Source organism: Triticum aestivum, chromosome 2B (assembly GCF_018294505.1).
Source record: "Triticum aestivum cultivar Chinese Spring chromosome 2B, IWGSC CS RefSeq v2.1, whole genome shotgun sequence".
NCBI lineage: Eukaryota > Viridiplantae > Streptophyta > Magnoliopsida > Poales > Poaceae > Triticum > Triticum aestivum.
The window spans coordinates 673,009,559-673,081,647 of NC_057798.1; positions in this window are offsets into that span (position 1 = coordinate 673,009,559).

Here is a 72,089-nt window from a genome sequence, read left to right on the forward strand (position 1 = left end):
ATCTACGGATCTAAAGGACACACCCCGGCGAGGGACTATGGTCACCAAAACGATCCTACCAACCAAATACCAGTTCGGAATAAACACCAGACAAAACAACTGCCGACGACATGCCACAGCACGTCTAGATACAGAGGGGCTGGTCACCGCCTGTTCTTCATCGAAGAATTACTGGACCATGAATTACCACAGGGTTTTAAACCTATGAACATAGAGGCATACGGCGGAACGACAGACCCAGGGGTCTGGATCGAGGATTTTATCCTGCATATTCACATGGCTCGTGGGGATGACCTCCACGCCATCAAATACCTTCCCCTCAAGTTGAAGGGACCAGCTCGACACTGGTTGAAGAGCCTCCACGAAAATTCAATTGGGAGTTGGGAGGAACTCGAGGATGCTTTCAGGGCCAATTTTCAAGGGACTTATGTCCGGCCTCCGGATGCGGACGATTTAAATCACATAATCCAACAGCCCGGAGAGTCCGCCTACAAGCTTTGGAACAGATTCCTCACTAAGAAGAATCAAATTGTCGATTGTCCGGACGCCGAAGCGTTAGCGGCATTCAAACACAGCATCCACGACGAGTGGCTGGCCAGACACCTCGGCCAAGAAAAGCCAAGGACAATGGCAGACATAACAAGCCTTATGACCCGCTTTTGCGCGGGCGAAGATAGCTGGTTGGCCCGTAAAGGCACCAGCGACCCAAGCACATCCGAAATAAGGGACGGCAACGCGAAGCCACGGCGTAATAAAAACAAACGCCAAAACAAGGAAGAGAGCCCGAACAACACAACGATCAACGCTGGATTCAGGTGCTCTCGACCCGATTAGCAAAAGAAGCCATTTAAAGGCAGTAAAGAGGGACCGTCCGGTCTGAACAGAGTTCTGGACAGACTGTGCCAAATTCATGGCACCCCCGACAAACCTGCGAACCACACACACAGAGAGTGCTAGGTCTTCAAGCAGGCCGGCAAATTAAATGCCGAACACAAGGGAAGGGAAACACCAAGTGAAGACGAGGATGAACCTAGCCAGCCGAACACTGGGGGACAGAAAAAATTCCCACCAAAGGTTAAAACAGTAAACATGATCCACGTGAATCGCACATCCACGAGAAGGCACGAACGCGCGCTCAGAGACGCGTACGGTATAGAGCCCATCGTACCCACACATAACTACTGGATGGCTTGTCCGATCACTTTCGATCACACGGACTGCCTAACTAGTATTCGGCGCGGAGGATAAGAGACCTTGGTGCTTGACCCAATAATTGACGGATACCATCTCACCCACGTCCTCATGGACGGCGGCACCAGTATCAATTTAATATACGAGGACACTATGCACAGGATGGGGATAGACCCATCCAGAATTAGCCAAAGTAACACCACCTTTGAAGGGGTGGTACCAGGCGTTGAAGCCCACGACAGGGGCTCCATCGTACTGGAGGTAACATTCGGCTCCCCAGGCAACTCTAGAAGCGAAGAACTACTCTTCACCATCGCACCCTTCCAAAGCGGCTATGATGCATTGCTTGGAAGAACGGCCTTCGCCCGCTTCAATGCATTACCGAACTATGCCTACCTTACACTCAAGATGCCCGGTCCACGTGGCATCATCACCATTAACAGAAACACAGAGCGCCCTTCACGCGCAGAGGAACACATGATGGCCCTAGCAGTCGGACTATAAGCGGCCTCCAGTATCAGAAAGCATGACTGGTCATTAAGACCACACACACGGTTAGACGAGTCCGGCAGCCCGGATAAAACTGGACCAGGGCACCATATATGCAATCCCATAGAGGACACTGGGGGCTATAAATATTTAATATAGCCCCACGCTTGGCTCAACCTTATAGGCAGGCCAACGTCTTACACTTTTACTATCCATCGCATACTTACGTTGTACTCTCCTACACGAGTTTTTCTTTTTACAGACAATATTCGCGCGATACCCTTCCAGGATACGGCACAACGGAGACAAAGGCGCAGACGTGCAGCAGGGCCCCGCCCAAAAGGTTTCTCTTTAGATTAACCCCTGTGTAAACCTTTTCTATTGCCTCTTGTTGTTTAAACATCCCATGGGTTCCATACCCACGGAGGATACTGCCGTTGTTGGCATTTCGCCATGACAGACCAATGCACGTACCTGGAAATACAGGGTTTATGATGAGTGGGCATTCTTCAGCCCATTTTCTGTTATAAAGTCCAAATACCTTCGGGCGTGTTCGGCGTCACGAGTTTGGCCTTATGTGCATCAGCTCCGAATCATGTCTTTGGTAAAATGTTGGGTTTGCCCGGCTCCTGGGTTTGCCGCCTTATGTTCCGTTCTTATCGGCTATGGCGGCCAAAGGAGAACTACTGCGATTGTGCCCTGGTAATTCCGGATGAGCACCTCAGTAGAGAAAGCCGAAAACTGACTGTCATGATACAGCGCGAGGCTGTTCAACCACTCGAAGACTTATCGGAATCTTTCGATCACTCCACATTAACGAAAGACCGCTTCCCGGTCATGTACACACGCGCCCGTATTTGGATGCACGTGAAGGTACCAGGGGCTACATAGTAGCCCCACCGTTAGACTCCCATGGCTAAGCGAAAGTGTTACAGCTATATAGTCTGGTTGCCTAGTTCGACGTGTGATCACCTCCTTAATGGACCAAAATGTTGGATCAAGTGTGATTACGCATATTTTTCACGAACACCCCCGCACTGTATGTGTGGGGGCTGAAGCCAACGACTACTTACTTTCGGACTACATATATATATATATATATATATATATATATATATATATATATATATATATATATATATATATATAAATGGCCGCACAGGAGACACAATAATACTTTCAGGCAAAAAGTATAAATATGGGAAAACTTTGTTTTTGCCACTCTAGTTTTTGCCAACTTTGCTTATGCCACTCTAGAATTTGACATCTCACGTTTGCCACTCTTAGCTTTTGACAATACATCACAAATGCCATTTTGTGGCAAAAACGATAATTTTTTATTTCACTTTTGCCACTCTTAGCTTTTGACATGTATCACAATTGCCACTCTAAAACTTTTGCTTTTTCCACGGAATGGCAAAAGTGATATATTGTCAAAAGCTAAGAGTGGCAAAAGTGAAATGTCAAATTATAGAGTGGCATAAGCAAAGTTGGCAAAAACTAGAGTGGCAAAAACAAAGTTTTCCCTATAAATATAGCCTTATAACCAAAATAACATTGTTTTTACAATGATTCGATTCGTCACTCGAACAAGACATTCTTCGAGCACTGTGTCTCTATTAAGTGGGCACCTTCTGTTACCTGCACCAAGTAGTGCTCGTCCGGATATTGGCCTCCCGCTAGATTCTGGGTCGCTACAATGGTGGCCTCCATATCCGTCCAATAGGCTTTAACGCGGGCAAGAGCCATTCGTGCACCCTCTATGCACGCTGACCTCCTCATGGCATCGATCTGAGGCACGGCCCCAAGAAATTGTTGCACCAAAACAAAATAATTGTCCGGCTTAGGCCCCTTCGGCGAAAGATGGTCTATTACAGACTGCATTGCAAGCCCGGACAGCCTATGAAGCTCCGCTACAGCAGCCATCTTCTCACTTAACGGCAGCGGGCGCGCAAGAGCATTGAATTGCGACCAGAAAAGCTTCTCCACTTCTTTATCACCTTGATCCTTGAAAAACTTGGCTGCATCGGCTGTACTCTTCGCCAAGTCCGCATACGCATCTGCAGGACTCCAGCGTCCATCCAGGGGAGCATACTTCGGATCCAAAAACTTCGTCCGCAGTAAGTAGGAGCCCCCAGCCGCGATTTTACCGGCATGTTGAAGCTCCTCCCGCACACCCCTGACCTCGGTCCGCATCTCCTTGGTGGCATTAAATGCCTTGTTCAGGTCGGCCGAACTAGCATTATGCTCCTTTTCAAGGAGTTCATACCGGTCGGCGGCATTTTTCAACTCCACAGCCATTTCAGCTATATTTCCCTCGCTTCGGCGATGAGCAGCCTATTCGGCTCTCAATTTTCGGCCGCCTTTAGGGCAGCCGCACTGCTAAACCGGGCTTGTTCCTTGGCTTGGGCAAGTTCCGCCCTTAGGGCTTCCACGGCAGCAGCACCATCTGCAGTCCAAACATATTGCATTAATATTGTGCCACTCTCATATTTTCCTATACAACGTACTAAGGAAAGCAGAGCACATACCTTGTGACTCGTTCAGCCGCTCGTTCACCAGCGTGATATTGGCATCAATAGATCCAATTAGCCTCCTTAGTTCGGCAACTTCAACAGACTGTTCGGCAACAGGATCCTTAGATACCTGCGCATATGTATAGCACAATCAGTACTTACACCATATGATCCTCCTTTTGCCGCCTAGGGCGGGCAACCAGAGTCTCATGGGCTACTATCCATATGGAGCACACCTAGCATGTGCCTCATTGCCAAAAATTTGTGTATTTTTCACTACATACCTCAAAGCCTATGAGTAGACTCGTAAATGCTTCATTCAAATCGCTTGTGGCGGATGAAATCTTTTTGAGCATCGCGCTCATTAATGAGCGGTGCTCCTCCGAGAGTGCAGCTCACTCCAGAAGGCCCGTTAGTATGTACGGCCGGGCACCAAACTGTGCCAAACCCTTCTCATCGCCCCCCGTGGGAGCCGAACGCCCCGGGCTCAGGGCGGCTAACGGATTAGCTTCTGACTTCAGCAAACCCGGACTCCTCTGTGATGACACCTCGGTGTCGCCCGCCTCATGAGGCGGAGAGGCTGTTGGGGTCTCACTCTCCATCATCTCCGGAGGAAGATCCCCCGAAGACGAACTATGTTGAGAAGAGCCGCTAGCCGGACTGTAAAGAATGGATCCTGGTTAGTGTACTCGGAGAAAAATAGTACCTTCGAATTTACGGTTAACTTACAGCTCGGTGGAGGGCTGGCGCGTTGGCGGGCATGGCGCGGTGAGGGAGCCCGCCGGGGCAGAGCCTCCTGGTGATACCTTTTTCCCTTGCTTGGGCATCTCTGTCTCCAAGTCTTCAGAGGCGGCCCTCTTCTTCCCGCGTGGGGAGGAGGCTTTAGCCTCCCTTTCCCGACTATCCTCCTCAAGGGAGATAACAATTTCCCCGGTTTGGATGCGCAGCTTGTGAAGTTCGGCTTCTCTGTTCTTCCCCTTGTCTTTCCCCGAGGGCACTCTGCTGAGCACCCGGTGAAGCATCTTGGCAATGGTTTGACTAGGCGAACCTTCGGGAAGTGGCACCGGACACCTGATTCTCTCCGCCTTGCTAAGCCATTCCTGGCCACGGAAGATTTTCAGAATAACAACTACGACGAATATAAATGAAGTGTCCGGTATCAAGGTTACTTACTTGGGTATCTAGGCGATTGCAGCTTAGGCCTGCATCCTCGGTGGTTTCCGGACACTCTAATTGTGGTCCGAAGAATAATTTACACATCCCTTCGAGCTTTAGGCCGAAGAAGTGTTTAATAGTCCGCGGACCCTCTGGATTGAACTCCCACATCTGGAGAGGCCGGCGTTGGCACGGCAACATCCGTCGGATTAGCATTACTTGAATTATGCTGACAAGGTTAATGCCCCTCTCAAGAAGCTCCCGGATGCGGCTCTGCAGTATTGGTACATCGCCAGCGGGCCCCCAATTCCGTCCTACGTTGGTCCATGATGCCAATTGTGACGGTGGGCCTGAGCGGAACTCGGGGGCGGCCACCCACTTTGTGCCTCTGGGAGCCGTGACATAAAACCACCTTCGTTGCCATACATCGGATACTTCTGGGAAAGAGCCCTCTGGCCATGGGGCATCGGCGTTCCTGCTTATTATGGCACCTCCGCACTCCGCATGTCGCCCCTCGATCATCTACGGCTTCACGTTGAAGGTCTTGAGCCATAAGCCGAAGTATGGAGTGACGTGGAGAAAAGCCTCGCACACAATGATGAACGGCGAGATATGGAGGATAGCGTCCGGAGCTAGATCATGAAAATCCAAAGCGTAATAGAACATGAGCCCCCTCACAAAGGGGTCAAGGGTGAGGCCCAAGCCGCGGAGGAAGTGAGGAACAAACACGATGCTCTCATTGGGCTCCGGTGTAGGGATGACCTGCCCTGGAGCAGGAAGCCTGTACTAGATGTCGGCGGTCAGATATCCAACCTCCCTAAGCCTCGCAATGTCCTCCTCTTGGATCGAGGAGGCCACCCACCGGCCTTGAGGGTTGGATCCGGACATATTGGAGGATCTGGGGTGTTTGAGCTTAGGTCTCGGGTGTTAGAACTCAAGGTGCGAAAAGGGGCAAGGGAGGTGGAAAAGAGGCGTAGGCCTCGGCCCCTTTATAAGGGGGTGAATATCAAGAGTCCTCAGCGTGACCGCTTGAGGCTTATCTGAAAGCACGCGGAGTCATGCCAACAGTCGTCGTGGCGTTACGCAAGCCCATATTGATGGAAGATCCCGTAATAAGAGTAACACGATCTCTGCTTTGGCAGGGCGTGCCAATAAAACCGCCTCGCAAAGCGAGTCGAGGTGGGGCGAGAAACGCCAGTTCATGTTGGACCGGGCCATGATCTAAGGGCACGACGTACGAAGATTGCCAGCAGATCAAATTTATGCTATGTTCCCTACTATGGTATGTGATAATCATCTGGCAGATCCGGAGACGGTCTAAGTGTTCGATAATTACTATGGAGTATTCGGAGATGGAACCCTCCTTGCAATGCCGAAGACAAGACTGCACGTTGGACTCATCGTCATTGAAGCCTGGTTCAGGGGCTACTGAGGGAGTCCTGGATTAGGGGGTATCCGGACAGCCGGACTATATACATCATCCGGACTATTGGAGCGTGAAGATACAAGACTCAAGACTCCGTCCCGTGTCCGGATGGGACTCTCCTTTGTGTGGAAGACAAGCTTGGCGATCCGGATATTATATTTCCTTCCTTGTAACCGACTCCATGTAAACCCTAGCTCTCTCCAGTGTCTATATAAACCGGAGAGGTTGGTCCTTAGAAGGCCGATCACAATTACAATCATATCATCATAGGCTAGCTTCTAGGGTTTAGCCTCTATGATCTCGTGGTAGATCTACTCTTGTACTACTCATATCGTCAATATTAATCAAGCAGGAAGTAGGGTTTTACCTCCATCGAGAGGGCCCGAACCTGGGTAAACATTGTGTCCCTTGCTTCCTGTTACCATCAGCCTAAGACACACAGATCGGGACCCCATACCCGAGATCCGCCGGTTTTGACACCGACAACGGCCGCATTCACGTTAAATAGGGCACAATCAAAATCCGTTGAGACGATGCCTTATGAACTGTGGTTTGGCAAGAAACCAAATTTTTCGTTTCTTAAAGTTTGGGGTTGAGATGCTTATGTGAAGAAACTTCAACCAGATAAGATCGAACCCAAATCGGAGAAATGTGTCTTCATAGGATACCCAAAAGAGACTATTGGGTACACCTTCTATCCCAGATCTGAGGGCAAGATTTTTGTTGCTAAATTCGTATCCTTTCTAGAGAAGGAGTTTCTCTCGAAAGAAGTGGGTGGGAGGAAAGTAGAACTTGATGAGGTAACTGTACTTGCTCCCTTATTGGAAAGTGGTTCATCACAAGAACCGGTTCCTGTGACAGCTACACCAATCAGTGAGGAAGCTAATGATAATGATCATGAAACTTCAGATCAAGTTACTACCGAACCTCATAGGTCTACCAGAGTAAGATCCGCACCAGAGTGGTATGGTAATCCTATTTTGGAAGTCATGTAACTTGACCATGGCAAACCTACAAACTATGAGGAAGCGATGATGAGCCCAGATTCCGCAAAATGGCTTGAGGCCATGAAATCTGAGATGGGATCCATGTATGAAAACAAAGTATGGACTTTGGTTGACTTGCCCGATGATCGGCAAGCCATCGAGAATAAATGGATCTTCAAGAAGAAGACTGACGCTGATGGTAATGTAACTGTCTACAAAACTCGACTTGTTGTGAAAGGTTTTCGACAAGTTCAAGGGGTTGACTATGATGAGACTTTCTCACCCGTAGCGATGCTTAAGTCTGTCCAAATCATGTTAGCAATTGCCGCATTTTATGATTATGAAATTTGGCAAATGGATGTCAAAACTGCATTCCTGAATGGATTTCTGGAAGAAGAGTTGTATATGATGCAACCGGAAGGTTTTGTCGATCCAAAAGGTGCTAACAAAGTGTGCAAGCTCCAGCGATCCATTTATGGACTAGTGCAAGCATCTCGGAGTTGGAATAAATGCTTTGATAGTGATCAAAGCATATGGTTTTATACAGACTTTTGGAGAAGCCTGTATTTACAAGAAAGTGGGTGGGAGCTCTGTAGCATTTCTGATATTATATGTAGATGACATATTGTTAAGTGGAAATGATATAGAATTTCTGGATAGCATAAAGGGATACTTGAATAAAAGTTTTTCAATGAAAGAGCTCGGTGAAGCTGCTTACATATTGGTCATCAAGATCTATAGAGATAGATCAAGACGCTTAATTGGACTTTCACAAATCACATACCTAGATAAAGTTTTGAAAAAGTTCAAAATGGATCAGGCAAAGAAAGGGTTCTTGCCTTTATTACAAGGTGTGAAGTTGAGTCAAACTCAATGCCCGACCACAGCAGAAGATAGAGAGAAAATGAAAGATGTTCCCTATGCTTCAGCCATACGATCTATCATGTATGCAATGTTGTGTACCAGACCTGATGTATGCTTAGCAATAAGTTTGGCAGGGAGGTACCAAAGTAATCCAGGAGTGGATCACTGGACAGCGGTCAAGAATATCATGAAATACTTGAAAAGGACTAAGGATATGTTTCTCGTTTATGGAGGTGACAAAGAGCTAGTCGTAAATGGTTACGTCGATGCAAGCTTTGACTGATCCAGACGACTCTAAATTGCAAACCAGATACGTGTTTATATTGAATGGTGGAGCTGTCAGTTGGTGCAGTTCTAAACAAAGTGTCATGGTGGGATCTACATGCGAAGGGAGTACATAGCTGCTTCGGAAGCAGCAAATGAAGGAGTCTGTATGAAAGAGTTCATTTCCGATCTAGGTGTCATACCTAGTGCATTGGGACCAATTAAGATCTTCTGTGACAATACTGGTGCAATTGCCTTGGCATAGGAATCCAGATTTCACAAGAGGACCAAGCACATCAAGAGACGCTTCAATTCCATCCAGGACCAAGTCCAGGTGGGAGACATAGAGATTTGCAAGATACATACGCATCTGAATGTTGCAGACCCATTGACTCAACCTCTTCCACGAGCAAAACATGATCAACACCAAGACTTTATGGGTGTTAGAATCATTACTGTGTAATCTAGATTTTTAACTCTAGTGCAAGTGGGAGACTGAAGGAAATATGCCCTAGAGGCAATAATAAAGTTATTATTTATTTCCTCATATCATGATAAATGTTTATTATTCATGCTAGAATTGTATTAACCGAAAACATGATACATGTGTGAATACATAGACAAACTAAATGTCACTAGTATGCCTCTACTGGACTATCTCATTAATCAAAGATGGTTATGTTTCCTAACCATAGATATGTGTTGTCATTTGATTAACGGGATCACATCATTAGGAGAATGATGTGATTGACTTGACCCATTCCGTTCGCTTAGCACTTGATCGTTTAGTATGTTGCTATTGCTTTCATCATGGCTTATACAAGTTCCTATAACTATGAGATTATGCAACTCCCGTTTACCGGAGGAACACTTTGTGTGCTACCAAACGTCAGAACGTAACTGGGTGATTATAAAGGAGCTCTGCAGGTGTCTCCAAAGGTACATGTTGAGTTGGCGTATTTCGAGATTAGGTTTTGACACTCCCATTGTCGGAGAGGTATCTCTGGGCCCTCTCGGTAATGCACATCAATATAAGCCTTGCAAGCAATGTAGCTAATTAGTTAGTTACGGAGTGATGCATTACATAACGAGTAAAGAGACTTCCCAGTAACGAGATTGAACTAGGTATTGGATACCGACGATCGAATCTCGGGCAAGTAACATACCGATGACAAAGGGAACAACGTATGTTGTTATGCGGTTTGACCGATAAAGATTTCGTAGAATATGTAGGAGCCAATATGAGCATCCAGGTTCCGCTATTGGCTATTGACCGGAAACGAGTCTCGATCATGTCTACATAGTTCTCGAACCCGTAGGGTCCGCACGCTTAAGGTTTCGATGACAGTTATATTATGAGTTTATGAGTTTTGATGTACCGAAGTTTGTTCGGAGTCCCGGATGAGATTACGGACATGACGAGGAGTCTCGAAATGGTCGAGACATGAAGATTGATATATTGTAAGCCTATATTTGGATGTCGGAAGTGTTCCGGGTGAAATCGGGATTTTACCGGAGTATCGGGAGCTTACCGGAACCCCCCGGGGGCTTAATGGGCCTACATGGGCCTTAGTGGAGAAGAGGAGAGGAGGCCAGGGCAGGGTCGCGCGCCCGTCCCCCCCCCCTAGTCCGAATAGGACAAGGAGAGGGGGGCGGCGCCTCCCCCCCTTTCCTTCCTCTCTCCCTCCTCCTTCCCCCCTTCTCCTAGTGCAACAAGGAAAGGAGGAGTCCTACTCCCGGTGGGAGTAGGACTCCCCTTGGTGCGCCCCTCCTTGGCCGACCGCCCCCTCCCCCTTGGCTCCTTTATATACGGGGGCAAGGGGGCACCTCTAGACACAACAGTTGATCTCTTGATCTCTTAGCCGTGTGCGGTGCCTCCTCCACCATAGTCCTCGATAATATTGTAGCGGTGCTTAGGCGAAGCCCTGCGACGGTAGAACATCAAGATCGTCACCATGCCATCATGCTGATGGAACTCTTTCCTGACACTCTACTGGATCGGAGTACGGGGATCGTCATCGAGCTGAACGTGTGCTAGAACTCGGAGGTGCCATTGTTTCGGTGCTTGATCGGTCGGGCCGTGAAGACGTACAACTACATCAACCGCGTTGTTCTAACGCTTCCGCTTTCGGTCTACAAGGGTACATGGACAACACTCTCCCCTCTCGTTGCTATGCATCACCATGATCTTGCGCGTGCATAGTTTTTTTTTTGAAATTACTGCGTTCCCCAACACCTCCTGTTACCATTAGCCTTAGACGCACAGTTCGGGACCCCCTACCCGAGATCTGCCGGTTTTGACACCGACACTAGCGTCCTCTGGAATATCAAGAATAACAAAGTCCGTTAAGATAGTGGCATTTGCAACCACAACAGGCATATCCTCACAAATACCGACAGGTATAGCAGTCGATTTATCAGCCATTTGCAAAGATATTTCAGTCGGTGTCAACTTATTCAATTCAAGTCTACGATATAAAGAGAGAGGCATAACACTAACATCGGCTCCAAGATCACATAAAGCAGTTTTAACATAGTGTCTTTTAATGGAGCATGGTATAGTTGGTACTCCTAGATCTCCAAGTTTCTTTGGTATTCCACCTTTAAAAGTGTAATTAGCAAGCATGGTGGAAATTTCAGCTTCCGGTATCTTTCTTTTATTTGTAATGATATCCTTCATGTATTTAGCATAAGGATTTACTTTAAGCATATCAGTTAAGCGCATACGTAAGAAGATAGGTCTAATCATTTCAGCAAAGCGCTCAAAATCCTCATCATCCTTTGTCTTGGATGGTTTAGGAGGAAAAGGCATGGGTTTCTGAACCCATGGTTCCCTTTCTTTACCGTGCTTGCTAGCAACAAAATATCTTCTATTATAACGTTGATTCTTTGATTGTGGGTTATCAAGATCAACAGCGGGTTCAATCTCTACATCATTATTATTGCTAGGTTGAGCATCAACATGAACATTATCATTAACATTATCACTAGGTTCATGTTCATCACCTGATTGTGTTTCAGCATCAGAAATAGAAATATCATTGGGATTCTCAGGTGTGTCTACAACAGGTTCACTAGAAGCATGCAAAGTCCTATCATTTTTCTTTTTCTTCTTTTTAGAAGGACTAGGTGCCTCTAAATTATTTCTCTGAGAATCTTGCTCAATTCTCTTAGGGTGGCCTTCAGGATACAAAGGTTCCTGAGTCATTCTACCAGTTCTAGTACCCACTCTAACAGCAAAATCATGTTTATTATTTAATTCATCAAGCAAATCACTTTGAGCCTTAAGTACTTGCTCTGCTTGAGTGGTAACCATAGAAGCATATTTGCTAATGAGTTTAAGTTCACCTTTAACTCTAGCCATATAATCACTCAAGCATCCTATCATGAAAGCATTACTTTTTAATTCTCTACCAACATAAGCATTAAAACTTTCTTGTCTAGCCATAAAGTCATCGAATTCATCTAAGCATTGGCTATGAAATTTAGTAGATGGGATTTCAACTTTATCATATCTATAGAGAGAATTTACCTTTACTACCTGTGTCGGGTTATCAAGACAATGTGTTTCTTCGACAGGCGGAATATTAAGGCCATGTATTTCTTCAATAGGAGGTAAATTCTTAACATCTTCAGCTTTAATACCTTTTTATTTCATTGATTTCTTTGCCTATTGCATATCTTTGGGACTAAGAAATAGAACACCCCTCTTCTTCGGAGTTGGTTTAGGAATAGGCTTAGGAGTTGGCTTAATTGGCTCAGGAATTGCCTCAGGAATTGGCTCAGGAAGAGTCCAATTATTTTCATTAGTTAAGATATTATTCAATAATAATTCGGCATGGTCGACTGTTCTTTCCCTGAAAACACAACCAGAACAACTATCCAAGTGGTCCTTGGAAGCATCGGTTAGTCCATTATAAAAGATATCAAGTATTTCATTTTTCTTAAGAGGATGATCAAGCAAAGAATTAAGTAATCGGAGAAGCCTCCCCCAAGCTTGTGGGAGACTCTCTTCTTCGATTTGCACAAAATTATATATTTCCCGCAAGGCAGCTTGTTTCTTATGAGCAGGGAAATATTTAGCAGAGAAGTAATAAATCATATCCTAGGGACTACGCACACAACCAGGATCAAGAGAATTAAACCAAGTTTTAGCATCACCCTTTAATGAGAACGGAAATATCTTAAGGATATAATAATAGCGAGACTTCTCATCATTAGTAAACAGAGTGGCTATATCATTTAACTTGGTAAGATGTGCCACAACAGTTTCAGATTCATTGCAATAAAAAGGATCAGATTCAACCAAAGTAATTATTTCAGGATCAACAGAGAATTCATAATCCTTATCATAGTAACAAAGGTAGGTGAAGTAGCAAAAGCGGGGTCATATTTCATTCTAGCATTCAGAGTTTTCTATTTAAGTTTAGCTAGTAATTTCTTAAGATCAGATCTATCATTGCAAGCAAAAAGATTTCTAGCAGTTTCTTCATCCATAACATAACCCTTAGGAACAACAGGCAATTCATATTTAGGGGGAGAACCTTCATCATCACTATCATCAATGATTTCATCTTCAATAATTTCATTCTCTCTAACCCCTAGCAAGTTGTTCATCAAGATATTCACCTAATGGCACAGTAGTATCAAGCATAGAAGTAGTTTCATCATAAGTATCATGCATAGCAGAAGTGGCATCATCAATAACATGCGACATATCAGAATTCATAGCAGTAGCAGGTTTAGGTGTCGCAAGCTTACTCAATACGGAAGGAGAATCTAGTGCAGAGCTAGATGGCAGTTCCTTACCTCCCCTCGTAGTTGAGGAAAAAATCTTAGTTCTTTCGTCTTTCAAGTTCTTCATAGTGATCAGCAGATATAAATCCCAAGTGACTCAAAGAATAGAGCTATGCTCCCCGGCAATGGCGCCAGAAAATAGTCTTGATAACCCACAAGTATAGGGGATCGCAACAGTTTTCGAGGGTGGAGTATTCAATCCAAATTTATTGATTCGACACAAGGGGAGCCAAAGAATATTCTCAAGTATTAGTAGTTGAGTTGTCAATTCAACCACACCTGGATAACTTAGTATCTGCAGCAAAGTAGTATGATAGTAATGGTAACAGTGGCAAAAGTAAAGTAAATAAGCGAAGCACAATATGTGAAAAGCTCGTAGGCATTGGATCAATGATGGATAGTTACGTCGGATGCGATTCCTCATGTAATAGTCATAACATAGGGTGTCGGTGTCAAAACCGGCGGATCTCGGGTAGGGGGTCCCGAACTGTGCGTCTAGGCGGATGGTAACAGGAGACAAGGGACACGATGTTTTTACCCAGGTTCGGGCCCTCTCGATGAAGGTAAAACCCTACTCCTGCTTGATTAATATTGATGATATGGGTAGTACAAGAATAGATCTACCACGAGAGCAGAGAGGCTAAACCCTAGAACCTAGCCTATGGTATGATTGTTGTTCGTCCTACGGACTAAAACCCTCCGGTTTATATAGGCACCGAAGAGGGTTAGGGTTACACAGAGTCGGTTACAATGGTAGGAGATCTACATATCCGTATCGCCAAGCTTGCCTTCCATGCCAAGGAAAGTCCCATCCGGACATGGGACGAAGTCTTCAATCTTGTATCTTCATAGTCGAGGAGTCTGGCCAAAGGTGATAGTTCGGCTATCCGGACACCGCCTAATCTAGGACTCCCTCAGTAGCCCCTGGACCAGGCTTCAATGACGACGAGTCCGGCGCGCATATTGTCTTCGGCATTGCAAGGCGGGTTCCTCCTCTGAATACTTCATAGAAGATTTTGAACACAAGGATAGTGTCCGGCTCTGCAAAATAAGTTCCGCATACCACAGTAGAGAGAATAATATTTACACAAATTCAATCTGCTGACGTATTTCGTGGCGTGACATCACACCACGGCCAAGCCTTTATTCGAATCGTTTTACTATCCCACCTCAGCGCATTTAGCGAGGCGGTTTCCTTGGCACGTCTTGTCAAAGCAGAGATCGTGTCCCCTTATTCCGGGATTCTCATCAATACGGGCATGGGTAACCCAACCGCGCCATTGATTATGGCGCTTGGGAGATAAGCGAGTTTTACCAGGCTGGTGGGGACGCATAGCTTCGTCCGCCCATATAAGGGGATAAGGATCCACCTTTTTACCTACGCCTTCTTCCTCCTTTGCTCATCCATTTCTGTGCACTCGAGCTCCAGCGCCCAAGTCCGCACATCCCACCTCAACCTTCTCCATCCATGTCCGGAGTGGGAGGCAAGTGGATGGTCTCCTCCGTCACGGAGGGGCACATCAAAAAGCTGCGGAAGGCCGGATACTTGTCCAACGACATCGCGCATCGGCTCCCCGACAAGGGGCAGCTCATCCCCACCCCCAGGCCCCGTGAGAGGGTGGTGTTCCTCACCCACTTCCTCCGCGGACTAGGTTTTCCACTTCACCCATTTGTCCGGGGGCTCATGTTCTACTACAGCCTAGATTTCCATGATCTGGCCCCGAATTTCATCCTCAACATCTCGGCGTTCATCGTCGTGTGCGAGGCCTTCCTCTGCATCCAGCCCCACTTCGGCCTATGGCTGAAGACCTTCAGTGTTAAGCCGAAGGTAGTGGGCGGCCGCCAAGCGGAGTGCAGAGGTGCCATGGTGGGCAAGATGGCCAACGTCCTATGGCTCGAGGGCTCCTTCGTGGAGATCGTAAAGTGGTGGCAATCGGGGTGGTTCTACATCACCAAGCCGCGCGACCCTAAATGGGCAGCGGCCCCCCGAATTCCAATCTGGCTTCCCTACACGGCTCACCTCCTGGAAAGAGATGGGCTTGACGTGGGGTAATTCGGAAGAGCTGACCGGACTTCAAACCTACGTCCAAACCATGGTGAACAAGAAGCTCAAGCTTGTCAACATAGTCCAGGTCATGCTCATCCGCCGGATCCTCCCGTGCCAACAACGGGCCTTCAGCTTGTGGGAGTTTGATCCGGCACAGCACCAAACCTTGAGCAGGCTCTTCGACACTACTCACGAAGATGCCTGGAAGGTGCTGTTCAAGGGCGCCGAGGCTCCCGCATCCGCTACCGAAGATCGTGGATTCAGCTCGCAGTGTCAAGCTAGCGAGGTAATCTACTTTATCCTTTACGGGACTCTTGTTTTCCATAGTTTGACTCTATGCGGGATCTAAACTCCCTTGCCTTTGACAGGACTGGCAGAAGACGTCCGGGCAGATTGAATGTCCGGCTCCCTTGCTAGAAGACCCAGCGGACGCCCGATTGACGGGGCTGCAGGTTCCGGCACCTCACGTGGTGTCGGAGAAGAAGGCCAAGAAGAAGGCCACGGGAACTCGAAGGAGTTCCCAGCGCCAGGTGTTGTCAGACCCATCGTCCGATGACTCCGAGGCGGACTCCTCCCGCGAAGACGAGGAGGAGGAAAAAGAGGTCTCTCCCCCAACGAGGGGAGAGAGGAAAAGGAAGGACGCCCCAACTAGGGAGGCCGGAGGGTCCAAGAAGGGAAGGACCCTCCCTCTGGACTACTCCACCAACGCCGATGACCGCGAGGAGGAGTGGCCACCGAGGACTAAGCCCCTGGCAAAATCGTAAGTGTCTGGATACCAGAATAACTCATGGCGTTTCATTTGTCGCATAGAATCTCCTAATGCCGAATATAACCCTGCAGCCCGCCCAAGGACGGGCTCGACGCTTCAACGAGCGGCTCCCTGGATTCGTCGGACGTGAATAGTACCTCACTTCCGGCTGCCTCCTCTCCTCGCGCTGCGGATGACGCCGAGGTGGGGTCCCAAAAGGGGCCCAGCCAGGAGGAGGTGGTCTGGGAGGCGCCACAGGGCAACCTCTCGGACTCCAGGCGCAAGGGGAATAAAACCCCAAAGGCGGACTCCGCACCGGAACCTTCAGTGGTTCCGGATTTCGACAGGCGGCCCCTTTGTAAGAAGGGCAAGACTGCGACACCGGTGACCTCCGTCCAACCGGAGGCACCGGATAATTTGCTAGAGGCGCTTAACGACGCATCCATCGACGAGGAGCACCGCACTGTTATGAGTGTGGTGATCCAGAAAGTTCAGTCCGCCAAAAGCGGGCTTACTGAAGCCTGTGCTAGCCTTCTAACAGGCTTTGAGGTATGTATGTAAAACATGTGAAAATGTTACCGCATAGACAGTAGCCCCTGATGCTCAGTTTGGTGTTCGGAAAGAAAAGCCGAACTAAGGATCTAAAAAGATATACACAGGAGTCTAACATAAAAATGTCAATATGGGAATGCAGGTCGCGCTGCTGACCTCTGCTGCACTGACTTTGGAGGTCGATGCATTGAAGCAGAGCCTCGAGCGGTCCGAGAACGAGCTCGGCCTTGCCAAGAAGCAGCTCGAGGACAAGGAAGGTAGGTAGTACCTTATGTAAGTGTATATAAAAATACCTGGTTGCAAATAGTCACATGACCAACGTGAATGTGACAGGGGCCACAACCGAGGTGGCGACCCTGAAGGAAGCGCTGTCTAGGGCTGAAGATAATGCAGCCATGGAGCGCACCGAGCGAGAGAACCAAGAGGTGCGGGTGGCGGAGGTGCGGCAAGAGCTCAATGCTCTCATGAAAATACACGAGAGTTTAGAGCTGGACTCAAAGATGCGAGAGTCCGAGCTTGCCTCGGCACTTGAAAGTGCCAAATCTGCCAAGGTTGAATCCCAAAAAGCCCTCCAGGAGATTGAGGCGATGAAAAAGATAGCGGCGGGTAAGGCATTCTTTATGCAAAGCAAGCATGTGAAAGTGAATTACGTGTTACTTACCCGAATCCGGAGTTCTCCAGAGCATTCGCATATCTGCCCCGTAGTGTGTCCGACGCCACCGCATTCTACCGAGCCGAAGAAGGGAGCTCGACGGAGAAGGTGTTCTGGTCCCAGTATGCTGAGGCCGGACACCCGGTGCCCTTGAGCGACCAGCTGAAGCAGCTGGTCGAGCTCCGTAAGGTAGCCGAACAGGCCATGAAGGGCCTTATAGGCCGGATGTGGCCTGGGGAGGTCCTGCCTGAGAGCTACTTTGGGCTGGTGAAGTGGTTGGTGGATGCCTGTCCCTGGCTTGAAGTCATCAAGCGCTCCGTCTGCATCGAAGGTGCTCATAGGGCCCTTGCCCGTGCTAAAGTGCACTGGGGCAAGATGGACGCTGAGAAGCTTGTGATGGACAGACCACCGCCGGGCAAGGAGTATGGCAAGCCCGAGATGTATTATGAGGGCGTCCTGAAGGGTGCCCGCCTTATAGCGGGTGAATGCTCCAAAGATGTAATTTTTGAGTAAACTCGCATTTGTTATCCTGTACGCTGAAAACTTGTTCATATGCGCTAAGAAACGCTTGTGAATTTAAAATATTACCTTCTGTGCGGCCGTTTATTAAATTTGAGAGATGGCGAGTCGTCGACTTCTACCCCCATGCCACGAGTGCTGGGGTGTTCGGGATAAACTTGAGCGCTCTTTTTCCCATTCTTGGGTCCTTCGAGGGAGGCGCTCAACGCAACGAACGAGGCAACCGGACTATGATGCTTGAACACTCTCACATAGCCATAGAATTCTATAATTTTAAATTTCGGCAAAGCCCCTGGTATTCGGAAAACCGAGTTCGGCGTGCTATCCACTCCTGGGCCGGACAAAGCCGACTCCTCGCTCTAAGCGGCATAAGTCTTTAGGGACTCGAAAACCTCTCAAACAGCGACCGACTCTCGCCCTATCATGACGGTCAGTTTTAGCTTTCTCCACTGAGGTGCTTAACCCAGCTCAACCGGGGCACAATCGCAGTGGTTCTCCCAGCGATACCTTAGCCGCTATAACGGAACGTAAAGTACCAAAACATGGGAGCCGGGCAAACCCAACTATTGACCCAAGACATGATTCGGAGCCGATGCATATAATGCTATAAGTTCGGGTTGCCGAACTTGTGAAAGTGTTCTGACTTATCACACCATATTTTGGGGTTCTTAAGCCCCTGGTGTATTTGGCCGTACCAAAGTGTACGGGTGCAACATGTCATAAGTGAACATATATAGATAAAAAAAGGAATGCAATAATAAGCAGAAGCTATGTATTGTTTATTTAAAAAGGCTGCGGTAAAAGCAGAACGATACAAATAGTGCGATAGGCAATGGACGGGACTATTTGACATGTCCTCCTCCAGGGGCGAGCTGCGGGATGATATGTGAAACAAGTATACTGCTCATTATAGAGACCACCTGGACACTTGACGTAGCTTTCTGCTTCCCTGGCTGTTGCATCGTGTGTTTGGCGATTCTACTGCCGGACAGGGCTTCTTGAGAAAGGAGTCCTGAAAGTAAGAGAAAACAAGAATGACACAATCGGCAGCCCCTGGTGCGGTTGAGCCGCATTCTGGGCCTGTCGTGGTCGTGCCCCTCCCCCTATGCCCATGGTATTTCCAAAGCGTAATTATGTACGTGTAGTACTGGTTTCGCAATTTCGCGAGGGCTGGGGTTGGGGCCGCATTGCTACGTGTGCTCCGGACGTGCCAGGCGGTCTTGTTTTAGGTTACTCCAGGCGCGCTTGACGGTGTCCGGACGTTTAATAGCCAGACTCGAGGATTGCCTTGAGAGGATGCTTTGTACTTCCGCCGCGAGGGCCGCTGTATGCTCCTCCGTTCGGAGAGAGTGTTCGGTGTTTCCGTTGACCGTAATGACTCCTCGAGGGCCTGGCATCTTGAGCTTGAGGTATGTGTACTGCGGCACCGCATTGAACTTTGCAAATGCGGTTCGTCCGAGCAGTGCGTGATAGCCGCTGTGGAACGGGACTATGTCGAAGATTAACTCCTCACTTCGGAAGTTATCCGAGGATCCGAAGACCACTTCAAGTGTAACTGAGCCTGTACAGTTGGCCTCTACACCTGGTATGACGCCTTTAAAGGTCATCTTTGTGGGTTTAATCCTTGAGGGGTCTATGCCCATTTTGTGCACTGTATCCTAATAAAGCAGGTTCAGGCTGCTGCCGCCGTCCATCAGGACTCTAGTGAGGTGAAATCCGTCAACGATTGGGTCTAGAACCAATGCGGCGAATCCGCCATGACGGATGCTAGTCAGGTGGTCCCTTCGATGGAAAGTGATCGGGCAGGAGGACCACGGATTGAACTTTGGGGCGACTGGCTCCATCGCATATACGCCCCTTAGTGCACGCTTCCGCTCCCTTTTGGGTATGTGGGTTGCATATATCATGTTCACCGTCCGCACTTGTAGGGGGAAGCCCTTCTGTCCTCTATTGTTCAGCGGCCGGGGCTCCTCCTCGTCGTCGCTATGTAGCCCCTTGTCATTGTTTTTGTCATTTAACTTGCCCGCCTGCTTGAACACCCAACAATCCATGTTGGTGTGGTTGGCTGGTTTTTCGGGGGTGTCGTGTATCTGGCATGAGCGATCGAGTATTCAGTCCAAATTGGACGGGCCCGGAGTATTTTTTGAATGGCTTTTTCCGCTGACCGGGTTTAGAGCCTATGAATCCGGCATTGACTGCTGTATCCTCGGCATTATCGCCGTTAATGCGGCGCTTGTGCTTGTTGCGACGCGACCTGCCATTGCTGTCCTTAGTATCCGAATTACCAGGGCTCTTGGTCATGTTGTTACTACGAGCTAGCCAGCTCTCCTCTCCCGCGCAAAAGCGGGTCATGAGTGTTGTGAGGGCTGCCATGGATTTTGGCTTTTCCTGTCCAAGGTGCCGGGTAAGCCACTCGTTGCGGATGTTATGTTTGAAGGCTGCAAGGGCCTCTGCATCCGGACAGTCGACGATTTGATTTTTTTTTCTTGGTTAGGAACCGTGTCCAGAATTGTCTGGCCGATTCCTCTGGCTGCTGAATTATGTGGCTTAGGTCATCGGCGTCTGGTGGTCGCACATAGGTGCCCTGGAAATTGTCAAGGAATGCGGATTCCAAGTCCTCCCAGCAAGCAATTGACTCTGTTGGCAAGCTGTTAAGCCAATGCCGAGCTGGTCCTTTAAGCTTGAGAGGCAGGTATTTGATAGCGTGTAGATCATCACCACGGGCCATGTGGATATGAAGGAGATAGTCCTGATCCATACCGCAGGATCTATTGTGCCATCGTATGATTCGATGTTTACGGGTTTAAAACCCTCGGGGATTTGATGATCCATTACTTCATCTGTGAAGCATAGTGGGTGTGCGGTGCCCCTGTACTGGGCTATATCACAACGTAGCTCAAATGAGCTTTGTCTGTTGTGTTCGGCTCGGCCGGATTTGCTGTATCCGGCATGACGATTATCGTCAAGTGTAGTGAGGCGCCCACGCGATTCATAGATCGATCTTGTTTGCCTTGCCTTGTCCTCCAATATATCTCGCAGGTCTGGCGCATTTCCCCGTGCCTTGGTACTTTTTGAGCGGCGCTGGGGTGCAGCTCGAGTGGAGGGCCGAGAGGCCTCTCTGTCGCGGCCACGAGGTGGCCGGTCGGACGCATCATGCGCTGGTGATGTAGGTTTGGGTGCTTCTTCCTCTAATCGGGGTAGCAGCCTGCGTTTTGGGTAGCTCTTGGAGGGGCGTTTGAGTTCATACTCTTTGGCCGCAAGGACTTCAGTCGATCTGTCAGCTAGCAAGTCTTGGTCAGCTCTAAGCTGTTGCTGCTTTTTCTTGAGGCTGCTTGTCGTGGCCATAAGCCTACGTTTGAAACGCTCCTGTTCGACGGGATCCTCAGGCACGACAAATTCGTCGTCGTCGAGGCTTGCCTCGTCTTCGGAGGGAGGCATGTAATTATTGTCCTCTACCTCTCTATCTACCACTCTCTCATGAGGGCTGGCTTCTCCATCCTCCTGCGCTGAATCCTGCTGGAGGGGGTTGTCTTTGGCACTTTCCGGGGTGTTATTGTCTCCCGTGTCGGAATCACCATTTTTGCTGTGGCGGGATTTAGAGCGAAGCCGCTGACGCCGGTGCTTAGGCTGTTTCTTGGAGGGGTCATCCTCCATTATTCCATCGCCATTCCCATCTTTTGGGATGTCCACCATGTATATGTCGTATGATGAGGTGGCCTTCTAGTGCCCTGTAGGCGCTTGTTCTTGGTCGTCTCCTGCATCGTCGTCCATACCGTCGATGTCTTGGGAGTCGAAGTTATGCATGTCGGTTAAATCATCGACAGTGGCTACGAAGTGGGTGGTGGGTGGGCTTTGAATTTCTTTGTCGTCCACATCCCAACCTTCCTGACCATAATCCGGCCAGAGCTCTCCTAATAAAGAGAGAGACTTTAGCGAATTCAGGATGTCGCCAAAGGGCAAGTGCTGAAAGATGTCCGTGGCAGTGAAGTCCATGATCGGCGCCCAATCGGATTTGATAGGCAGGGGCACGGAAGGTTTGGAGTCCGGAGAGGAGTCCGACACCTTGGAGTCACGAGCTTCGCAAAGGACAGGGTTGGTGTTCGGCTCAATCGCCATAGAGATAGCAGCCCCCGAGGCGGTGTCCAGCCACCCGTCCTCGATCGACGCAGTCAGCTCTGAGCTAAGGGTCGGAGCGGACACTTGTGCGGCCTCCAGGGAACTGTCCGGCGACAAAGCTAGATCATGCCCATTGTGACAGTGTGGCGCGCTTGGCCGTGGCTCGAACCCGTCGAAGATCAAGTCTACGCGGACGTCAGCCATATAGTTCAAACTTCCAAATCTGACCTGATGGCCAGGGGCGTAGCTTTCAATCTGCTCCAGATGGCCAAGCGAATTGGCCCGCAGTGCAAAGCCGCCGAATACGAAGATCTGTCCGGGGAGAAAAGTCTCACCCTGGACCGCATCGTTGTTGATGATCGGAGGAGCCATCGGGCCTAAAGATGACGACACAGAGGAACTCTCAATGAAAGCACCAATGTCGGTGTCAAAACCGGCGGATCTTGGGTAGGGGGTCACGAACTATGCGTCTAGGCGGATGGTAACAGGAGACAAGGGACACGATGTTTTTACCCAGGTTCGGGCCCTCTCGATGGAGGTAAAACCCTACTCCTGCTTGATTAATATTGATGATATGGGTAGTACAAGAATAGATCTACCACGAGATCAGAGAGGCTAAACCCTAGAAGCTAGCCTATGGTATGATTGTTGTTCGTCATATAGACTAAAACCCTCCGGTTTATATAGGCACCAAAGAGGGTTAGGGTTACACAGAGTCGGTTACAATGGTAGGAGATCTACATATCCGTATCGCCAAGCTTGCCTTCCACGCCAAGGAAAGTCCCATCCAGACACGGGACGAAGTCTTCAATCTTGTATCTTCATAATCCAGGAGTCCGGCCAAAGGTGATAGTTCGCCTATCCGAACACCCCCTAATCCAGGACTCCCTCATAGGGTGACACAGAACTAGCTCCAATTCATCAATGTAATGTAGGCATGTATTCCAAATATAGTCATACGTGCTTATGGAAAAGAACTTGCATGACATATTTTGTCCTACCCTCCCGTGGCAGCGGGGTCCTAATGGTAAGGGATATTAAGGCCTCGTTTTAATAGAGAACCGGACCAAAGCATTAGCACTTAGTGAATACATGAACTCCTCAAATTACGGTCATCACCGAGAAGTATCCCGATTATTGTCACTTCAGGGTTGTCGGATGATAACACATAATAGGTTACTATAGACTTGCAAGATAGGATCAAGAACTCACATATATTCATGAAAACATAATAGGTTCAGATCTGAAATCATGGCACTCGGGCACTAGCAACTAGCATTAGGCATAGCAAAGTCATAGCAACATCAATCTCAGAACATAGTGGATACTAGGATCAAACCCTAACAAAACTAACTTGATTACATGGTAAATCTCATCCAACCCATAACCGTCCAGTAAGCCTACGATGGAATTACTCACGCACGACGGTGAGCATCATGAAATTGGTGATGGAGGATGGTTGATGATGATGACGACAACGAATCCCCCTCTCTGGAGCCCCGAACGGACTCCAGATCAACCCTCCCGAGAGAGAATAGGGCTTGGCGGCGACACCGTATCGTAAAACGCGATGAAACTTTCTCTCTGATTTTTTTCTCCGTGAAACGGAATATATAGAGTTGGAGTTGAGATCGGTGGAGCATCAGGGGGCCCACGAGACAGGGGGGCGTGCCCAGGCGGAGGGGGCGCGCCCCCACCCTCATGGACAAGGTGTGGGCCCCCTAGCCTTGATTCTTTTGCCAGTATTTTTTATATTTTCCAAAAGTTATCTTCGTGGATTTTCAGGTCATTCCGAGAACTTTTTTTGCACAATAAACAACACCATGGCAGTTCTGCTGAAAACAGCGTCAGTCCGGGTTAGTTTCATTCAAATCATGCAAGTTATAGTCCAAAACAAGGGAAAAAGTGTTTGGAAAAGTAGATACGTTGGAGACGTATCAATGACCCACTACCTATTGATGATAGCTTTCTTGATGAACAATTAGCGGTCATTAATGCTTCTCGTACTTCTCCATGGTATGTTGATTATGCTAATTACATTGTTGCTGAATTTATACCACCTAGTTTCACATACCAGCAAAAGAAAAAGTTATTTTATGATTTAAGACATTACTTCTGGGATGACCCACACCTTTATAAATAAGGAGTAGATTGTGTTATTAGACGTTGTGTACCTGAGCATGAACAGGAATAGATCCTACGCAAGTGTCACTCTGAACCATATGGAGGACACCACGCTGGAGATAGAACTGCACATAAGGTATTGCAATCCGGTTTTTATTGGCCTACTCTCTTCAAAGATGCTCGTAAGTTTGTCTTGTCTTGTGATGAATGTCAAAGAATTGGTAATATTAGTAGACGTCATGAAATGCCTATGAACTATTCACTTGTTATTGAACCATTTGATGTTTGGGGCTTTGATTATATGAGACCTTTTCCTGCCTCTAATGGATACACACATATTTTAGTTGTTGTTGATTACGTTACTAAGTGGGTAGAAGCTATTCTAACTAGTAGTGTTGATCATAACACTTCTATCAAGATGCTTAAAGAAGTTATTTTTCTGAGGTTTGAAGTCCCTAGATATCTCATGACTGATGCTGGTTCACATTTTGTTCATGGTGATTTTCGTAAAATGCTTGCTAAGTATGATGTTAATCATAGAATTGCATCTCCTTATCACCCACAGTCTAGCGGTCAAGTAGAGTTGAGTAATAGAGAGCTCAAATTAATTTTGCAAAAGACTGTTAATAGATCTAGAAAGAATTGGTCCAAGAAACTTGATGATGCATTATGGGCCTATAGAACTGCATATAAAAATCCTATGGGTATGTCTCCGTATAAGATGGTTTATGGAAAAGCATATCACTTACCTCTCGAAATTGAACATAAAGCATATTGGGCCGTTAAATAGCTCAACTATGGTTTCAAACTTGCCGGTGAGAAGAGGTTATTTGATATTAGCTCGCTCGATGAATGGAGAACCCAAGCCTACGAGAACGCCAAGCTGTTTAAAGAAAAAGTTAAAAGATGGCATGACAAAAGAATACAAAAGTGTGAGTTTAATGTAGGTGATTATGTGTTGCTATTCAACTCTCGTTTATGATTTTTTGCAGGAAAACTTCTCTCTAAGTGGGAAGGTCCTTACGTTATCGAGGGGGTCTATCGTTCTGGTGCCATAAAAAACAACAACTTTGAAGGCACAAACCCGAAGGTGGTGAACGGTCAAAGAATCAAACATTATATCTCAGGTAATCCTATAAATGTTGAAACTAATATTATTGAAACCGTAACCCCAGAGGAATAAATAAGGGACACTTTCCAGAATGTTTCAGACTCCGAAAAGGAATAGGTATGTGGTACGGTAAGTAAACCGACTCCAAAATAGTTCTAATGGCATTTTTTTCTCCGTCTTGGAATATTTAAGAATTTAGGGAAGCAAGAAGTAACCCGGGAAGGACACGAGGCCTCCACGAGGGTGGAGGGCGCGCCCACCCTTACTAGGCGCGCCCCCTGCCTCGTGGGCACCTCATGTGCCTCCCAGACTCCGTTTTCTTGCACGTTACTTCTTTTGGTCGGTAAAAAATTCATTATATAATCTCCTGAAGGTTTTGACCACCGTACCACGCAAAAATCTTCTGTCTTTGTTTTGAGCTGTTTCTGCCGCAGATTAGAGCAATATGTCGTCCCAGGATTCGGAAGGAGAAAGCTATGTGGCTGATTACCTTGCAGACCCTAAGGTCTATGGGGACTTGGATCATTGTGGCTGGACCACTGAGGAAGAAGAAGACTACGAGCCTAAAGGGAAGGAGGAGACGAGCTCAGACGAGGACGAAGTCCCGTTACCTCAACCCGGGGACATGCATGTGGAGTTTAAAAAGTCAAGCCTCCCTGATAGGGCAAATAAGCCTAAGATCGAGTTTAGCCCTTTTCGTCTCTCATAGGAAAAGAAACAGGAATTATGCAAAAGGATATTAAGCCTTGAGAGGGAGATCGATGATCTAAGGGAGCAAAATTCCATTATCAAGCGCAAGTTGAGGAGGAAGCCTACATCACCAACAACTCCATCATCACCACCTCCGAGGACATAATCATTTGGGTATGGGCACTCCCCTTCGCAACCGTCAAGCTTGGGGGAGGTGCCCCGGTATCGTATCACCTTCACACTCCTATCTTTACCGTTTTACTTAGTTCGATCCTTTTGGTAATATCTAGATCTAGTAGAATAAAGTTTTGGTATGACGTAGTTTTGAGTTTTGCTTTGTGATCCCTCTATGTAATCGAGTCCGTGAGCTTTATATAATAAAGGTTAGTGTTGAGTCAAGGGCTTTGCTATCTTGCTATGATCTTGAGAAAATAGAAAGAATAAAAAGAATAAAAGAGTTCATATTGATCTTATGGATAGTAATGACTTCACATATAAAGAGTATGAGGCATAAAAGTTGTTGAGAGTTGACAAACATAGTTTTGGTCATCGTTGCAATTAATAGCAAGTAATAAAGAAAGAGCAGTTTTCACATATAAATATACTATCTTGGACATCTTTTATAATTGTGAGCACTCATTAAAGTATGACATGCTAAAGAGTTGATGTTGGACAAGGAAGACAATGTAATGGTTTATGTTTTCTCACATCTGAGTGAAAGTATATTGTCATGGATCATTCAAACATGCTGAGCTTGCCTTTCCCCCATGCTAGCCAAATTCCTTGCACCAAGTAGAGATACTAATTGTGCTTCCAAATATCCTTAAACCCAGTTTTGCCATGAGAGTCCACCATACCTACCTATGGATTGAGTAAGATCCTTCAAGTAAGTTATCATGTTGCAAGCAATAAAAATTGCTCTTTAAATATGTATGACTTGTTAGTTCGGAGAAAATAAGATTTATACGATCGTGTGATATGTAAGTAATAAAAGCGACGGACTGCATAATAAAGGTTCATATCACAAGTGGCAATATAAAGTGGCGTTCTTTTGCATTAAGATTTTGTGCATCCAACCCTAAAAGCACATGGCAACCTATGCTTCCCTCTGCGAAGGGCCTATCTTTTACATTATGCAAGAGTCAAGGTGATCATCACCTTTCCCTTTTTCATTTTATCCTTTGGCAAGCACCTCATGTTGGAAAGATCTTGATATATATATATATATATATATATATATATATATATATATCCAATTGGATGTAAGTTAGCATGAACTATTGTTGTTGACATCACCCAAAGGTGAATACGTTGGGAGGCGAAATTATAAGCCCCTATCTTTCTCAGTGTCCGATTAAAACTCCATAACCATAAGTATTGCGTGAGTGTTAGCAATTGTAGAAGACTATATGATAGTTGAGTATGTGGACTTGCTGAAAAGCTCTATTCTTGACTCTTTCTGATGTTATGATAAATTGCAATTTCTTCAATGATTGAGATTATAGTTTGTTAGTTTTCAATGAAGTTTATGATCCATACTTGACATTGTGAATGGACTGTTACTTGAGCATAAGAAATCATATGACAAAATCTATATATGTTGCTGTTATAAGAATGATCATGATGCCCTCATGTCCGTATTTTATTTTATCGACACCTCTATCTCTAAACATGTGGACATATTTTTCGATTTCGGCTTCCGCTTGAGGACAAGCGAGGTCTAAGCTTGGGGGAGTTGATACATCCATTTTGCATCATGCTTTTATATCGATATTTATTGCATTATGGGCTGTTATTACACGTTATGTCACAATACTTATGGCTATTTTCTCTTATTTTAAACGATTTATCATGAAGAGGGAGAATGCCGGCAGTTGGGATTGTGACTGGAAAAGGAGCAAATATTGGAAACCTATTCTGCACAGCTCCAAAAGTCCTGAAACTCCACGAAAGTCCTTTTGGAATTAATAAGAATTATTGAGCAGAACCAATCTAGGGCTCACACCCTAGCCACGAGGGTCCTACTGGGCGTGCCTCCCTGTCTCGTGGGCCCCCTAGTGGCCCTCCGGTGCCCATCTTCTGCTATATGAAGGCTTTTACCCTGGAAAAAATCATAAGCAAGCTTACGGGATGAAACTCTGCCGCCACGAGGTGGAACCTTGGCGGAGCCAATCTAGGGCTCTGGCGGAGCTATTCTGCCGGGGAAACTTCCCTCCGGGAGGGGGAAATTATCACCATCATCATCACCAAGGATCCTCTCATCGGGAGAGGGTCAATCTCCATCAACATCTTCACCAGCACCATCTCCTCTCAAACCCTAGTTCATCTCTTGTATCCAATCTTGTATCAAAACCACAAATTGGTACCTGTGGGTTGCTAGTAGTGTTGATTACTCCTTGTAGTTGATGCTAATTGGTTTATTTGGTGGAAGATCATATGTTCAGATCCTTAATGCATATTAATACTCCTCTGATCATGAACATGAATATGCTTTGTGAGTAGTTATGTTTGTTCCTAAGGACATGGGTGAAGTCTTGCTATTAGTAGTCATGTGAATTTGGTATTCGTTTGATATTTTTGATGAGATGTATGTTGTCTCTCCTCTAGTGGTGTTATGTGAACGTCGACTACATGACACTTCACCATTATTTGGTCCTAGAGGAAGGCATTGGGAAGTAATAAGTAGATGATGGGTTGCTAGAGAGACAGAAGCTTAAACCCTAGTTTATGTGTTGCTTCGTAAGGGGCTAATTTGGATCCACTAGTTTCATGCTATGGTTAGGTTTCCCTTAATTAATACTTCTTTTGTAGTTGCGGATGCTTGCAATAGGGGTTAATCATAAGTGGGATGCTTGTCCAAGAAGGGGCAGTACCCAAGCACCAGTCCACCCACATATCAAATTATCAAAGTACCGAACGCGAATCATATGAGTGTGATGAAAACTAGCTTGACGATAATTCCCATGTGTCCTCGGGAGCACTTTTCTCATTATAAGAAATTGTCCAGGCTTGTCCTTTGCTACAAAAAGGATTGGGCCACCTTGCTGCACTTTATTTACTTTCATTGCTTGTTACCCGTTACAAATTATCTTATCAAAAAACTATCTGTTACCTACAATTTCAGTGCTTGCAGAGAATACCTTACTGAAAACCGCTTGTCATTTCCTTCTGCTCCTCGTTGGGTTTGACACTCTTACTTATATAAAGGACTACTATAGATCCCTTATACTTGTGGGTCATCAGTACCAAGGGCGAGGGACGAAGAGAACCATTTTCCTGCTCGTTAAGACGAGGCGGACCAATAGGCAAAGTTCTCGTCCATCGACGGCTACCGGAATGTCATCAATAATAGTAACAAGGTCTTACTAACAGAGTTTGTACACCGATGCATTTACATAAGTAGGAAATTACCACTGCTCAGATATGTTAGGTTACAAGAAAGGTTAAACAAAACAATGGAAAGGAAAGTGTAGACTCGAATAAGTTATCGGCATTCTTGAGTGTCTAACAACTCATAACCCGTGGAAACTTGGAACGGCGAGAAATAATAGTTGATGAAGAACTCATAAGAAGTTATGTAGTTCCATGATATTCTCGAGATACCAGAGGGTAGTACTCGAGGGTAGAGCAGAATAGATGTTGGATAAGTGAAATGATCTGGAGAAGACAAGTACTTCAGCTTGTCCGAGAAATGGGATCAAAGAAGAACAATATGGTCGGAACCACGGTTGCAAAGGACCAAATATAGATACAAGATGAACTTATCACAAGGGGATTATTATTATAACAAGAAGCTTCCATGATAGGATCTACATCATGTTCATGGGCATGAACACAAAGTTCAAGGTCGACTCCCACTTCTTCAATGCATAACCTTTCATTCACTTCTCATTTATGATGGATCCATACTATTGAGATTTTATCTGGCTTAACACCAGTAGAGTATGAGTCATAGGGTTCACACAGATTTAGGGAAGACATAGATTCAACCCATAGGGACATATTAGGAACATATACCACAAACTTCATGAGAAAAAAAAACTCAAGCCTGGAAGTAGAGTATGGTTAACAAGAGCGGGGGATACAATTTACCAAAGGCATTATGTATCTGAGGAAAGGCTCACAAGGTTACTGAATATGAAGGACACTGTCGGATAAAACCCAACACAAGATTTGCTGGTCCACAAGGGATCTAATGTGAGTATCGGTACTCAACCAGAAGAAGAAAGAATGCACGGAAATTAGATTATAGAAACAATTGACTAACTCAGAGCTCAAAAGCCAAGGAATTATGATTTCCAATTGAAGGGATCAGAAGCAGAGGCTTTGATCAAAGACAAGTAAGTTGGATAGACATAGATCGACAATCAATCAAGGTTTGATTTGTCGAACACCGTCTCATGTCCGGAGTGACGTCTAAGCGAAGGGAAGAATTCTAATTAGGACCGATGATTGCGAGCATTCACAAACTTATCAAACCAAATGCTCGAAATTACGATGACAAAGGATGCTAATGAGTATTGCTAGACATATGGAAGTAACCATAATGCAAGCAGATAAGGAGGAACAAGATAATAGGCTACTGAGCATTTTCGGAAGATCAAATAGTTTTTCAGGGCATCTTGTAATAACAAGAGCAACTGGGGATGAAGGTATGAACGAAAATGTAGGTAGTTACCCATAAGGATTTATCGGTGGTAGGGATCGCAACGGCGAAGGGCACAAGGGTCTCGATAAAACTTCAAAGAGTATCTTCCGAATCTTCTGGTGCACCAAGTAATCATCTGGAGTGAGGGGCTCTCCGGGAGAAAGTATTTACGAGAACCTAGAGTTGTTAGCAAAATCATTTAACCCGAATAGAAGAGAGATCATATTCCGATAGTAAGGACGAGGAATAAAAGATCCTAATACCACCCAATGACGACGTGGGCCCGTAAGCCACACAGCCATGTTAGTAAAATAGTTTTTCAAAGACTAGACTCAACTTCGGCCAAGGAGTTGGGAAGGGGGATCCTACAGGCAGTCGGCTCTGATACCAACTTGTGACACCCCCAATTCGACCGTGCACTAATCATACACTCAAATGTATATGATCAAGATCAGGGACTCACGGGAAGATATCAAAACACAACTCTAGACACAAATAAAATAATACAAGCTTTATATTACAAGCCAGGGGCCTTGAGGGCTCGAATACAAAATCTCGATACATAAGAGTTAGCGGAAGCAACAATATCTGAGTACGGACATAAGTTGAACAAGGATGCCTTAAGAAGGCTAGCACAAAAGCAACACGGTCGATGAGGCAAGGCCTCCTGCCTAGGACCTCCTAACTACTCCTGGTCATCGCGGTCTCCATGTAGTAGCATCCGTCGGAGGAGAGGCGACGGATCTGGCCGGAGTAGAGGCGACGGAGGCGCGGAGGCGCGACGGTGGGGCAGCGACCGGAGGGAGCCGGCGGACGTCGCGGGCGCGGCGGCGGGGCCGGGGCCGGTCGGAGGCGGAGGCGCGGGGCGGCGCCCGGCCGGAGGCGGCGGCGCGGAAGACGGGCGGCGACGGGGAGGCCAGGAGGCGGGGCAGCGAAGTGCGGCGGCGGAGGCGCGGGCGCGCCGGCGGGCGGCGGGCGACGCCGACGAGCGGCGGCGCGGGGCTGAGGCGCGGGCCTGAGGCGGCGGCGGATGGGCCTGGGCGGGCTCCGGATGGGCCCGGCGTGCTGGCGCGGCTGTGGGAGGAGAGAGAGAGGGCGCGGGGTGATGTGGCAGGCTCCTATTGGCTGGGGCGGCGGCGGCGTACGCGTACGGCGCGGTCCGGACGTGTCCGGCGGCGCGAGGGGAGCGGTGGCTAGGGTTAGGGGTGAATTGATCCGGAATTTCGGAGGGGGAGGAGTTTTTATAGGTAGAGGGAGCTAGGAGTGTCCAAATGAGGTGTAGTTTTCGCCCACACGATCGTGATCCGACGACGGAGAGCATGGAAGTGACTTAGATGGGTTATTGGGCTGTTTTGGAGGGGTGTTGGGCTGCAACTCAAAAGAGGCCTTTGCGATTATGCGGATAACCGTTGGAGTACCAAACGAGCTCCAAATGACCTGAAACTTGACAGGCGGTCTACCGGTGCTATGCCAGGGCCACTTAGCAAGGCTCGGTCCATTCCGAGAACGTTCAACACCCGCACACTAAAAGAGACAAGAGGGGTGCGCCGGTGCATGTGGGAGTGTCGGATTGCGAAACGGACAACGGGGAAAATGCTCGGATGCATGAGGCGAACACGTATGCAAATGAGATGCACATGATGACATGATATGATATGCATGACATTAATAAAATGCAAAACAAAAGACAAAACCCAACCACGGAGGGAATATCATATCACATAGCCGAAAATGGCAAGAGTTGGAGATACAAAGATGGAAAGTTACATCCGGGGTGTTACAATGTAGTAGCATCCGTCGGCGGTGGCATCTGGCTCCAGGGATCCACCATATGATTGCAACAACCGGAAAGAAGAAAGAAGGGGGGAAAGGGGTGGCAAAGCAACCGTGAGTACTCATCCAAAGTACTCGCAAGCATCAGATCTATACTAAGTATGCATTGGTATCAAATGGAAGGTTTGTATCTGTGGACTGAACTGCAGAATGCCAGAATAGAGGGGGAAGGCCTAGCCTATCAAAGACTAGCATCTTCAAGCAGCTCCAAGCATCTTGCAGCATGTGGAAGAGTAAAGAATAGCAGTTTATAATTATCAAACATGTTTTAACACTAATGCCCAGAGATCCCTCCTCGACTCCCTACGAGAAAGCAATCTCGGAGCCACATATCCATCACATATCTCAAGTATCCATTTCTAGTTATATAAGATCCGGATACAAGTCTGAACGTCCATTATTGTGGACACGATATTCGAATATATGTCTTCCTTGCAGGGGTGCACCACATTACCCAACACGCTCGATCACTCTGGTCGGACACACCTTTCTGGGGTCAATGCCCGGCCTTAGAAGATCAACACGTCGCAGCCCTACCTAGGCTCAGCAGAGAGGTCCCCGCCGGTCTACATCCTAAGCACTCCGGGGTCTGGGACCATCGCCCGTTGCACTCCGGGTCGTTGTGTGCAGGGTGGATACCAGCACCATCCGTGTAGTAGATGGCACGATCCGACCGTGCCACAATGCTGAACTAGACATCTGACAAAGCTTCAGCTGATACCATGACGTCGAGGCCCATATCTATTCTCGCGTGGTGGTTAGTGCGTAAAGGCCAGAGCCCAACTCAGAACAAATACCCAAACTTGTTAGTGCATTGGGTGATGTGGACCAGATCGTGACCAAGGCATCCAAGAGTGAGGTTAATGCTAGCACAAATGCTGAACCATTAGAGCATCCAAAGGAAGACAAGGGCAAAACCATTATCTTAGTTGGGAAGCTTCCGGTGCCTATTTTGGGAGAAATGACACATCAGATTTCCAGCTGCAACTTCCCACCTAAACCTAATTAATTCTGGAAGTCTCTAGCACCTTATAGAGGCTGGAAAAGATGGTCTTAGAAGTCAGCTTTCATTCAATAAAAATGGTGCATCATTTGAGGTCTTGAGTCAAAAGTTGTGCAAGTTTCCATGCAAGCTGTCCAGGAATTTATTACAGCGCGAGGCTCAACAAGTTTGCTCCTGCTACAGCTTGGGGCTCACGAATTTATCCTTCTTTTTGAGTTGTTTTCACACCTAACTAGTGGGTGCTTCTAGTATAAATACTCCCGAGCTGTTCCATGTGAAGGGGGATGAGATTTCTGAGTTTATGTTTGTAGACAGCCGGTGAGGTTGTGTTGTGCTGTGAGCACTAGTATCGTTGAGTGTTAGCTCGTGTGTGTGGATTGGAGGGCCTGTCCTCAATTCATATAGGATCCTTGTGGTTCCCTCTTGTGATTCTTCATAGGTTCACAAGCTTCATGGTTTGGGTTGCATCCTTGTAAACCAAGCTAATTATCCGCTGCAATTTATCTGAGAGTGTTTCCTCTTGTTCTTGCCACTTGAGAGAAACAAAGTTTGTTGAAACAAGTTTCGAGTGAGTTTGTTGCTGCTCCTTGTGAGTTCTTTGGCACCGTGAAAGATCGTTTCCGAGGCGTCCCGTATCATCTTGGCATCAGAGCTTTAGGTTGTTCGCGGTGCTATTTTCTCTCTTGCTGATTTTGTTCTTGAGAAGCTTCCATGGGTTCGAGGAGATCCAGCAGTGTTGATGGTGTGCATGGAGGTAGGCACCTCGTGGAGGAGGAGCTGCCACTTCCCGTGTACGATCCAAGCTTGCAGCCCGCCTATGTGTTGGCATTGGAGGATACACGAGAGTATGTGTTGAACAAGGTGGAGAGGCGCATATCGGCCGTGGAGACCAACCTTGGCCGGAGAATCGACTCCCTCACCGAGGAACTCCGTCGAGATAGGCTTGCTGCACGGGGTCGACATCGACAAATCCCCGAACAGCAGGGCCAACGCCACCTTGAGGAGGGGCATGGAGAGCACAACCACGTCTACTCGGGTGATGCTCATAGCTACTACGCTGCACCACCTCGGCGTGCTCGCTACGACCAGCGAGGTGCTACTTGGGCGCCACCGTCGCCACCACGAGATGGGCTTGCTGCACGGGGTCGACATCGACAACTCCCCATACAGCAGGACCACCATGGAGAGCATTGGAGCGACCACTCCGATGATGCTCGAAACTACTACGAGCCTCGACCACGACGTGTTCATCATGATCGTCGCGGAGAAGGCCAAGAAGGCTTTGCCATGGGAGGAAGAGGTCATGGGCGTGCTCATCGTGACCATGAAGATGATGGGATTGGTAAATTCAAACTTACCATACCATCGTTCAATGGGAAAACCGAGCCCGATGATTATTTGGAGTGGGAGATGCGTGTGGATCAGATTTTTGACAGCCACCGCTATACGGAGGAGAAGAAGGTACGATATGCATCCATTGAGTTTACTGGATATGCTTTGATTTGGTGGAACCAATTGTGTCGTGCTGGAGGTCGTCCGGAGACATGGGTGCAAATGAAAAATCTGTTGCGGAGACGGTTTGTTCCTGAACATTTCACAAGAACCTTGTACAATCGACTCCAACGGTTGTGCCAAGGTAATTCTAGTGTTGATGAGTACTATAAAGAGATGGAGATTTTGATGATTAGGACAGCGGTGAATGAGCCAGAGGAGGCCACAATGTCAAGATTCTTTCATGGACTGAATGAAGATGTGCAAGAAAGGATAGAGATGGTTACATATCAAGATTTGCAAGAACTTGTGCATCAAGCTATTCGTGTAGAGCAGCAGCTGAAGCGTCGCCAAAATCGCAGCCAAACCTATACATCAAGCACTTGGAGAGGTTCAGCTCAGCGAGAAGTAGACGGAAGTGTCGCTGCAGATTTTCGCTCACACAACAAGATGACTACAAAGGAAGCTAATGCATCAAAGGTTGAATCTTCCAATACTCCTGCCACTCGCATTAGTAATATTCAGTGCCATACATGCAAGGGTAGAGGTCACTTCAAGAAGGATTGTCCTAATCTGAAGAAGGTTTTACTCACAAATGATGGATATGTCACCGATGACTCAAGTGACAAATCTGAATCTGAGAAGAAAGATGCAAATTATTGTACTTTTGAGACCGGAGCACCTCTGAGTTCAGATGGAGGAGATGGTGTTAATCTCATGGTTCGCAAAGTGGCTCATGATGATGCTCCTATTATTGAGAAGGGCCAGCGACAAAATGTGTTCCAATCCATTTGCAAGATCAAGGACAAAAACTGCAAGGTGGTCATCGATGGAGGCAGCTACAACAACATCATTAGTAGTGATCTTGTGCATGCTCTTGGGATATCAACATGGAGGCAGCCCCAGCCATATTATGTGAAGTGGCTGAATGGTGTTGGTAAGCTGAAGATTACGCATCGTGCTAGGGTGCAATTTTCAGTGGGAAGTTATGTGGACAAACTGGTATGTGATGTGGTGCCAATGCAAGCTTGTCATCTTCTTTTGGAAAGACCGTGGCAGTTTGATCATGATGCTACTCACCATGGGAGGTCTAATAAGTATTCTTTCATGCATCAAGGAATGAACCATGTCTTGTAACCTATGGTGGATCAAGTACTCAAGGTTGAGCAATTCCCACAAGTGAAGAAGCCCAAAAAGAATACCTCAAAACCGAGGACGGTTTTGTTTGAAGGAAGGGAGGATGATGTGGACCAGATCAGGACCAAGGCATCCAAGAGTGAAGTTAATGCTAGCACAAATGCTGAACCATTAGAGCATCCAAAGGAAGACAAGGGCAAAACCATTATCTTAGTTGGGAAGCTTCCGGTGCCTATTTTGGGAGAAATGACACATCAGATTTCCAGCTGCAACTTCCCACCTAAACCTAATTAATTCTGGAAGTCTCTAGCACCTTATAGAGGCTGGAAAAGATGGTCTTAGAAGTCAGCTTTCATTCAATAAAAATGGTGCATCATTTGAGGTCTTGAGTCAAAAGTTGTGCAAGTTTCCATGCAAGCTGTCCTGGAATTTATTACAGCGCGAGGCTCAACAAATTTGCTCCTACTACAGCTTGGGGCTCACAAATTTACCCTTCTTTTTGAGTTGTTTTCACACCTAACTAGTGGCTGCTTCTAGTATAAATAGTCCCCAGCTGTTCCATGTGAATGGGGGATGAGATTTCTGAGTTTATGTTTGTAGACAGCCGGTGAGGTTGTGTTGTGCTGTGAGAACTAGTATCGTTGAGTGTTAGCTCGTGTGTGTGGATTGGAGGGCCTGTCCTCAATTCATATAGGATCCTTGTGGTTCCCTCTTTTGATTCTTCATAGGTTCACAAGCTTCATGGTTTGGGTTGCATCCTTGTAAACCAAGCTAGTTATCCGCTGCAATTTATCTGAGAGTGTTTCATCTTGTTCTTGCCACTTGAGAGTAACAAAGTTTATTGAAAGAAGTTTCGAGTGAGTTTGTTGCTGCTCCTTGTGAGTTCTTTGGCACTGTGAAAGATCGTTTACGAGGCGTCCCGTATCATTGGGGGCTCACGAAGACGAGTAGAGACTCACGATAATGTGACCCCGTCGCCCCGTCTCATGGATACGGCAAGGGCCCAGACTGCCCGGCCGTGCGACGTAGAAAACTCGCGGGTGCTCAACGGGCCCGCCCGACTTTCACATCACCTTGCGGGTACCCCTCAGGGCCGAGCCGACTTCAACAATGGTCTCAGGTAAATTCAAGGTAACCGTTGTTGGAAATATGCCCTAGAGGTAATAATAAAATGGTTATTATTATATTTCCTTGTTCATGATAATTGTCTATTTTTCATGCTATAATTGTGTTATCCGGAAATCGTAATACATGTGTGAATACATAGACCACAACATGTCCCTAGTGAGCCTCTAGTTGACCAGCTCGTTTATCAATGGATGGTTACGGTTTCCTGACCATGGACATTGGATTTCATTGATAACAGGATCACATCATTGGGAGAATTATGTGATGGACAAGACCCAATCCTAAGCATAGCACAAGATCGTGTAGTTCGTTTGCTGGAGCTTTTATAATGTCAAGTATCATTTCCTTGGACCATGATATAGTGTTACTCCCGGATACCGTAAGAGTGCTTTGGGTGTACCAAACGTCACAACATAACTGGGTGGCTATAAAGGTATACTACAGGTATCTCCGAAAGTGTCTGTTGGGTTGACACAAATCGAGACTGGGATTTGTCACTCCGTATGACGGAGAGGTATCTCTGGGCCCACTCAGTAATGCATCATCATAATGAGCTCAATGTGACCAAGTGGTTGGTCACGGGATCATGCATTATGGTACGAGTAAAGTGACTTGCCGGTAACAAGATTGAACGAGGTATTGGGATACCGATGATCGAATCTCGGGCAAGTAACGTACCGATTGACAAAGGGAATTGTATACGGGATTACTTGAATCCTCGACATCATGGTTCATCCGATGAGATCATCGAGGAGCATGTGGGAGCCAACATGGGTATCCAGATCCCGTTGTTGGTTATTGACCGGAGAGTCGTCTCGGTCATGTCTGCGTGTCTCCCGAACCCGTAGGGTCTACACACTTAAGGTTCGGTGACGCTAGGGTTGTAGAGATATTAGTATGCGGTAACCAAAAAGTTGTTTGGAGTCCCAGATGAGATATCGAACGTCACGAGGAGTTCCGGAATGGTCCGGAGGTGAAGATTTGTATATAGGAAGTCCAGTTTCGGCCACCGGGAAAGTTTCGGGGGTCACAGGTATTGTACCGGGACCACCGAAAGGGTCTCGGGGGTCCACCGGGTGGGGCCACCTATCTCGGAGGACCCCATGGGCTGAAGTGGGAAGGGAACCAGCCCCTGGTGGGCTGGTGCACCCCCCTTGGGCCTCCCCCTGTGCGTAGGGTTGGAAACCCTGGGGGTGGGGGCGCCCCACCTGACTTGGGGGGCAAGTCCCCCCCCCCTTGGCCGCCCCCCCCCCCCCCCCCCCTTGAGATTGGATCTCTAGGGGGGCGGCGCCCCCCCCCCCCTAGGGCCCCTATATAAAGAGGGGGGAGGGCTGCGCACCCAAGCCCCTGGCGCCTCCCTCTCCCTCCGTAACACCTCTCCCTCTCGCTGAGCTTGGCGAAGCCCTGCCGAGATCCCCGCTGCTTCCACCACCATGCCGTCGTGCTGCTGGATCTCCATCAGCCTCTCCTTCCCCCTTGCTGGATCAAGAAGGAGGAGACGTCTTCCCCAACCGTATCCGTTTGGTACTAGGATCATCGGTGATTTGGATCACGACGAGTACGACTCCATCAACCCCGTTCTCTTGAACGCTTCCGCTCGCGATCTACAAGGGTATGTAGATGCACTCCTCTCTCTCGTTGCTAGATGACTCCATAGATTGATCTTGGTGATGCGTAGAAATTTTTTATTTTCTGCAACGTTCCCCAACAGTGGCATCACGAGTGAGGTCTATGCGTAGTTTCTTCGCACGAGTAGAACACAAGATTGTTGTGGGCGTCGATTTTGTCAATTTACTTGCCACTACTAGTCTTATCTTGTTTCGGCGGCATCATGGGATGAAGCAGCCCGGACCGACCTTACATGTACGCTTACGTGAAACAGGTTCCACCGACTGACATGCACTAGTTGCATAAGGTGGCTAGTGGGTGTCTATCTCTCCCACTTTAGTCGGATCGGATTCGATGAGAAGGGTCCTTATGAAGGGTAAATAGAAATTGGCATATCACGTTGTGGTTTTGGCGTAGGTAAGAAACGTTCTTGCTAGAAACCTATAGAAGCCACATAAAAACATGCAACAACAATTAGAGGACGTCTAACTTATTTTTGCAGCATATGCCTTCTGAGGTGATATGGCCAAAAGGATGTGATAAATGAAATATATGTGATGTATGAGATTGATCATGTTCTTGTAATAGGAATCACGACTTGCATGTCGATGAGTATGACAACCGGCAGGAGCCATAGGAGTTGTCTTTATTTTTTGTATGACTTGTGTGTCATTGAATAACGCCATGTAATTACTTTACTTTATTGCTAAACCGTTAGCCATAGAAGTAGAAGTAATCATTGGCATGAAAACTTCATGAAGACACGATGATGGAGATCATGGTGTCATGCCAGTGATGATGATGATCATGGCGCCCCGAAGATGAAGATCAAAAGGAGCAAAATGATATTGGCCATATCATGTCACTATTTGATTGCATGTGATGTTTATCATGTTTTTGCATCTTATTTGCTTAGAACGACGGTAGTAAATAAGATGATCCCTCAGAATAATTTCAAGAAAGTGTTCCCCCTAACTATGTGCCGTTGCGAAAGTTCGTTGTTTCGAAGCACCACGTGATGATCGGGTGTGATAGATTCTAACATTCACATACAACGGGTGTAAGACAGATTTACACATGCAAAAACACTTAGGTTGACTTGACGAGCCTAGCATGTACAGATATGGCCTCGGAACACAAGAGACCGAAAGGTCGAACATGAGTCGTATAGAAGATACGATCAACATGAAGATGTTCACCGATGATGACTAGTCCGTCTCACGTGATGATCGGACACGGCCTAGTTGACTCGGATCATGGATCACTTAGATGACTAGAGGGATGTCTATCTGAGTGGAGTTCATTATATAATTTGAATAGATGAACTTAATTATCATGAACTTAGTCTAAAATCTTTGCAATATGTCTTGTAGATCAAATGGCCCACGCTAATGTTGCCCTCAACTTCAACGCATTCCTAGAGAAAACCAAGCTGAAAGACGATGGCAGCAACTATACGGACTGGGTCCAGAACTTGAGGATCATCCTCATAGCTACCAAGAAAGCATATGTCCTAGATGTACTGCTAGGTGAAGCACCCGTTTTCCCAGCAACTCAAGACGTTATGAACGCCTGGCAGTCGCGTAGTGATGATTACTCCCTAGTTCAGTGCGGCATGCTTTACAGCTTAGAACCGGGGCTCCAAAAGTGTTTTGAGAAACACGGAGCATATGAGATGTTCCAAGAGCTGAAAATGGTTTTCCAAGATCATGCCCGGGTCGAGAGATATGAAGTCTCCGACAAGTTCTACAGTTGTAAGATGGAGGAGAATGGTTCTGTCAGCGAGCACATACTCAAAATGTCTAGGTTGCACAACCGCTTATCTCAACTGGGAGTTAATCTCCTGGATGACGCGGTGGTCGAAAGAATCCTCCAGTCGCTCCCACCTAGCTACAAGAGCTTTGTGATGAACTTCAATATGCAGGGGATGGTGAAAACCATCCCTGAGGTATATTCAATGCTGAAATCAGCGGAGTTGGAGATCAAAAAGGAACATCAAGTGGTTATGGTCAATAAAACCACTAGTTTCAAGAAAGGCAAGGGTAAGAAGAACTTCAAGAAGGACGGCAAGGGAGTTGCCGCGGCCGGTAAGCCAGTTGCCGGGAAGAAGCCAAAGCAAGGACCCAAACCTGCGACTGAGTGCTTTTATTGCAAGGGATGCAGACACTCGAAGCGGAACTGTCCCAAGTACTTAGCGGACAAGAAGGCCGGCAACACCAAAGGTATATGTGATATACATGTAATTGATGTGTACCTTACCAGTACTCATAGTAGCTCCTGGGTATTTGATACCATTGCGGTTGCTCATATTTGTAACTCAAAACAGGAGCTGCGGAATAAGCGGAGACTGGCGAAGGACAAGGTGACGATGCGCGTCGGGAATGGTTCCAAGGTCGATGTGATCGCCGTCGGCACGCTACCTCTACATTTACCTACGGGATTAGTTTTAAACCTCAACAATTGTTATTTAGTGCCAGCTTTGAGTATGAACATTGTATCTGGATCTCATTTAATACAAGATGGCTACTCATTTAAATCCGAGAATAATGGTTGTTCTATTTATATGAGAGATATGTTTTATGGTCATGCCCCGCTGGTCAATGGTTTATTCTTAATGAATCTCGAACGTGATGTTACACATATTCATAGTGTGAATACCAAAAGATGTAAGGTTGATAACGATAGTCCCACATACTTGTGGCACTGCCGCCTTGGTCACATTGGTGTCAAACGCATGAAGAAGCTCCATGCTGATGAACTTTTGGAGTCTCTTGATTACGAATCATTTGACACATGCAAACCATGCCTCATGGGCAAAATGACCAAGACTCCATTCTCCGGAACAATGGAGCGAGCGACCAACTTATTGGGAATCATACATACTAATATGTGCGGTCCAATGAGCGTTGAGGCTCGCGAAGGCTATCGTTATGTTCTCACTCTCACTTATGACTTAAGTAGATATGGGTATGTCTACTTGATGAAACACAAGTCTGAGACCTTTGAAAAGTTCAAGGAATTTCAGAATGAGGTAGAGAATCAACGTGACCAAAAAATAAAGTTCTTACAATCAGATCGTGGGGGAGAATATTTAAGTCATGAATTTGGTACGCACTTAAGGAAATGTGGAATCATTTCACAACTCACGCCGCCTGGAACACCTCTGCGTAACGGTGTGTCCGAGCGTCGTAATCGCACTCTATTGGATATGGTGCGATCTATGATGTCACACACCGATTTACCGCTATCATTTTGGGGATACGCTCTAGAGGCAGCTACATTCACTTTAAATAGGGCACCGTCTAAATCCGTTGAGACGACACCGTATGAATTATGGTTTGGGAGGAAACCTAAGCTGTCGTTTCTAAAAGTTTGGGGATGCGATGCTTATGTCAAGAAACTTCAACCTGAAAAGCTCGAACCCAAGTCAGAAAAATGCGTCTAATAGGATACCCTAAGGAAACCATTGGGTATACCTTCTACCTCAGATCCGAAGGCAAGATCTTTGTTGCCAAGAACGGGTCCTTTCTGGAGAAAGAGTTTCTCTCGAGAGAAGTAAGTGGGAGGAAAGTAGAACTCGATGAAGTACTGCCTCTTGATCCGGAAAGTAGCGTAGCTCAGGAAGATGTTCCTGTGGTGCCTGCACTGACTATAGAGGAAGTTAATGATGATGATCAAGATACTTCGGATCAAGTTGCTACTGAACTTCGAAGGTCCACAAGGACATGTTCCACACCAGAATGGTATGGCAACCCTGTCCTAGAAATCATGTTGTTAGCCAAAGGTGAACCTTCGAACTATGAAGAAGCAATGGCGGGCCCAGATTCCAACAAATGGCTTGAAGCCATGCAATCCGAGATAGGACCCATGTATGAAAACAAAGTATGGACTTTGACAGACTTGCCTGATGATCGGCGAGCGATAGAAAATAAATGGATCTTTAAGAAGAAGACGGACGCGGATGGTAATGTTACCATCTATAAAGCTCGACTTGTTGCTAAGGGTTATCAACAAGTTCAAGGGGTTGACTACGATGAGACCTTCTCACCCGTAGCGAAGCTTAGGTCTGTCGAATCATGTTAGCAATTGCCGCTTTCTACGATTATGAGATATGGCAAATGGACGTCAAAACGGCATTCCTTAATGGCTTTCTTAAGGAAGAATTGTATATGATGCAGCCGGAAGGTTTTGTCGATCCTAAGAATGCTAACAAGATATGCAAGCTCCAGCGCTCCATCTATGGGCTGGTGCAAGCATCTCGGAGTTGGAACATTCGCTTTAATGAAATGATCAAAGCGTTTGGATTTATGCAGACTTATGGAGAAGCCTGCGTTTACAAGAAAGTGAGTGGGAGCTCTGTAGCATTTCTCATATTATATGTAGATGACATAATTTTGATGGGAAATGATATAGAACTTTTGGACAGCATTACGGCCTACTTGAATAAGTGTTTTTCAATGAAGGACCTTGGAGAAGCTGCTTACATATTAGGCATCAAGATCTATAGAGATAGACCAAGACGCCTCATAGGTCTTTCACAAAGCACATACCTTGATAAGATATTGAAGAAGTTCAATATGGATCAGTCCAAGAAGGGATTCTTGCCTGTGTTGCAAGGTGTGAAATTGAGCTCGGCTCAATGCCCGACCACGGCAGAAGATAGAGAAAAGATGAGTGTCATCCCCTATGCCTCGGCAATAGGGTCTATTATGTATGCCATGCTGTGTACCAGACCTGATGTAAACCTTGCCGTAAGTTTGGTAGGAAGGTACCAAAGTAATCCCGGCATGGAACACTGGACAACGGTCAAGAATATCCTGAAGTACCTGAAAAGGACTAAGGATATGTCTCTCGTTTATGGAGGTGATGAAGAGCTCGTCGTAAAGGGTTACGTCGATGCTAGCTTCGACACAGATCTGGATGACTCTAAGTCACAAACTGGATACATGTATATTTTGAATGGTGGGGCAGTAAGCTGGTACAGTTGCAAGCAAAGCGTCGTGGCGGGATCTACTTGTGAAGCAGAATACATGGCAGCCTCGGAGGCAGCACATGAAGCAATCTGGATGAAGGAGTTCATTACCGACCTAGGAGTTATTCCCAATGCGTCGGGGCCGATGACTCTCTTCTGTGACAACACTGGAGCCATTGCCCTTGCTAAGGAGCCCAGCTTTCACAAGAAGACCAGGCACACCAAGCGTCGCTTCAACTCCAATCATGAAAATGTTCAAGACGGAGACATAGATATTTGTAAAGTGCACACATATCTGATGTCGCAGATCCATTGACTAAACCTCTTCCGTGAGCAAAACATGATCAACACCAGAACTCTATGGGTGTTCGATTCATCACAATGTAACTAGATTATTGACTCTAGTGCAAGTGGGAGACTGTTGGAAATATGCCCTAGAGGCAATAATAAAATGGTTATTATTATATTTCGTTGTTCATGATAATTGTCTATTGTTCATGCTATAATTGTGTTATTCGGAAATCGTAATACATAGACCACAACATGTCCCTAGTGAGCCTCTAGTTGACTAGCTCGTTTATCAATGGATGATTACGGTTTCCTAACCATGGACATTGGATGTCATTGATAACGGGATCACATCATTGGGAGAATGATGTGATGGACAAGACCCAATCCTAAGCATAGCACAAGATCCTGTAGTTCGTTTGCTAGAGCTTTTCTAATGTCAAGTATCATTTCCTTAGACCATGAGATCGTGTAACTCCCGGATACCGTAAGAGTGCTTTGGGTGTACCAAACATCACAACGTAACTGGGTGGCTATAAAGGTATACTACAGGTATCTCCGAAAGTGTCTGTTGGGCTGACACGAATCGAGACTGGGATTTGTCACTCCGTATGACGGAGAGGTATCTCTGGGCCCACTCGGTAATGCATCATCATAATGAGCTCAATGTGACCAAGTGGTTGGTCACGGGATCATGCATTACGGTACGAGTAAAGTGACTTGCCGGTAATGAGATTGAATGAGGTATTGGGATACCGATGATCGAATCTCGGGTAAGTAGCATACCGATTGACAAAGGGAATTGTATATGGGATTACTTGAATCCTCGACATCATAGTTCATCCGATGAGATCATCGAGGAGCATGTGGGAGCCAACATGGGTATCCAGATCCTGCTGTTGGTTATTGACCGGAGAGTCGTCTCGGTCATGTCTGCGTGTCTCTCGAACCCGTAGGGTCTACACAGTTAAGGTTCGGTGACGCTAGGGTTGTAGAGATATTAGTATGCGGTAACCCGAAAGTTTTTTGGAGTCCCGGATGAGATCCCGGATTTCACGAGGAGTTCCGGAATGGTTCGGAGGTGAAGATTTGTATATAGGAAGTCCAGTTTCGGCCACCGGGACAGTTTCTGGGGTCACCGGTATTGTACCAGGACCACCAGAAGGATCCCTTGCCCCCCCCCTCGTTGAGATTGGATCTCTAGGGGGCTGGCACCCCCCCCCCCCAGGGCCCCTATATAAAGAGGGGGAGGGAGGGCTGTGCACCCAAGCCCCTGGCGCCTCCCTCTCCCTCTGTAACACCTCTCCCTCTCGCTGAGCTTGGCGAAGCCCTGCTAAGATCCTCGCTGCTTCCACCACCACGCCGTCGTGCTGCTGGATCTCCATCAACCTCTCCTTCCCCCTTGCTAGATCAAGAAGGAGGAGACATCTTCCCCACCCGTACGTGTGTTGAACGCGGAGGTGCCATCCGTTCGGCGCTAGGATCATCGGTGATTTGGATCATGACGAGTACGACTCCATCAACCTTGTTCTCTTGAATGCTTCCGCTCGCGATCTACAAGGGTATGTAGATGCACTCCTCTCTCTCGTTGCTAGATGACTACATAGATTGATCTTGGTGATGCGTAGAAAATTTTTATTTTCTGCAACATTCCCCAACAACCGTGTGTCCAAACATCAAGGGGAAAACCCGAGGAATCACCCACAGAGGATTCCTCTCGATGTAATCATCAAGGTGAACGTAAGAGGATCCACCCTCAAGGTTCACACTTGAGGTGTTGCACGACAGCCGTATCGGGAATGGTGAAAGAGGAACCACCCTCGTTGACCACGACCGAATAGCTACACTACAGAGATCTCATTACGTGTGATGTATGAGGTTCCACCCTCGGCACTCGATGGTAACTCTGCACAGTCGAGCAACAAAGAGGGGCGTGATATGATGTGAGGTGTCAGGCTCTGGTCATCAACCACGTTGATCGAGTCATCGGAGATGAAGCAGGGGCAACAAGGACAATGTGGGGGTCACTGATGGATCACTAACCAACCTATACTAAGCAGTTTAGGGTAGGCAGGTAAGGTACAACAGCAGGTTACAAATGCAAGCTATGCATCAGAATAGGAGCAATCAATAACAGTAGCAAAATCTAATGCAAGCATGAGAGAATGGAATGGGCGATATCAGGATGATCAAAGGGGGGGCTTGCCTGGAAGCTGCGCTGACAGGGAAAAGGGGTCATCGGTGACGTAGTCAATCACAGGGACATCAACATCGGCCTCGGGGTCTACCGGAGAGAAGAGGGGCAAGAAACAGTAAATACAAGCAAACATAAGCATAACAAGACAATAAGCGGTGCTAGAGGTGTTCTAACGCAGTGCTACACGATACCGGTGAAGTGGGATAACATCCGAGAAAGTTTTCCTAGAGTTAGGCATTTTCGGACAGGCGAACCAAAGGGAAAAAAGTTGCATGTTCGCTATGTTAGGGACGTGTGGCAGATGAACAGATCGCGTATTCGGACTCGTCTTGTCGTTCTAAGCAACTTTCATGTATAAAACTTTTTCATCCGAGGTACGGATTATTTTCTATGATTTTTCAAAGTTTTAACAATATTCTGGAATTATTATTAATTCGTAAATAAAGACTAAATGCTAGGTGCACCCAACTCTGTGTACACAGCAATGTACACAGAGGATGACAATGGGTCCAGGGGGGCTGAGTCAGCAGCCCAGTCAGCAGTCAAAGTTTGATTGTTGGCTGGTCAAACTGACCAGTGGGTCCCTTCTGTTAGTGAGACAGTTTATTTACAGGTTTTATTTATTTACAAAATTAGTCTAATTAGTAGGTGGGACCGAGCTATCAGTGGTTGGGTTAATTAACAGAGTTAATTTAAACTAATCCTAATTAGTTAAAGTGGGGGGGTCCACATGTCAGTGGGGGTTTTAGGGCCGGGGTTAGTGGCTACTGACCGTGGGCCCAACTGTCGGTGCCCCAGGGAGGTTCAAACCGCGGCGGCGCACCGGCGACAGAGCCCCGACGACCACAGGGATGGCGGAGGGGTTCGGGATCGCGCCTCCTGCGTCCATTCGATGCGCGGCCAAAGGGGATCGGACATGGGCAGCACCGCGCGTCGCCCTTTGGTAGTGGCAGTAGCAGGGGAGGCCGAAGTTGGCCGGAGCGGCGATGAAGGGTGGCGGTGGCGCTCGGGTGAGCACGAGCGCGCAGCTTCAGCTTGCTTTCGAGCGCACTAAGCGGCTAGGCAGGGCCTACGTGGTGCGGTAGGGACGGCGGGCATGGTCCCGTGACCATTAGGTCATCGGAGACGCGCTGGCGACGAGCTAGACGGCAGCGAGCTGCGGCAATGGCGGAGCTATCAGCAGCAACAGCAAAGCGAGGGGGAGGACAGAGGAGGAAACGCGGCGCTACTCACATCAATGACGGGGTGTTGCTCGGGGAGGCTCTGGGTGCAGCAGAGCAGTGGTAATCGTCAGCAAGATCCGGGTCGGGGCCGGAGAAGAAAGGAGGGCGTGGCATCGATGTGATGCTCCCCGACTTGATCTCCTCCTTGGGTTTGACGAAGACGATGAGGGGGAAGCTCTAGGACACGGTAGCGCAGCGCGGGGGTCGACGGTGTCCGCGATGGCGACGATGGCACGGCGACGAGTGCATCGGGTGCGGTGGAGAAGATGGGGGTGAGGGCGACAGCGAGTGGAGTGGCAGGAGGAAGTGGGAGAGGGGATCGAGGGGGCGCAGGCAGCGTCCTTATCCCTTCCGGGGGGTTGTAGTGGCGCGGGACGGTGAGCTGGTCCGTCGGCGACCGCGGGCGCGGACGGATGAACAGTGGGGGCGTGGGGAGAAGACGACAAAGACGGGGAGGTGGCAGCTGGGCCACTTGGGCCGGCCGGGTGGGCTACGGCCCAGGAAATAAAATGGGGGGCCTTTTCCACTATTTTAAAGCTCTATTTTTAACCCTTTCGGTTTCTTTTAGTTTTATTTTATTTTATTAGGCTTTATAAATATAACAGTAGCCCTAAATGAGTGTTAATAGTTAGACTACTACCACAATTATTTTGGCACTAAAATAAATTAGTTTAGAGTTTTATAAATGAAAAAGCATTTATATATTTGTTTTAGCCCATGTTTTATTCATTAAAGGGCATTTAGATATTTTATAAAATATGGGTATCAACATGACAAATATCTATAGATTATTTGCCATAAATTGAACATTTTAGTTTTCATGTTTGATAAATTTCAATTTTGGACTTTATTTGAATATGAATTTAACAAGTGATTTGGATCAAGTGGGGATTAGCAACAGTAATGTGATGACATGGCACCATTAACACGGGATTACTGTAGCTTAATTATCAGGGTGTCACACCAATGGAGCCACATGGTGGGCGCAGGCAGGCAGGGCTGGATATCCCCATATCCAGGATGCCGACAAACACCTATAGGGAACTCTTCAGCGTCCCGGATATTGCATTATATGCATCCGTTCCGAATCATGTCTTTGGTCTATAGTTGGGTTGCCCGACTCTTGTGCTTACCACCTTACGTTCCGCTAGTTCGGCTAAGGTAGTAAAGGGAGAACTACTGCGATTGTATTTCTGGTTCGTCCGATTAAGTACCTCAGTAGAGAAAGCCGAAAACTGACTGTCATGATAAGCAAGAGCTGGTCAAGGATCCGGTGACTTAGTGTTATACTACAGATCGTTAGTGATTCTTGTCGTGTCATACGAGGGGCTAGGATTTGACCAGTTGTGTTGCAAAGGCACTGTAATCCGGATGGCCGCACAATGCAACAGGGGCTAGTAGTTAGCCCACCAGCAGACTCCTATGGCTAAGTGAAGATAATAAAGCCGCATAGTCTGATTGCCTAGTTCACCTCGCGGACGCCTCCTCTACAGACCAATACGTTGGATAAAGTGCGGCCATGCATTCATGAACACCCCTGTAATATTTATATGGGGGCAGAAGCCGACGACTGGCAACCTTCCGAGATATAAACAATAAACTGCCGCACAAGAGGATAAATTAACACAAAAGGCACAGTTATAGCACGGATTCATAACATAGTTTCTTCCACCCGAGTACATTTAATCGAACATAACATCCTTTGAACACTGGCACTCTACTATTCGAGCCCCTTCTAGGACATCTTCAAAGTAGCTCTCCGGCTTCCAATGATATTTGACCTCGGGCGGACCTGCGGTCGCCACTTCGATGGCCTTCATCTTCGCCAATTGCATCTTGACGCGGGCGAAGGCCATCCGGGCACCTTCTATGCAGGCCGACTGCTTTATGGCATCGATCCGAGGACGCGCATTGACAAGCCGTTTCACGAGGCCGAAGTAGCTGCTGGGCATGGGCTCGGCTGGCCAAAGTTGGACTATTAGATCCTTCATGGCCAAGCCGGCCACCCCATGCAGCTTGGTCAGCTGCTTCAGATGGTCACTGAGGGGCGTTAGATGCTCCGGCGAAAGATACTACGACCAGAACAGCTTCTCGGTCGAGCTCCCCTGCTCGGCTTGGAAGAACTGCGCGGCGTCGGCAACACTCCTAGGAAGATCCGCAAACGCGCCTGGAGAACTCCAAACTCGGTTCAGCAAGATATACCTCTTACTTCCAAATTTACTTTGCAGAAGAAAGGCATTACCAGCCGCTATCTGCCTTGCCTATTGGATCTCCTAGCGAGCGCTCTTGGACTCAACTCGGGCCTCCTTAACATCCTGGAGAGCCTTGGCGAGTTCGGAGGCTTGGTCCCAAGTCTTCTGCTCCAAGGACTCGCACTTGGTGATGGCGTCCTTGAGCTCTTGCTCGACTTCGGCCACCTAATCTTCATGTTGACGGCGGGCCATTTGCTCCGCCTCCAGCTCCTTAGTCGCCTTGTCAGTGGCTGCTTTATTTGCCTCCGCCTGTTTCTTGGCCTGGGCAAGTGTGCCTTTGAGGGACTCAACCTCGTCTGCGCCAACTGTGATCATAATCACAAAATCCAATGAGTTAAAAGACTCACCATACATATCACTTCTGATATATAAATTTTGCATACCTTGCGTCTCCTCGAACCGCTTGTTGATGCGGTCGAGCTCCTCATCGGCCACTCGCAGCTTCCTATTAAGCTCGGAAACCTATGCGGCCTGGGCGGAAGCCGCCAACATGGATGCCTGTCACACACATTTTCACAGTATATTAGTGTCTGAATTATCTGGGGATCCTCTGTCTGGATTGTTCTAATCCGGACAGAGTCTCAGGGGTTACTGTCTATACACAGGATTATCCTTTTCATATGATAAATTGGTTTAGAACATTACGTCGCATACCTCAAAGCTTGTTAGTAGGTTGTTGAAGGCTTCGTTTAGTCGGGACTGTGGATCCGCGCCTTTGCTGTCCAGCCCTGTGAGGAAGTGAGCTCATAAGATTCCTATTGATTAAACCATTGACTGAACACGTCTTCGGAAAGGTTAATAATTACCTCTATGGACGGATTCTCGATGTCGAGCCCGACGTCCTCGGTCTTCATGGGCCAGCTCTTCTGGGACTTGAAGAGCAGCTTCCATATATCTTCATGCATAGTGCCAAAGAAGTGCTTCAGGGTCCGCGGCCCCTCCGGATTGAACCCCACATGTGGGAGGCCCGGCGTTGGCAGGGAAGGACGCGGCGGAAGAGCATGATCTGCACCACATTGGTGAGACCGATGTTTTTGCCCAGCATGTTGGTGATGTGCTTCTGCAGCATCTGCACCTCCGTCTGGGACCGCCAATTGTGGCCCTTAGCGGTCCACAAGGTGAGCCTCATGGGGGGTCCGGATCTGAACTCCGGAATTGCCACCCAGTTGGCGCAGCGGGGTTCAGTGATGTAGAACCACTGCTACTGCCAGACATTGACGGTCTCGATGAAAGCCCTTTGGGCCATGTGGCATTGGGCAACTTGCTTACCATGGCCCCGCCGCAGTTCGCATGTTGTCCGTCGACCACCTTCGGCTTCACATTGAAGACCTTGAGCCATAGGCCGAAGTGTGGTGCGATGCAGAGCAGAGCCTCACACACGACGATGAACACCGATATGTGGAGGAAAGAATTCGGGGCTAGATCGTGGAAATCTAGCCCGTAGTAGAACATAAGGACGCGAACAAAGGGGTGGAGGGGAAACCCCAGCCCTCTGAGAAAATGGGGGAGAAAGACAACCCTTTCGCCGGGCGCCGGAGTGGGGATGACTTGGTCCTCGTCGGGGAGCTTGTGCGCATGTTTGCAGCCAGGTACCCCGCGCTCCGGAGTTCCTTCACGTCCTTCTCCGTGACAGAGGAGGCCTCCCACTTTCCCTTGGAGCCTGACCCGGCCATGGCTAGAGAAGGTGGTGGCGGTGAGGAAGACAAGAGCTTTGTCGGGCGCTGGAGCTTGGGAGACTGGAAGGCAGAGGTTGGAAGAAGGCGTGGGGAAGAAAGAAGGAATCTTTTGCCCTCTTATAGGTGGTGAAAATGCCAACCGTCCCCCCACTTACGCCTTAAAACTCGCCTATTCCCAATGAGAGCGTGCGCCATGATCGGTTGGGTTACCCAAATCCCATTGATGAGAATCCTGTAATAAGTGGCACGATCTTTGTTTTGACAAGATGGGCCAAGGGGGCTCGACCTCGAAACACGAAACGAGGAGTGTGAAAACGATTCAAACACTGAAGAGTCAAGTCTGACACTTTGCCGGAAAAAGTTGTCAGTAAAGACACTATTCCTATTTTTATATATGGTTTGCCTTCGCGGCTAAGAGTTGTGTTAAGTATACATAGCCGTATACAGTTCTTTTATGAGGGAAAGCTGATGTATGGTATTCAAGGAGAGGAACCCGCCTCGCAATGCCGAAGACAACCCGTGTGCCAAACACGTCGTCATTGAAGATTGGTTCAGGGGCTACTGAGGGAGTCCTGGACTTGGGGGTCCTCGGGCGTCCGGCCTATTCAATATGGGTCGGACTAATGGGCTGTAAAGATGATGAAGGAAGAAGACCACCTCCCGTGTCCGGTTAGGACTCCTGTATGCGTGAACGGCAAGATTAGGTGTTCGAATATGCTATTTCCTTTCTCTGTGAACCGACTTTGTACAACCTTAGGCCCTTCCGGTGTCTATATAAACTGGAGGCTTTACACCGGAGGCAAGATCACAATATTAATAGGCTAGACAATCTAGGGTTTATCCATTACGATCTCAAGGTAGATGAACTCTTGTAACCCCTATACTCATCGAATACAATCAAGCAGGACGTAGGGTTTTACCGCCTTTAAGAGGGCCCGAACCTGGGTAAACATTGTGTCCCTTTGTCCATTGTTATCATTAATCCTTAGACGCACAGCTTGAACCCCTCCTACCAGAGATCTGCTGGTTTGGCACCGACAGTGTACCCCGACTGAAGCCCCCGGGCCTGAGCCATATGTGTCGCCGGGCACGTTGGGTTAGGCCCCAAACAATGCATGGACACGCGTCGAAAGAGTGCTGCACATTCATCGGATGCTATGATTATCAGTCAATCTAACATCCACTCCGCATAATTACCGCAGGTCGTGGGATTGTAGCCAGTTAATGGGTAGTGCGCCTGTAAAACGGTAACTTCCTGACAAAAGACAGTGATGAGCCAGCCCCCCGTGCCCGTTCCCAATAAAAAGGCAACGCGAAGGGCGCTGCTTCTACACCAACATTCGCCCCCAACGCCCTGCTAGATCTCCCATTTTCCTTAGTGATCCAAGGCTGCTGCCGTGAGGGGGAAGCGGCCATGATTCATCTACACGATTATAACCAATAAAAAGGCAATAGATCCAGCCCAATCTCAGTGATGGAAAGGGAGTCTCGGCATGATCTAGAGAGGGCCATGTGCATACAAATCAATCAACTGTTTGTTAGTATAGGATGATAGGATCAGATGGAACTCTAAACTCCTACGTGAAACCCTTTTATTTTAGGCAACGCCTTTTGCTTCCGCAAGTGGCCCGTCAGGTCTCTTTCCTCCCAGCAGGACTCGCCGGGCACGGGCGGTTTTTTCCTCGCTAGCTCTGAAGTCCAACGGAGAAAAATTCATAAAGACTGTGACTTTGGCCGTTTGGGGGCGGCAAGTGGTGATTCGTTCAGAAAGGAGACGCTGACAACCACGTCGCCCACACGACACGAGGTCCATGCCCTCGAAGCTGCAAATCTCTTCAAACTTGTTGTTACGATTTTTGTCCGATTTTCCGTAATTAACTGGGCAATACTCTTCTGCTTAATTAATAGATGAGGCAATCTTTGCTTCGTTTTGAAAAAAAAAAGAAAGGAGACGCTGAGAGGTCCCAGGAATCAGGAGGGGTCGTCAGTAGGTTCCTTCCTCAGGAAACCAGCAAAGACGGAAATAATGCGCCGGCCCTACGCAATTAGGCATGAATCAGACGAAAAAAACATCATCAGGCATCAGCTGCATCCTTATCATGTGACTATCAGGCGGTTCAGGACAGGAAAGCACTGTTCTTGTGCACTAGCATCTGCATAGTACTAGCTCACTGACTACACGGCACGAGTCGCGTCTTGACCTGTGACTCGTGAGTCGTGAGTGGGGCGGCACCGCGTTGCTTTGGGTGAGGCACTGTGTCATGTGGGCTTGCTTCCGGTCCGATCTCTGGATATAGTCGTCCGGCATTGGATCTTGTTGACCTCCTTGCCGGTCTGCCCCCGACGGGTCCTGCACGCTCGCACCATTATCATCACTCACTCACTCACTGTGGAACGAAAGTTGCCGCCACGAGGGTGCAGTGTTACTGAGTGTGAGTTGGTAAAACTCGTATGCTTTAGCTTTGATGGTAGAGAATGAGATGCTGACATAGCACCCCAGGTACCCTAACTTGCACAGAATGTGACGATTTAGTATCAAACTTGCAAAACTTGACTCCACCATACCCCAACTTGCATCTCATGTGATGATTTAGTCCCAGGCCAATCACAGCTCACTAATTGGCAGCTAGGTGGCTCGACCGGTCAGCGCACACACTTTTGCACAAAACCCCCTGCCGTTTCCTCTAATGAACCCGCAGTCACCTCCACCTGAATTAAATCTATCGGAATCGAGTTCATGTCCGGTCCAGCTCCAGCTCCACTCGTTCCCTATCTACCCCCTGCCCCCCTCAGCTCGAGCAATAGCTTCTCCATGCCGCCAGCAAGCTCGCCGCCGCCGTCCAGCTCACCGCCGCCCTCCAGCTCGCCCCCATGGTATCTTGTAGTGAAGGATCCAGCTCGTCGTCCGATGGCTGCTCTGTGACAAGTGAGGTTAGTTCTTGACTATGCCTCTGGCAGTTAGGGATTGAGCAAAAATGGTGTTCTTGAGTAGCAAAATTTCAGCATAGATGATGCAGTAGTTAGGTATTCGATGCCTGCCTCTTTGCTGGCTAGAATCTGTTGTACACAATGTTTTAGGCTCCTGCTCCTGCCACCATTTTCTGCTCTGAGTGGAGAGCCTTGCTCCAGATCTTGCAGCTAGATGTGAACACCATTGTGTGTGAGAGAAGTTTGTGTCCTTTGAATCAGTTGATAGTGGAAGGAGGTATCTTGCTTGTGCACAAAAGGTTAGTAGATCGACAGTTAAATCCAAACTTGCAATGCATTTTCAGTTAAGAGCATCTAGTTTGTGAACTTAACTGAATCTTTGAGTTAACAGCATCTTTTTTGTGAACTTAACTGAATTTAAATGAACTAACTCAAGTTAAATGAATTTAAATGAAATAACATAACTTAACTGAATTTAAATGAAATAACTGAACTTATCTGAATTTAAATTCAGTTAAGTGAACTTAACTGAATTCAAATGAACTAACTTAACTTAACTGGATTTAAATTCAGTTAACTGAATTTAAATGAATTTAACTGAATCAATACTGCTCCAAGCTTTTTCATTTATCTAAAGTTGTTTTCTTTCTTATTTGGTAGGAAATACCTAAATGCAACTTTGTGGAGTGGATTGACCCTGAATGGCCTGCCACTCTGAAGATGAGTTTAGCTAGGGTTTGGGGCATGTATGATGATGAGAACAAGCTAAGGCTCAGGGAAAATGTAGTTAATGCTGAGGAAAATTTTAGGGTTGTGAAAGAGAAGGAAAAGATGGAAAAAGATTTGAGGTTTTTTAAAGTAGATTTTGCTAAGATGGTGGCTGACAAGGAGCGGGCAATTACAGAATTGGGCAATGCAAGACTTGCTCTTTCTGACCTAAAGCAAGAGCTTGAGAAGAAGAAGTTGTCTGATAAATCTACCACTAGCATTCATCAGATTGTGAGGGCTAAGGCAGAGAAAGAGAGGGATGAGATGAAGCAATAGATGGACAAAATGAAGGAAGAGATGGAGAAAATGAAGGAAGAGATGGACAAAGTGGTGTCACAGAGGGATGACCTGAAGAAGGAGAAGAAGAAACTAGAGTACATGATTGGTGATTTATTCAGGCACAAGGAGGAGACCAAGAGCAAGATAAGGAGGGTGAAGGAGATCTTAGATGAATTTGAGTAATTAATTATTGGTGTAATGCTGCCTTAAGTTGGAGCTACTAATTATTTCTACTCCTTTAGTGAACTTGGTGAATTTGTATGCCCGTATTATGTACTGCACTGAATTTGTGTGTCTGCTTTTGGTGGCAAAACAGTGGCATTCATGAGCTAGTTATCTGAATTTTAATGCATGTTGTTGTAGTGAACTTAATTTTATTGCCTGTAGTTAACTGAATTTTAATGCATGTTGTAGTAGTTAACTGAATTTTATTGCTTGTGTTAATTGAATATTGCCTGTAGTTCTGCCAACTGTACTAAAATTAGGTAAAAAATTCAAAAATTGTGTGCCTAGGGCTCAAACCCAGGACCTGTTGTTACAATCGTTGAGATCAATGCCAGTAGACTAGTAGTAGTGATTTATTAGGATGTAGGTAACTATGTAGTTATTATAGGTGTTAACTGATTTGCAAAATAATGACATGTTGTTAACTGAAATTTGGTTAAGTGAGTTTGGGTTCAGTTAACTGTTTTTTTGTTATAGTTTTTTTTATTTGGTTAACTGAATTTGGGTTCAGTTAACTATTTTTTTGTTAACTGAATTTGGGTTCAGTTAACTGTTTTTTTGTTCAGCAATCTAAAACATGCATACACTGCATCATGGAGCACACATAGGTAGAAAGGATTTCATTAAGTTTGCACATACATTTCATACACTGCATCATGGAGCACAGAAGAAGGGGGATCTAGGATTTATTACATTGCATTCATCGAAACATTTCATACATAGGTAGATCTACGAGCAGCTCAATCTTCTGGGTAGAGAATCCTAGTCCACCTCATCCTAGTGACCTGAAAAGTATGAAAAATTTCCCTCCTCCTTGCCTAGTAGATGATATCATCATCATTAGGGTTTGAGCCAGGTGGGAATGCCTCCAGGAATTGCTCAATGTCCTTGCGGTTGCGTGCTGCAAGGATCCTCTGAGCCAGCTGCCTTCTCTCCCTCCTTCTTGCCTCTCTGCGCCTGCCTCTCTGCACCTGTTCTTCTTCATCTAAGACCTCTCCAAGATCCATCTCTCCTAGGGTTTTCTTTGGCGGCTGGGGGGAGGAGAAGGGATGTGTTTGACTGATGTTTCTGCCGCTTGGGGGTGCTTTATATAGAAGAAATGGTGGCTGGTAGGTAGGCAGTGGATTAATGGTGGTAGGTAGGCCCACTATTAGGCCCACATTGCTTACTTAGTTAACTGAATTTTAAGTAAGCTTAACTAAATTGTATTGAATTTGACTGATAATTTTAAACTAAACTTAACTAAATTGTACTCAATTATACTGAATTTGACTGATAATTTTAACTAAATTTTAACTAAACTTAACTGAATTATACTGAACTTTCACTGAAAGTTAACTTCACTAAGCTGAACTTGCACTGAATTCTAACAAAATTGATCTTAACTGAATTTTCATTGAAATTTTTTTGATAACTGAATTTTTTCTATTTATAGTAAGTGCTACATTTGGTTTGTCAAACTATCCACATGCAGATAGAAACAAACCAAGCAGTACAATGCATCATTTTAAGCAAAGCATATAATCACAGCACACCACATTAGGCAAACCACTCCAGTTGCATACCAACATCATGCAGATTCATAGTCCACTTTCCAAACCACATAATTACAGATAACTTATGTGCTTTATATAGTAGCACACCTAACCATAGCATGTCCAAAAGAGTTGTAACTTATATGCTGTGATTATATAACAGCATACCTAGCTAATAGGACGATCTTTACTAACTTATATGCTATGATTATATAACAGCATACCAAGCTAACAGCACCATCTGCAGACACACCATCTGCACCATCTTCACTCCTTGAGCAGCTTCAGGCGCTCGGAGCGGCGCACCTCCACAACTGTCGTCATCACTGCTGCTCTCTTCTTCTTCACTTCCTGAACTGCAGGCGCCGCCACACCCTCCTCCTCAACCTCCTGCTAGATGATGTCGGATTCAGGAAGATCTGGCAGGTCGTCCACCTCAATGGGAAGGTTGCGGCCACCTGATACGTCTCCAACGTATCTATAATTTTTGATTGTTCCATGCTATTATATTACCTGTTTTGGATGTTTATGGGCTTTACTTTACACTTTTATATCATTTTTGGGACTAACCTACTAATCGGAGGCCCAGCCCGTATTGCAGTTTTTTTTGCCTATTTCAGTGTTTCGAAGAAAAGGAATATCAAACGGAGTCCAAACGGAATGAAACTTTCAGGGGCGATCTTTTTGGAACAGACGTGATCCCGAGGACTTGGAGTGCAAGTCAAGAAGCAATCGAGGAGGCCACGAGGGTGGAGGGCGTCCCTCCTCTACTGGGCGCGCCCCCTATCTCGTGGGCTCCTCGGGCATCCACCGACCTACTTCTTCCTCCTATATATACCCACGTACCCTGAGAACATCAGATGCGACCACGAAAAACTATTTCCACCATCGTAGCCTTCTGTATCCGCGAGATCCCATCTTGGAGCCTTCACCGGCGCTCCACCGGAGGGGGAATCGATCATGGAGGGCCTCTACATCATCTCCAAGGCCTCTTCGATGAGTTGTGAGTAGTTTACCACAGACCTTTCGGTCCATAGTTATTAGCTAGATGGCTTCTTATCTCTCTTTGGATCTCAATACCATGTTGTCCTTGATCTTCTTGGAGATCTATTCAATGTAACTCTTTTTGCGGTGTGTTTGTTGAGATCCGATGAATTGTGGGTTTATGATCAAGTTTATCTATGAGAAATATTTGAATCTCCTCTCATTTCTTTTATGTGTGATTAAGTTATCTTTGCAAGTCTCTTCGAATTATCAGTTTGGTTTGGCCTACTAGATTGATCTTTCTTGCAATGGGAGAAGTGCTTAGCTTCGGGTTCAATCTTGCGGTGTCCTTTCCCAGTGACATCAGGGCAGCAAGGCATGTATTGTATTGTTGCCATCGAGGATAAAAAGATGGGGTTTATATCATATTGCATGAGTTTATCCCTCTACATCTTGTCATCTTTCTTAATGTGTTACTCTGTTCTTTATGAACTTAATACTCTAGATGCATGCTGGATAGCGGTCGATGTGTGGAGTAATAGTAGTAGATGCAGGCAGGAGTCGGTCTACTTGTCACGGACGTGATGTCTATATACATGATCATGCCTAGATAATCTCATAATTATTCACTTTTCTATCAATTGCTTGACATTAATTTGTTCACCCACCATAATACTTATGCTATCTTGAGAGAAGCCACTAGTGAAAGCTATGGCCCCCGGGTCTATCTTTTATCATATAAGCTTTCAATCTACTTTTATTTGCATATTTACTTTTCCAATCTATATCATAAAAATACCAAAAATATATTTATCTTATCATATTATCTCTATCAGATCTCACTTTCGCAAGTGGTCGTGAAGGGATTGACAACCCCTTTATTGCGTTGGTTGCGAGTTCTTGTTTGTTTGTGTAGGTGCGTGGGACTTTTGAGGAGCCTCCTACTAGATTGATACATTGGTTCTCAAAAACTGAGGGAAATACTTACGCTACTATTGCTGCATCACTCTTTCCTCTTCAAGGAAAACCAACGCAAGCTCAAGACGTAGCAAGAAGGATTTCTGGCGCCGTTGCCGGGCAGGTCTTCGCTCAAGTCAAGACATACCAAGTACCCATCACAAACTCATCTCCCTCGTATTTACATTATTTGCCATTTGCCTCTCGTTTTCCTCTCCCCCACTTCACCCTTGCCATTTTATTCGCCCTCTCTTTCCCAATCTCATGTCTCTTTTGCTTGCCTTTTGTTTGCTCGTCGCTATGGCTAGTCCTCCTATTATCATCAATACTCCCGATCATGAAGTTCTCAATTTTAAACAAAGGGAGGGAGAAAATTTGAAAGATGCTTGGCATAGAATTTCCAATGCTCAAAATAGATCTATTAGGAAGCAATCTGATACGTCTCCGTCATATCTATAATTTTTTATTGCTTCATGCCAATATTATTCAACTTTCATATACTTTAGGCAACTTTTTATACTATTTTTTTGGGACTAACATATTGATCCAGTGCCCAGTGCCAGTTCCTCTTTGTTGCATGTTTTATGTTTCGCAGAAACCCAATATCAAACGGAGTCCAAATGGGATAAAAATGGACAGAGAATTATTTTGGAATATTTGTGATTTTTGGGAGGAAGAATCAACGCGAGACGGAGCCCGAGGGGCCCACGAGACAGGGGGGCGCCCCAGGGAGGCTGCCGCTCCCTGGACTCTCCTGGGCACCTCGTAAGGTGGTTGACGCTCTTCTTTTGCCGCAATAAAGCTAATTTTATGAGAAAGATCTGGGCGAAAGATTCACCCCAATCGGAGTTACGGATCTCCGGATATAAAAGAAACGGTGAAGGGGTAGAATCACGTAACGCAGAAACAGAGAGAGATAGAGAGATAGATCCAATCTTGGAAGGGCTCTTGCCCCTCCCATGCCATGGGAGCCAAGGACCAGAGGGGAAACCCTTCTCCCATCTAGGGAGAAGGTCAAGGAAGAAGAAGAAGAAGGGGGGCTCTCTCCCCTTGCTTCCGGTGGCGCCGGAGCGCTGCCGGGGGCCATCATCATCATCGCGATCTTCACCAACACCTCCATCATCTTCACCAACATCTCCATCACCTTCCCCCATCTATATTCAGTGGTCCACTCTCCCGCAACCCGCTGTACCCTCTACTTGAACATGGTGCTTTATGCTTCATATTATTATCCAATGATGTGTTGCCATCCTATGATGTCTGAGTAGATTTTCGTTGTCCTATCGGTGATTGATGAATTGCTATGATTTGTTTGAGTTGCATGTTTTATTATTGGTGTTGTCCTATGGTGCTCTCCGTGTCGCGCAAGCGTGAGGGATCCCCACTGTAGGGTTTGGAATATGTTCATGATTTGCTTATGGTGGGTAGCGTGAGTGAGAGAAGCACATACCCGACTAAGTAGGTTGTTTGCGTATGGGATAAAGGGGACTTGATACTTTAATGCCATGGTTGGGTTTTACCTTAATGATCTTTAGTAGTTGCGGATGCTTTCTAGAGTTCCAATCATAAGTGCATATGATCCAAGAAGAGAAAGTATGTTAGCTTATGCCTCTCACTCAAATAGAATTGCAATAGTGATTACCGGTCTAGTAACGTAGTCAATTGCATAGGGACAATTTCACAACTCCTACCACCAGTTTTCCACACTCGCTATATTTACTTTGTTGCTTCTTTATCGAAACAGCCCCTACTTTTTATTTACGTGTTCTTTATTATCTTGCAAACCTATCCTATCACACCTACAAAGTACTTCTAGTTTCATACTTGTTCTAGGTAAGGCGAACACTAAGCGTGCGTAGAGTCGTATCAGTGGCAGATAGGACTTGAGAGAGTATTTGTTCTACCTTTAGCTCCTCGTTTGGTTCGACACTCTTACTTATCGAAAGAGGCTACAATTATCCCCTACACTTGTGGGTTATCAAGACCTTTTTCTGGCGCCGTTGCCGGGAAGTCATAGCGTGGGGTGAATATTCTCGTGTGTGCTTGTTTGCTTTATCACTAAGTAATTTTTATTTGTTGTTCTAAGTTGTTCTCTATCTTTAGTTATGGATATGGAACACGAAATACCAAAAAAATTAGGTGTACTTGTTGCTCATGGAGATGGGGAACCTCCTAAAACCCTCGATGCTTGTTATGTGAAAGAAATTATGTACTAGTTTGATAATCCTGAGAAAACCCCATTCAATTATGTTATGGGAGACACGTTGGATCAACGTGAATACTTTAGGGATTATCGCTTGACACAAAAAGGGAAACTATTATGGGATCAAATTTATATGTTGCGTTGGTATGCTCGGGATCTATGCTTGAGATATGATTATACTTGTTGCTCTAGGATGAAGGCTCCACACCTTCCCTTTTCATGCAAATTTAATGATGATAAAACCTTGGCTTCTTATGCTAACGGTATCTACGATTACTATGATGTGGAACAAATAGAAGAATTTGTTGCTTTTATGGGTGCTTATGAGATTGAATATATGTTTAAAGAGTTTGATGATTTTGATGATTCAGTTTATAGACCTGAAAAATTTGCTATACTTAGATATTGCTATGAAAATTATGAATTCAATTACAATATTGATGCAATTATTGAGAAAGTCTCCGCTATCCAAGAAGAGACTAATATTTTGCAGGAGTCTGTGAAAGAAGAAATTGATGAAACTGTGAGCTCCTTGGATGAAAAAGATGATGAGGAGAGCGAAGAACAAAAGAGCGGATTAGCTACCCGTGCCCACCTTCTAATGAGAGTAACTCTTCAACTCATACATTGTTTAATTCCCCTTCGTGCTTACCGAAGGATGATTGCTATGATCCCTTTAATTCGTTTGAAATATCCCTTTTTGATGATGCTTGCTATGCTTGTGGCCAAGATGCCAATATGAATTATGCTTATGGAGATGAACTTGCTATAGTTTCTTATGTTAAACATGAAATTATTGCTATTGCACCCACGCATGATAGTCCTATTATCTTTTTTAATTCTCCCGACTACACTATATCGGAGAAGTTTGTGCTTATTAAGGATTATATTGATGGGTTGCCTTTTACTACTACACATGATGATTTTGATAGATATAATATGCATGTGCTTGCTGCTCCTACTTGCAATTATTATGAGAGAGGAACTATATCTCCACGTCTCTATGTTTCCAATATGATAAAATTGCAAGAAATTGCTTGTACTATGCATTGGCCTTTACTATGTGTGCATGAATTGTTCTTTTATGACATGCCGATGCATAGGAAGATAGTTAGACTTCGTTGTTGCATGATATATGTTACTTTGTGCTCACTACTAAATTACAAATCATTGTTAATTAAAATTGGCTTTGATATACCTTGGGATCCGGGTGGATCCATTACTTGAGCACTATATGCCTAGCTTAATGGCTTTAAAGAAAGCGTTGCCAGGGAGACAACCCGGAAGTTTTAGAGAGTCATTTATTTCTATTCAGTGCTTTCATATAGTTTAAAAACAAAATAAATAAAGAGGGAAACCCAAAACTTTTCAAAAAGGAAAAGTGAAAGTGAGAGAGACAAGCATTGTTGAAGTGGGAGAGCTCCTTGAAATTTGTTCATGCTCACGGAAACTTTGTGAATCTTAATTACAGAAACTTTTCATCAAAAATAATTATACCCTTGTACAATTCCATTGTGTTATAAAAATAATGTCCTAAGGTTTGCCTTTAGGATGTTTACAATGCTTGTTGGTTTGTACAGTGCAAGACAGAAACTTTGGCTGTAGTGCGCGATTTTACATTTTTTTTTTCTGGAACGTCAAATGGTTCTGATTCTTTTTGCAATGTATTGTTGTGGAAATTTTTTATTTTTCCTAATTTTTGTAGAATTTTTGGGGTATCAGAAGTATGGTGAATGTTCAGTTTGCTACAGACTGTTCTGTTTTTGACAGATTCTGTTTTTGATGCATAGTTTACTTGTTTTGATGAAACTATCAATTTCTATCAGTGGATTAAGCCATGAAAAAGTTATGTTACAGTAGACACAATGAAAAAACAAAATATGAATTGGTCTGCAATAGTACTTAGAGTAGTGATTTGCTTTATTATACTAACGGATCTTACCGAGTTTTCTGTTGAAGTTTTGTGTGGATGAAGTGTTTGATCGAGGAGGTCTTGATATGAGGAAAAGGAAGAGAGGCAAGAGCTCAAGCTTGGGGATGCCCGAGGCACCCCAAGTAAATATTCAAGGAGACTCAAGCGTCTAAGCTTGGGGATGCCCCGGAAGGCATCCCCTCTTTCTTCAACAAGTATCGGTATGTTTTCAGATTCGTTTCGTTCATGCGATATGTGCAAGTATTGGAGCGTATTTTGCATTTAGTTTTCACTTTTATTTTATGCACCATGCTGGTATGAGATAGTCCATGGTTGATTTATATAATTCTCATTGCACCTCACTTAAATCTTTTGAGTATGGCTTTATAGAATGCTTCATGTGCTTCACTTAGATCATTTGAAGTTTGGATTGCATGTTTTTCTTCACGTAGAAAACAGCCATTTGTAGAATGCTCTTTTGCTTCACTTATATTTGTTAGAGCGTGGGCATATCTTTTATAGAAAGAATTAAACTCTCTTGCTTCACTTATATCTATTTAGAGAGATGACAGGAATTGTTCATTCACATGGTTAATCATAAAATCCTACATAAAACTTGTGGATCACTGAATATGATATGTTTGATTCCTTGCAATAGTTTTGTGATATAGTGATGATAATATGTGGGAGGTACTAGTAGATGGTTGTGTTTAGTAAGGATGTTGGTGTTAAGGTTTGTGATTCCCGGAGCATGCATGTATGGTCTATAAACTATGTAACTAAATTGGCGCGCATTGTATTTTGATTGTTTATCTTTGCGTGAAGGTCGGGGTCGCGCGATGGTTAACTCCTAACAACCTCCCCCCTAGGAGCATGCGTGTAGTACTTTGTTTCAAGGGATAATAAATTTTTGCAATAAGTATGTGAGTTCTTTATGACTAATGTTGAGTCCATGGATTATACGCACTCTCACCCTTCCATCATTGCTAGCCTCTTCTGTACCGTGCATTGCCCTTTCTCACCTCGAGAGTCGGTGCAAACTTCGCCGGTGCATCCAAACCCCATGATACGATACGCTCTATCACACATAAGCCTCCTTATATCTTCCTCAAAACAGCCACCATACCTACCTATCATGGCATTTCCATAGCCATTCCGAGATATATTGCCATGAAACTTCCATCATCATCATACACATGACTTGAGCATTCATTGTCATATTGCTTTGCATAATTGTAAGATAGCTAGCATGATGTTTTCATGGCTTGTCCGTTTTTTGATGTCATTGCTATGCTAGATCATTGCACATCCCGGTACACCACTGGAAGCATTCATATAGAGTCATATCTTTGTTCTAGTATCCAGTTGTAATATTGAGTTTTAAGTAAATAAAAGTGTGATGATTATCATTATAGAGCATTGCCCCATGAAAAAAATGAAAGGCCAAAGAAGCCTAAATAAAAAAGGGGGGGTCAAAGAAGCTCATTCAAAAAAAGAAAAAAAAGGGGGCAATGTTACTATCCTTTTACCACACTTGTGCTTCAGAGTAGCACCATGTTCTTAATATAGAGAGTCTCCTATGTTATCACTTTCATATACTAGTGGGAATTTTCATTATAGAACTTGGCTTGTATATTCCAACGACGGGCTTCCTCAAATGCCCTAGGTCTTCATGAGCAAGCAAGTTGGATGCACACCCACTTAGTTTCAGTTTGAGCTTTCATACACTTATAGCTCTAGTGCATCCGTTGCATGGAAATCCCTACTCCTCGCATTGACATCAATTGATGGGCATCTCCATAGCCCGTTGATTAGTCGCGTCGATGTGAGACTTTCTCCCTTTTTGCCTTCTCCACATAACCCCCACCATCATATTCTATTCCACCCATAGTGTTATATCCATGGCTCATGCTCATGTATTGCGTGAGGGTTGAAAAAGTTTGAGAATACTAAAGTATGAAACAACTGCTTGGCTGACACCGGGACAGGCATGAGGGGTACCTTGTGTTAAGAAAAGGGAGCATACAAGACTATTTGATTTTGTAGGGATAACTTTCTGAAGCATTGATATTTTGAAAGACATGATTGTTTGTTGGGATGCCCTAAGTATTATTGTTTTTATGTCAAATGATAGACTATTGCTTTGAATCACGTGTGTCTTAATATTCATGCCATGACTAGATATTTGATCAAGATTATGCTAGGTAGAATTCCACATCAAAAATTATCTTTTTATAATTTACCTACTCCAGGACGAGCAGGAATTAAGCTTGGGGATGCTGATATGTCTCTGTCGTATCTATACTTTTTGATTATTCCATGCCAATATTATTCAACTTTCATATACTTGTGGCAACTTTTTATTCTATTTTTTGGGACTAACATATTGATCCAGTGCCCAGTGCCAGTTCCTGTTTGTTGCATGTTTTATGTTTCACGGAAACCCAATATCAAACGGAGTCCAAACGGGATAAAAACGGACGGAGAATTATTTTGGAATATTTGTGATTTTTGGGAGGAAGAATCAACGCGAGACGGAGCCCGAGGGGCCCACGAGACAGGGGGCGCCCTAGGGAGGCAGGCGCGCCCTGGACTCTCCTAGGCACCCCGTAAGGCGGTTGACACTCTTATTTTGCCGCAATAAAGCTAATTTTATGAGAAAGATCTGGGCGAAAGATTCACCCCAATCGGTGTTGGGGAACGTAGTAATTTCAAATTTTTCCTACGCACACGCAAGATCATGGTGATGCATAGCAACGAGAGGGGAGAGTGTCATCCATGTACCCTCGTAGACCAAAAGCGGAAATGTTAGCACAACGCGGTTGATGTAGTCGTACGTCTTCACGGCCCGACCGATCAAGCACCGAACACACGGCACCTCCGAGTTCTGCACACGTTCAGCTCGATGACGTCCCTCGAACTCCAATCCAGCCGAGTGTCGAGGGAGAGTTCCTTCAGCACGACAGCGTGGTGACGATGTTGATGTTCTACCATCGCAGGGCTTCGCCTAAGCACCGCTACAATATTATCGAAGAGGACTATGGTGGAGGGGGCACTACACATGGCTAAGAGATCAATGATCTGTTGTTGTATCTCTAGAGCTGCCCCCTGCCCCCGTATATAAAGGAGCAAGGGGGAGGGGCAGTCGGCCAAGGAGGGGGAACGCCATGGGGAGTCCTACTCCCACCGGGAGTAGGACTCCCTCCTTTCCTTGTTGGACTTGGAGAAGGGGGGAAAGAGGACGGAGAGAGAGGAAGGAAAGGGGGGCGCCCCCCTCTCCTTGTCCTATTCGGACTAGGGGGAGGGGCGTGCGGCCCAGCCCTAGCCGCCTCTCCTCTTCTCCACTAAGTCCCACCATGGCCCATTAAGCCCTCGGGGGGTTCCGGTAACCCCCCGGTACTCCGGTAAAATCCCGATTTCACCCGGAACACTTCCGACATTCAAATATAGGATTCCAATATATCAATATTCATGTCTCGACCATTTTGAGACTCCTCGTCATGCTTGTGATCACATCCGGGACTCCGAACAACCTTTGGTACATCAAAACTCATAAACTCGCAATATAACTGTCATCGAAACTTTAAGCGTGCGGACCCTACGGGTTCGAGAACTATGTAGACATGACCAAGACTTGTTTCCGGTCAATAACCAATAGCGGAACCTGTATGCTCATATTGGTTCCTACATATTCTACGAAGATCTTTATCGGTTAAACTGCATAACAACATACGTTGTTCCCTTTGTCATCGGTATGTTACTTGCCTGAGATTCAATCGTCGGTATCTCAATACCTAGTTCAATCTCGTTACCGGCAAGTCTCTTTACTCGTTATGTAATGCATCATTCCGTAACAAACTCATTAGTTACATTGCTTGCCAGGTTTATAGTGATGTGCATTACCGAGAGGGCCCAGAGATACCTCTCCGACAATCGGAGTGACAAAACCTAATCTCGAAATATGCCAACTCAACATGTACCTTTGGAGACACCTGTAGAGCTCCTTTATAATCACCCAGTTACGTTGTGACGTTTGGTAGCACACAAAGTGTTCCTCCGGTCAACGGGAGTTGCATAATCTCATAGTTGTAGGAACATGTATACGTCATGAAGAAAGCAATAGCAACATACTAAACGATCAAGTGCTAAGCTAACGGAATGGGTCATGTCAATCACATCATTCTCCTAATGATGTGATCCCGTTAATCAAATGACAACTCATGTCTATGGTTAGGAAACATAACCATCTTTGATTAATGAGCTAGTCAAGTAGAGGCATACTAGTGACATTATGTTTGTCTATGTATTCACACATGTATCATGTTTCCGGTTAATACAATTCTAGCATGAATAATAAACATTTATCATGATATAAGGAAATAAGTAATTACATTATTATTGCCTCTAGGGAATATTTCCTTCAGTCTCCCACTTGCACTAGAGTCAATAATCTAGATTACACAGTAATGATTCTAACACCCATGGAGCCTTGGTGTTGATCATGTTTTGCTCGTGGAAGAGGCTTAGTCAACGGGCCTGCAACATTCAGATCTGTATGTATCTTGCAAATCTCTATGTCTCCCACCTGGACTTGGTCCCGGATGGAATTGAAGCGTCTCTTGATATGCTTGGTCCTCTTGTGAAATCTGGATTCCTTTGCCGAGGCAATTGCACCAGTATTGTCACAGAATATCTTCATTGGTCCCGATGCATTAGGTATGACACCTAGATCGGAAATGAACTCCTTCATCCAAACTCCTTCGTTTGTTTCTTCCGAAGCAGCTATATACTCCGCTTCGCATGTAGATCCCGCCACGACACTTTGTTTAGAACTGCACCAACTGACAGCTCCACCGTTCAATATAAAGACGTATCCAGTTTGTAATTTAGAATCGTCCGGATCAGTGTCAAAGCTTGCATCAACGTAACCATTTACGACTAGCTCTTTGTCACCTCCATAAACGAGAAATATATCCTTAGTCCTTTTCAGGTATTTCAGGATATTCTTGACTGCTGTCCAGTGATCCACTCCTGGATTACTTTGGTACCTCCCTGCTAAACATATTGCTAAGCATACATCAGGTCTGGTACACAGCATTGCATACATGATAGAGCCTATGGCTGAAGCATAGGGAACATCTTTCATTTTATCTCTATCTTCTGCTGTGGTCGGGAATTGAGTTTGACTCAACTTCACACCTTGTAATACAGGAAGAACCCTTTCTTTGCCTGATCCATTTTGAACTTTTTCAAAACTTTATCAAGGTATGTGCTTTGTGAAAGTCCAATTAAGCGTCTTGATCTATCTCTATAGATCTTGATGCCCAATATGTAAGCAGCTTCACCGAGGTCTTTCATCGAAAAACTTTTATTCAAGTATCCCTTTATGCTATCCAGAAATTCTATATCATTTCCAATTAATAATATGTCGTCTACATATAATATCAGAAATGCTACATAGCTCCCACTCACTTTCTTGTAAATACAGACTTCTCCAAAAGTCTGTATAAAACCATATGCTTTGATCACACTATCAAAGCGTTTATTCCAACTCCGAGAGGCTTGCACCAGTCCATAAATGGATCGCTGGAGCTTGCACACTTTGTTATCATCTTTTGGATCGACAAAACCTTCTGGTTGCATCATATACAACTCTTCTTCTAGAAATCCATTCAGGAATGCAGTTTTGACATCCATTTGCCATATTTCATAATCATAAAATGCAGCAATTGCTAACATGATTCGGACAGACTTAAGCATCGCTACGGGTGAGAAAGTCTCATCGTAGTCAACTCCTTGAACTTGTCGAAAACCTTTCGCAACAAGTCGAGCTTTGTAGACAGTTACATTACCACCAGCATTAGTCTTCTTCTTGAAGATCCATTTATTCTCGATGGCTTGCCGATCATCGGGCAAGTCAACCAAAGTCCATACTTTGTTCTCATACATGGATCCCATCTCAGATTTCATGGCCTCAAGCCATTTTGCGGAATCTGGGCTCATCATCACTTCCTCATAGTTCGTAGGTTCGCCATGGTCAAGTAACATGACTTCCAGAACAGGATTACCATACCAGTCTAGAGCGGATCTTACTCTGGATGACCTACGAGGTTCTGTAGTAACTTGATATGAAGTTTCATGATCAATATCATTAGCTTCCTCACTGATTGGTGTAGTTGTCACAGGAACCGGTTTCTGTGATGAACTACTTTCCAATAAGGGAGCAGATACAGTTACCTCATCAAGTTCTACTTTCCTCCCACTCACTTCTTTCGAGAGAAACTCTTTTTCTAGAAAGATTCTGAATTTAGCAACAAAAGTCTTGCCTTCAGATCTGTGATAGAAGGTGTACCCAAATGTCTCTTTTGGGTATCCTATGAGGACACATTTCTCCAATTTGGGTTCGAGCTTATCTGGTTGAAGTTTCTTTACATAAGCATCGCAACCCCAAACTTTAAGAAACGATAACTTTTGTTTCTTGCCAAACTATAATTCATAAGGCGTCGTCTCAACGGATTTTGATGGTGCCCTATTTAACGTGAATGCGACCGTCTCTAAAGCATAACCCCAAAACGATAGCGGTAAATCAGTAAGAGACATCATAGATCGCACCATATCTAGTATAGTACGATTACGACGCTCGGACACACCATTTCGTTGTGGTGTTCCGGGTGGCGTCAGTTGCGAAACTATTTCGCATTGTTTCAAATTTAAACCAAACTCGTAACTCAAATATTCTCCTCCACGATCAGATCGTAGAAACTTTATTTTCTTGTTATGATGATTTTCCACTTCACTCTGAAATTCTTTGAACTTTTCAAATGTTCCAGACTTGTGTTTCATTAAGTAGATATACCCATATCTGCTCAAATCATCTGTGAAGGTGAGAAAATAACGATATCCGCCGTGAGCCTCAACATTCATTGGACCACATACATTAGTATGTATGATTTCCAATAAGTATGTTGCTCGCTCCATAGTTCCGGAGAACGGCGTTTTAGTCATCTTTCCCGTGAGGCACGGTTCGCACGTACCAGGTGATTCATAATCAAGTGATTCCAGAAGTCCATCAGTATGGAGTTTTTTCATGCGCTTTACACCAATATGACCCAAACGGCAGTGCCACAAATAAGTTGCACTATCATTATCAACTCTGCATCTTTTGGCTTCAACATTATGAATATGTTTATCACTACAATCGAGATTTAATAAAAATAGACCACTCTTCAAGGGTGCATGGCCATAAAAGATATTACTCATATAAATAGAACAACCATTATTCTCTGATTTAAATGAATAACCGTCTCGCATCAAACAAGATCCAGATATAATGTTCATGTTCAATGCTGGCACCAAATAACAATTATTCAGGTCTAAAACTAATCCCGAAGGTAGATGTAGAGGTAGCGTGCCGACCACGATCACATCGACTTTGGAACCATTTCCCACGCGGATCGTCACCTCATCCTTAGCCAATCTTCGCTTAATCCGTAGTCCCTGTTTCGAGTTGCAAATATTAGCAACAGAACCAGTATCAAATACCCAGGTGCTACTGCGAGCATTAGTAAGGTACACATCAATAACATGTATATCACATATACCTTTGTTCACCATGCCATCCTTCTTATCCGCCAAATACTTGGGGCAGTTCCGCTTCCAGTGACCAGCCTGCTTGCAGTAGAAGCACTCAATCTCAGGATTAGGTCCAAATTTGGGTTTCTCCTCTTGAGCAGCAACTTGTTTGCTGTTCTTCTTGAAGTTCCCCTTCTTATTCCCTTTACCCTTTTTCTTGAAACTGGTGGTCTTATTGACCATCAACACTTGATGCTCCTTCTTGATTTCTACCTCCGCAGCCTTTAGCATTGCGAAGAGCTCGGGAATAGTCTTCTCCATCCCTTGCAAATTATAGTTCATCACAAAGCTCTTGTAGCTTGGTGGCAGTGATTGAAGAATTCTGTCAATGACACTATCATCAGGAAGATTAACTCCCAGTTGAATCAAGTGATTATTATACCCAGACATTTTGAGTATATGTTCACTGACAGAACTATTCTCTTCCATCTTGCAGCTATAGAACTTATTGGAGACTTCATATCTCTCAATCCGGGCATTTGCTTGAAATATTAACTTCAACTCCTGGAACATCGCATATGCTCCATGACGTTCAAAACGTCGTTGAAGTCCCGTTTCTAAGCCGTAAAGCATGGCACAGTGAACTATCGAGTAGTCATCAGCTTTGCTCTACCAAACGTTCTTAACATCGTCAGTTGCATCTGCAGCAGTCCTGGCACCCAGCGGTGCTTCCAGGACGTAATTCTTCTGTGCAGCAATGAGGATAATCCTCAAGTTACGGACCCAGTCCGTGTAATTGCTACCATCATCTTTCAACTTATCTTTCTCAAGTAATGCATTAAAATTCAACGGAACAACAGCACGAGCCATCTATCTACAACAAACATAGACAAGAAAAATACTATCAGGTATAAGTTCATGATAAATTTAAGTTCAATTAATCATATTACTAAAGAACTCCCACTTAGATAGACATCCCTCTAGTCGTTTAAGTGATCACGTGATCCAAATCAACTAAACCAT